Source organism: Triticum urartu, chromosome 6A (genome assembly GCF_056163025.1).
Source record: "Triticum urartu cultivar PI428250 chromosome 6A, HENAU_Tu73, whole genome shotgun sequence".
In the NCBI taxonomy this organism is placed as follows: Eukaryota; Viridiplantae; Streptophyta; class Magnoliopsida; order Poales; family Poaceae; genus Triticum; species Triticum urartu.
In genome coordinates this window covers 39002365-39074051 of record NC_141878.1, presented here as the reverse complement: position 1 = coordinate 39074051, position 71687 = coordinate 39002365, and the positions used below count along the sequence as shown (strand labels likewise).

The 71687-nt window shown below is 47.7% G+C and overlaps 2 protein-coding genes and 1 pseudogene across 4 annotated transcripts; all 3 read left to right on the top strand.

The window, feature by feature from the left end:
- Nucleotides 1–32054: 32054 nt before the first annotated feature.
- LOC125516448 (putative disease resistance protein RGA1) lies at nt 32055–42550 on the top strand (annotated as a pseudogene).
- A 1275-nt stretch (nt 42551–43825) lies between these two features.
- LOC125515769 (2'-deoxymugineic-acid 2'-dioxygenase) lies at nt 43826–45397 on the top strand. Its single transcript, XM_048681268.2, has 4 exons — nt 43826–44092; nt 44252–44493; nt 44563–44884; nt 45001–45397. The coding sequence occupies exons 1-4, from the start codon at nt 43907–43909 to the stop codon at nt 45187–45189; spliced, it is 939 nt and encodes a 312-aa protein (XP_048537225.2). The 5' UTR covers nt 43826–43906; the 3' UTR covers nt 45190–45397.
- A 3092-nt stretch (nt 45398–48489) lies between these two features.
- LOC125515770 (uncharacterized) lies at nt 48490–54148 on the top strand. Of its 3 annotated transcripts, none has more exons than XR_015609357.1 (3): nt 48490–48797; nt 48915–49925; nt 50035–54148. XR_015609357.1 is itself a non-coding variant. In XM_087531116.1 (2 exons), exons 1-2 carry the CDS (start codon nt 48506–48508, stop codon nt 49307–49309), a joined length of 687 nt encoding a protein of 228 aa, XP_087387242.1. In that variant the 5' UTR covers nt 48490–48505; the 3' UTR covers nt 49310–54148. The 3 variants fall into 3 exon arrangements, 1 of the variants encoding a protein (XP_087387242.1); XR_015609356.1 differs by having other exon boundaries at nt 50018–54148; XM_087531116.1 differs by having other exon boundaries at nt 48915–54148.
- Nucleotides 54149–71687: the final 17539 nt, after the last annotated feature.

The following is a 71687-nucleotide window of genomic DNA, read 5'->3' as shown; positions in this document are numbered from 1 at the left end:
TTGGAGACATCTTCTATTGGGAAGAAAAATGGACATTTTCACTGATCACAAGAGTCTCAAGTACATCTTCACTCAGCCTAATCTCAACCTCAGGCAAACTCGATGGGTCGAAATGATTCAAGAGTATAATCCGAGTATTGAGTATACTCCAGGCAAGGCCAATGTGATTGCTGACGCATTGAGCAGAAAGGCTTATTGCAACAGTCTTATTCTCAAGTCTTATCAACCCGAGCTTTGTGAAGCTTTCCGCAAACTTAATCTGCAAGTTGTTCCTCAAGGTTTCCTTGCCAACCTTCAAGTCTCTCCTACCTTGGAAGACCAGATTCGCCAAGCCCAGCTTCTTGATGCTATGGTGAAAAAGGTGAAGATTGGGATTGCCAAGAGTCAGTCCAAGTACAAGTGCTACGGCCTTGATGACAAGGACACTCTCTTCTTCGAGGATCGTATTGTTGTACCCAAAGGTGACCTTCGTAAAGTGATCTTGAACGAGGCTCACAATTCTCTCCTCTCCATCCACCCTAGGAGCACGAAGATGTATCAGGACCCCAAGCAAGCTTATTGGTGGACTCGAATGAAGCGCGAGATCGCTCAATTCGTGAATGAATGTGATGTCTGCAGAAGAGTGAAGGCAGAACACCAAAGGCCAGCAGGTCTCCTCCAACCTCTTTCCATTCCAGAATGGAAGTTTGACCACATTGAAATGGACTTCGTGACTGGGTTTCCAAAGTCCAAGCGTGGCAATGATGCTATATTCGTTGTCATCGACAAACTCACCAAAGTGGCTCACTTTTTGCCTATCAAAGAGTCGATCACTGCAGCTCAATTGGCGGAACTCTATACCTCTCATATTGTCTCTCTGCACGGTATTCCTCAAGTGATCTCTTCAGACCGTGGCAACATCTTTACCTCGAAGTTTTGGGATTCTTTCCAGAAGGCCATGGGCACCAACATCCGCTTCAGCACAGCTTTCCATCCTCAAACAAGCGGTCAAGTAGAGCGTGTCAACCAGATTCTTGAAGATATGCTCAGGGCTTGTGTGATCTCCTTCGGCATGAAGTGGGAGGATTGTCTTTCTTATGCTGAATTCTCCTAGAACAACAGTTTTCAAGCAAGTTCGGGCAAGGCCCCTTTTGAAATTCTGTATGGCAGGAAGTGCCGTACCCCTCTCAACTGGTCTGAAACCGGTGAACGTCAGCTTTTGGGTAATTACTTTTAATCACAGAAGCAGAAGAAATGTGCAAAGTCATTCATGATAACCTCAAAGCAGCCCAATCCCGCCAGAAGAGCTACTATGATAGTAAGCACCGCGATTTGGCTTTCAAGATCGGAGATCATGTTTACCTTCGTGTCTCCCCTATGAAAGGTACTCGTCGCTTCGGTATCAAAGGGAAGCTTGCCCCTAGATACGTGGGACCTTTCAAGATTGTCAGCAAGAGAGGCGACCTCGCCTATCAACTCGAGCTTCCTTCAAACTTTGCAAATGTTCATGACGTGTTCCATGTACCTCAGCTTCAAAAGTGCTTCAAGACTCCTGACCACACCGTCAACTTCGAGGACATTGAGCTCCAAGAAGATCTCTCTTATCGTGAGCACCCAGTTGCTATTCTTGAAGAGACTGAACGCAAGACTCGCAACAAGTCAATCAAATTTCTCAAAGTCAAGTGGTCACACCATTCCGACCGTGAAGCTACCTGGGAACGCGAGGATCACCTCCGTTCTGAGTACCCGGCGTTCTTTCAGTCCTAGATCTCGGGACGAGATCCTTTTGTAGTGGTGGAGTGTTGTAACACCCCGGATGTAACTTTCCCTATTTGTACTCCAACTCTTGCCGTTTCCGGCGTTAAGTTATATTTATTTCCTCGGGTTCGGGTCTTTGTCTCCGTGTGTTGTTGTCGTTGTCATGCATCTCATATCATGTAATCATGTGCATTGCATTTGCATACGTGCTCGTCTCAGGCATTCGAACATTTTTCCCGTCGTCCGTTTTGCATTCCGGCGCTTCGTTCTCCTCCGGTGGTCATTTCTAGCTTTCTTTCGTGTGTGGGGATTAAACATTTCTGGATTGGACCGAGACTTGCCAAGCGGCCTTGGTTTACTACCGGTAGACCGCCTGTCAAGTTTCGTACCATTTGGACTTCGTTTGATACTGCAACGGTTAACCGAGGGACCGAAAAGGCCTCATGTGTGTTGCAGCCCAACACCCCTCCAATTTGGCAAAAAACCCACCTAACTCTTCTCCATCATCTAGAGCGTTCGATCATGATCGCGTGGCCGAAAATCACACCTCATTTGGACTCTCCTAGCTCCCTCTATGCCTATTTAAAGGCCCCCCGATTTTCGGATCTTCTCCTACCTCCGAAACCCTAAAAATCCCCTCGCGCGCACCGGACATGTCCGTTCCGGCCGGACGCCCCGCCGCCGCCGCCCCGGACCAATAGGCAAGCGCCACGTGGCCTCCCGCCGCCGTCCACCGCGCCGGCCCGCCCAGGCCCATCGCGGGCCCTCTCCGCCGCCACCCGGGCCGCGCGCCCCGCGCCTCTCCCTCCGCCGCCGCCCGCGCCAAGCCGCCGCCTCCGGCGCCGCGCCGCCGCGGTCCGCCCTGCCGCAGCCATCGCCACCTCGTCGCCCGGGCCGCCGCAGCCGCCGCCGGCCCCGGCTGCCGCGCGCCGCCTCGCCCCGCGGGCCGCTCGCCGTCCCGGCCGCCGCCTCCGGCCTCGCCCCTCGCCTCGGCCTCTCCCTCAGGCGCCGGTGAGCAGGAGCTCCGGCGAGAGCTCCGGTGGACCTCGATCCGCGTGCCGCGCCCAGATCTGATCCGGATGAACAGTAAAACCTAGAGGTTGTTTTTTTTGTCAAAGTCCCGAAATTGCAGATCCAAGTGCTCATGTTCGCGGCTCCGTAACTTTGCATCCGTACCTCCGATTCATGCATATAGCATATCAAAATGTTCATCTCATAGAGTACATCATTTCATTCCATTGCATAATTTTCATTTGAGCTCATCTTGATGCCCGAAATGCTGTTAGAAGAGGGCTACTTGAGTTAATTGTCAGATCTGCTACTCCGTTTAGCACTTTTGTCATTTTTGCCATGATTAATGTGTGCATGCTATGCCCGTGAGTTCTACATGTGTTTTGTTAAGGGTTTTGTCATCTCTCCATAGGTGCAACCCATGTATTTTTAGAATGTGTGTGGTGACTAGTGCAAGCTTGCAAAGAGGTGCACTTGCTAATTCTGTTTCCAGGGACTTAGTAATTTCACTAAGTCCTGCAGCTGTTTATCTTATGATGCCATATGTTCATGTTGTTTCCTAGTGATCCGTGCCTCTTTTGAGGATGATCAGTAAGGATATTTTGTTAATCTTGTAGTGCTCTATCCATCCATGTCTTTGTTTACAATTATGGAACACCCTAGCTTGAGTCAATCGAGCTCTATTTTTTACTTTGTGAATCTGGGCAGATTGTCAACTTGTTTGCAATTTTGCCGGTGATGTTGTAGTTGATCCATGCATGCTATGCTATTGTTATTGCCATGTCTAGCTTGCATTTTGTGCCTTCTTGATGGAGGTATGCTTGTCTTGCCATGACTTGCACCGTACTGAGTGCATCGAGCTCGTAAACATGCCTACTTGAGTTATATTTCAGCATGTGCCAGTTTTCACTAAGTCTGAAAACTGATTATGTTTTTGCTATGTTCACGTGCTTGCAATTGTATTTTCTGATCCCTTTTGGCTCAAGGTCACTAAGGGAATTTTGTTAAGATCTTTGAGTAGCTCCATTCCATGCTTTACTTTGCCTTGTTCAGATCCTGTACCATGTAGTTTTGTTGCTCCGAAGAGGGCTACCTGATCTGAAATTCCAGACAAGTGTTAATTTCACTAAGTCTGAGATCTGTTTGTCATTTGCATTTTTGCCATGCTTGTTTGAACCTGTTAATGGATGATTTGGCCGTAGCTCAGTGCTAGACTTTTGTTAAGCATCTTGTGTGCATCCCTGCCATGTATTTTGTTGTCATATTTGGTGGCTGTATTATGTTCATTTAGTTGCATTTAGATGCATACTTGCTGTAAATCGCAGACCGGTGTCATTCTTGAATCGCTTGCCATTTCCAAACCGTAACTCCGATTCCGGCGTTCTTTATATCGTTTTCAAGCGATTTCATCTCATCTTTACAGTGGCACACTTGGATTTCCATGTTGAGGCCAGGTTCATGCATTTCCTGTCATATCTTGGATTTTGTATCCCGCATCGCATCCCGCATAGCATATCATCTTTGCATTGTGTTGTTTGAGTTTGCACGTGGTTGATTGTATCCTTTTTGCTTGTTTGTCTTGTTTGGGTAGAGCCGGGAGACGAGTTCGCTAACGAGGAGCCCGTTGAGTTTGCTTTCGAGGATCCAATCAACTCTAAGAACTGTGCAGGCAAGATGATCATACCCTCGAAATCACTACTATCTTTGCTATGCTAGTTTGCTCGCTTTTTTGCTATGCCATTGCTACGATGCCTACCACTTGCTTTCAAGCCTCCCAAAATGCCATGTCAAACCTCTAACCCACCATTGTCCTAGCAAACCGTTGATTGGCTATGTTACCGCTTTGCTCAGCCCCTCTTATAGCGTTGCTAGTTGCAGGTGAAGATCGGAGGCCGTTCCTTGTTGGAACATCTTTTATATAATTGTTGGGATATCATTATATTGCTATGTTATCTTAATACATTTATATACTTGGTAAAGGGTGGAAGGCTCGGCCTCTCGCCTAGTGTTTTGTTCCACTCTTGCCGCCCTAGTTTCTGTCATATCGGTGTTATGTTCCCGGATTTTGCGTTCCCTACGCGGTTGGGTTATAATGGGAGCCCCTTGATAGTTCGCCTTGATTAAAACTTTTCCAGCAATGCCCAACCTTGGTTTTACCATTCGCCACCTAGCCTCTTTTTCCCTTGGGTTACCGGAGCCCAAAGGTCATCTTATTTTAAACCCCCCCCGGGCCAGTGCTCCCTCTGAGTGTTGGTCTGAACTGAGCTGCCTGCGGGGCCACCTCAGGGAAACTTGAGGGCTGGTTTTACTCGTAGCTAGTCTCATCTGAGTGTGCCCTGAGAACGAGATATGTGCAGCTCCTATCGGGATTTGTCGGCACATTCGGACGGTGTTGCTGGTCTTGTTTTAACCTATCGAAGTGTGTTGAGTTGCCGAGATACCGAGTCTGATCGGAACGTCTTGGGAGGAGGTCTATTCTTTCGTTGACCGTGAGAGCTTGTCATGGGCTAAGTTGGGACTCCCCTGCAGGGATGGAACTTTCGAAAGCCGTTCCCGCGGTTATGGGCAGATGGGAATTTGTTAATGTCCGGTTGTAGATAACTTGAACCTTAATTAAATTAAAATGAATCAACCGAGTGTGTTACCGTGATGGCCTCTTCTCGGCGGAGTCCGGGAAGTGGACACGGTGTTGGAGTAATGTTTGCGCAGGTTGCTCTCTCGTTTCTCGCTCGTGCTTTGCCTCCTCTTCTCGCTCTCTTTTGCGAATAAGTTAGCCACCATACTTGCTAGTCGCTTGCTGCAGCTCCATATAATTACCTTGCCATACCTATAAGCTTAAATAGTCTTGATCGCGAGGGTGCGGGATTGCTGAGTCCCTGTGGCTCACAGATTACTATTACACCAGATGCAGGGCCTGATGATTCCGCTCCAGGAGACGCGTATGAGCTCAAGTGGGAGTTCGACGAAGACTCTCAACGTTACTATGTTTCCTTTCCCGATGATCAGTAGTGGTGCCCAGTTGGGGGTGAACGGGACCGTTGTCGCATGTTGGGTTCTCTTTTATTTTGGCGCCGTAGTCGGGCCATGAGTGTTTGGATGATGTAATGTTATTTATGCACTTGATTGACGTGGCGAGTATAAGCCAACTATGTTATCTCCCTTTTTATTATCATATTACATGGGATGTTGTGAAGATTGCCTAACTTGCGACATATGCCTTCAATGCGATTATGTCTCTAAGTCGTGCCTCGACACGTGAGAGCTATAGTCGCATCGAGGGTGTTACACCTGCCTTGCAGAAACTTTTGCTAAGGCAATGCAAATTGAGGCATCTTCCTCCTGGCCTTGCCTCCCAGGCAAGGGCTTTGAATAAATTGTCCATACAATCTGTCCAGGGTGTCGTCTCTCTAGAGAACTTTCCATCTTTGGTCGAGCTGTTCCTGGATGAAAACCTTGATCTGGAGAGGATCACTAATCTTCCCAGACTAGAAGCTTACCATCCAAGACTGCCCAAAGCTGAAGGTGTTGGAGGGTGTTTCTGCACTTCATAGGCTAGTACTCAGTGATGTAAACATGGTGACACTCCCAGAATACATGGGAGGTATAAACCCAAATCATTTGGAGCTATACTGTAGCTTAGCGCTGCTCTCTTCCATAGTAGCGGGTCAATCTAGTCCCGAGTGGAACAAGTTCGGCCATGTTGAGCATATCAAGGTTTATGCACGTGAAGGAGATAATGCAAGGAAATGGTACGTCTTGTACACAGCTAACCCCTACAAGCTGGAGACAAATGTCAGCCACTATTTCATGTCGAGAGGTAATTTAGCATTGGTTGTTCATCTTAATTTGTATATTCATTCAGGTTATTTGAACTATTCTCTTTGTTTTTTTTTACATTCCATCAGTATGTTGGGAGTTCGAATATATTCCCTACATTATGATTCTTTTTGAACACCCTTCTAGATTAGGACAACAAAAGCATGGTTGTAAGGTCAACATAGTATCATTTATGTTGTTCTCACTTGTTCGAGCAGCTGCATCAGGCTCATCGGAGGAAAACAAGAAACAAGAAGAGCAGACAAGAACAGCAGATGAAGGGATCATCTGTTGCCCCATCGGACTTCGTGCTTTTTCTTTGGGCCTTGTACTTGTGACTGCATGGACTTGGTTGGTGCTTTATTTATATAGCAGGACGAAAGCCTATTCTGAGAGATGAAGAGATCATTATTAAGTAAAAAGGACTTCTTTCTGCCGCATCTTCCAGTTTCATTCTAGGTACTACTGCACACTGTGCTTCAAGCCTTGTTCTCTTTCTTGGTTTGTTCTTTTGGTATGGCACTAATTCAGTGAGAACCTTTAACTGTATAACTCAGAAAGAAAGGAACTAATACAACACATTACCTGCTAGCTGAGATTCTTATGTTTTTCCCTCTCTGTGTTGGCAAATACTTTAATTAATGGTTCATTCGTTCAGTAGCATGCGTGATTTGGACATTAAAGTTAGCAGTTAAACTCTGCATTGAACGATTTGGACATTAAAGTTAGCAGCTAAACTCTGCATTGAACGAAATTCTTGATATGTTAAACCCTAGCATGTGTTTGTTTATTGATAGAACTAAAGCTTTGCTTTGATCAGGTAGAAGGGAAGCTCTTCATCCTGCAGGCAGCTGAAGGCTTTTAAATGAATGGATTCAGAGCAGCCGTGGCAATGGAGCTTTATATTGATGCTGCGACATGAATTCAAGTTCAACATTTTCTTAAGTTTGGTCGTCTATGTATTGGATAAAGTCAAGTACCTATTATGTAGTCCATACTTTATTTATGAGCAATAAATATGCTTTTAGGCGTCAGAAAAACAACAACAATGTAGCGCAGATTCATCCATGCGGACTATCAGCTGGTGTAGAGTGCAAACTGAAGAATGTCAGAGTACATAATGTAATTTACAGCCCAACCTAAACCTTTGATAGGGTTGGCACATCACGTCCTTCAGAGCGATGATTTATAATGCGACTTCAGCTAACTTGGAATTTCATCACCATATTATGTCGTCAATGAACAGATTCTGCACACCGAGTTCATTTGGTCAGTCCTCTTTAGACTGAAAGTACTACTATATACTCCCTCTGTAAAGAAATATAAGAGCATTTAGATCACTTTACGCTCTTATATTTCTTTACAGAGGGAGTACTGGACATCCATCAGACAAGAATTATTCTTTGCTAAAAACATACAAGAATTCTTCTAATTAGGCCACGTACTGGAAGAATGTCATACAACCGAACACTATGTAGCCTTGATTGTATAGTATGGTTTGTTTCTATTCCCACCAAAAGAAACTGTTTGCTTCACATTTTCATCGTGTGAAACCATTTGAACGGACACTCATTTCGGTATCGGGACGTGAATAATTTTAGTTAGAGTTTGATGTCACCTAGTTAGAAGCACCTGGAATTTAGCTCGCTCTCGAATGATCATTTTTTCGTCGATATTGAGTGTTTCAACACCATGTCAGGTGAAGCTTGGGAACGAGGGCCTTAATCTTGAAGACGAGAGTGATATCTCAGATGGAAACAATCACCAACTTGTTAAATTTTCCATGTCAGAAAGAGATATGTCAAACACCAACTCCTGTTTCAAAAATAACATATTTATTTCTGTGTATACTCCTCCGTTCCAAAATTCTTGTCTTAGATTTGTCTAAATACGGATGTATCAAGTCACGTTTTAGTATTAGATACATCCGTATCTAGACAAATGTAAGACAAGAACTTTGAGACGGAGGGAGTACATGTCAAACCATACATGCATACATGGTAAGTTCTTATTTTTTAAGACTTTTCTTTTCTTTTATTACTTTTCGTGCAATGTTCCTTTTCTGTGTATTTTCCTCTTTCCCAAAATATATCCCCGCTATATTAAAGATGCTAAGTGATACAAAGGACCCCAGCAGTAGCTAGTTCAGAACGGCGCAATCGAATCAGATTGTTTCCAATCTGAAGTTTTTCTCCACCCCGAAGACGACCTCCACATAGATTGTCCGAGGGGATGCACCTGCCACCTGGTACGAAACCGTGGAAGACGGTCGGCGAGGGGTGTAGACGAGACAAGAAGATCCCCATCTTGTCCAGAGTGTCGGGGAAGTTGATGTTTACGCCGCTACCGTCGTCCATCAGGACTGCCGGGAAGGCGGAAGCCCTCGACGATCAGATCTACCACCAGGGAGTATTTCCCCGGATGGTCGGTGCGGTGGAAGACAATCATAGAGTCTGACCACTCCAGTAACTCCACGGGGGTTGGTGCAATCATGTAGACCGCGCACCGAGTGAGCTTCTAAGACATACGTGTATCGGCGGCATGGAAGACCATGTTGAAGCTTTGGTATCGAGCGGGCTGGTGGGTTGGTGAAGGCCCAACCACTCTGCGGTTGGCTGTGACCGGTGTTGCCCCTATGCTAAGGGTGATGGAGGAGTGCGGAGGCACATAGTGTCACCGTGTCAGTCGAAGTCGAACTCGAGGCTTCCAAAGTGTATGATGTTGATGGAGGGCGGTGTGACGTTGTAGGGGAACCCACGGTTGTCGACAACGAGTAGGAAGGAGCCAAAGGTGAAGGTTTGACCCGATGTGTAGTCGCCTGGATTGAAGAAAGATCCAATCTAGGTTTGTTTTCCTACCAGCGCAGTCCCTGCCAAACGAGACGTAAAACCGTCAGTACCCTCAGTAGGGTGGTGAATGCGGACCGAAGTACCATAAAGAGTTCGCATAAGGGGGTTACCGGGGTTCGGGCCTTCGCTGTGAGGTAATACCTTACATTATACTTCTGATTTGTATTCATGGTGGAGCACCTCACGCGAGGTCGTTACAATGGAGATGAATTATAAAGCTACCAGAAGTATAGTCTACGAGAGTAGATGTGCAAAACTACCGCTAGCCCCACCCTATGTATATGGTGAGGGATAGGGTTTACTAGGGATCTATCTGATCTCATGCCGCCGCCATCTTGGCCTGCACGCCAAGATGGTCTCTCAAGCCTTATCCGAGCTCCTAGGCCGGCCGCTGAGGCTGGTTCTTTGCTAGGACTCTTGGGCTCTGAGGTAGGCCTGCCGCCAGGTTTCCCACCGAAAGGCCACCCCACGGTGTATTGCACCATCAATCTTCACCCTTATCCTCCATGGTCATGTTGTGCATGATCACATAACATATCATCACTTCCTACAAACAAGTCGATGAGCTCCTCACCAGAGTCCACATCAGCGAAATGGGGAAAGAGCCCCGGAAACAAAACCCTCAATCTAGGCGCCACCACTGCGCCGACAACCAGATCCTTGTAGCCAAGCCAATCCCCTCTAGCAGAGAAGCAGTCAACACCCCATCCGCCGAGATCAAAGGACGATAAAGGAGAGCCGCCCATCAGAAGGGACCTGGCGGAAGACAAATTTGGCACAGCTGCCGCATATAGCACAACAACAACTAAACGTTGGCTGGATACAAATTCTCATAGCTAATCAAAGAGAAGAGCAAACCTCCACCATTGTAGAGGCGATCGAACACATTTTTGCGCATCCGGAAGCGAGCGGAAGTTGTCCGTGAATAGGGTGGAGGCAAAGTAGTCGTCCATCAATGTCAAATGCTCCTGTGCCCTGGTCCGGTTCAGCACTCGATGACCCTTGATCGATGCCTTGAAGTTGAGAAAATGCTCTTTTGAACACTCTGCATCGGCAAGGACCGCCTACATCATCATCGTTCCATCTGCATAATCCTCCTTGTCGGACGAGTCGAAACAGGACTCAATGTATTGTTTATAGATGTACTCCATGTCTGAATCCATTGCTTCGAAGAAGGAAGGAAAATTGCCAAAATTTTAGCACAAGCATTTCACCGAACACTTGCCAGTGTGGTCACCTCCATGGACGGCATTCGCGGAGGCGGATGGTACCTGCCGGTGGATGGTCGAGAAGTGTGGAACGATAGCGTAGGCAAAGCGCGTGGCGTCCAGTTGGAATGGCGGAGGCCCGACAAAGGCTTGGCGGTCGGCCGGGTGGTACAGCGATGGCGTCGATGATGGAGGAAGCTGACACAGAGCAAGGGGAAAGGGATGGTGATGCTGGGTCCGAGTGTGGTTTTGGTTGGGACGAGGGTGTCGAAATACTACGTGGTGAAGGTGTCGAAATACTACGATTTGAGGGTTCGCTTTGGAGATGCTCTAATTCAATCCGGTCTACAGTTTATAAGGACAAAAAATGGAAGTTGAGGCACGAAATAGAAATATGTACTCACTCCGTCTTAAAATAAATGTCGCTGATTTAGTACAATTTAGTATAAAGTTGTATAGAATCAACGCACACTTATTTTTGGATGAAGATAGTATGTCCTTTTTCTCATATTAGTTGTCGTTAGACCGATATATCTATATAACACTAAAAAGTGTTAGGTACATCCACTTCAATACAATTAATATGGGAAGGAGGGAGTACTATTTATCAACTTTGTTTTTATCTTTTTTCTTTTTGGCTGGGGAAACCTTCTTCCCTTTTCGTCACCGCACCCCATCTGCTGTGACGTCGCCGGCGCGCTGCTCTCCGATGGCTTCTACCCGCCGACCACTGATACGTCTCCAACGTATCTATAATTTTTTGATTGCTCCATGCTATATTATCTACTGTTTTAGGCAATATTGGGTTTTATTATCCACTTTTATATTACTTTTGGGACTAACCTATTAACCGGAGGCCCAGCCCAGATTTGCTGTTTTATGCATATTTCAGTGTTTTGAGGAAAAGGAATATCAAACGGAGTAGAAACGGAACGAAATCAACTGGAGAAGTTATTTTTGGAACGAAACCTATCGGATAGACTTGGACCCTACGTCAGAAGATGAAGGAGGTGCTCACGAGGGTAGGGGGCGCGCCCCCCTGCCTCGTGGCCCCCCTTCGGTCAACCGACGTACTCCTTTCACCCATATATACCCATGTATCCTAAAACTTCCAGAACGGAGATTAGATCGGGAGTTCCGCCGCCGTAAGCCTCTGTAGCCACCAAAAACCAATCGAGACCCTGTTCCGGCACCCTGCCAGAGGGGGGAACCCTCACCGGTGACCATCTTCATTATCCCGGTGCTCTCCATGACGAGGAGGGAGTAGTTCACCCTTGGGGTTGATGGTATGTACCAGTAGCCATGTGTTTGATCTCTCTCTCTCTCTCTCTCTCTCGTGTTCTTGATTTGGCATGATCTTGATGTATCTCGAGCTTTGCTATTATAGTTGGATCTTATCGGATTGAGTCTTTATAGATTTGAGAACACTTGATGTATGTCTTGCCGTGCGTATCTGTGGTGACAATGGGATATCACGTGATTCACTTGATGTATGTTTTGGTGATCAACTTGCGGGTTCCGCCCATGAACCTATGCATAGGGGTTGGCACACGTTTTCGTCATGATTCTCCGATAGAAACTTTGGGGCACTCTTTGAGGTTCTATGTGTTGGTTTGAGTAGATGAATTGAGATTGTGTGATGCATATCGTATAATCATACCCACGGATATTTGAGGTGACATTGGAGTATCTAGGTGACATTAGGGTTTTGGCTGATTTGTGTCTTAAGGTGTTATTCTAGTACGAACTCTAGGGCTGTTTGTGACACTTATAGGAATAGCCCAACGGATTGATTGGAAAGAATAACTTTGAGGTGGTTTCGTACCCTACCATAATCTCTTCGTTTGTTCTCCTCTATTAGTAACTTTGGAGTGACTCTTTGTTGTATGTTGAGGGATAGTTATATGATCCAATTATGTTATTATTGTTGAGAGAACTTGCACTAGTGAAAGTATGAACCCTAGGCCTCGTTTCCTACCATTGCAATACCGTTTACGCTCACTTTTACCGCTTGCTACCTTGCTATTTTTATATTTTCAGTTTACAAAAACCTATATCTACCATCCATATTGCACTTGTATCACCATCTCTTCGCCGAACTAGTGCACCTATACAATTTACCATTGTATTGGGTGTGTTGGGGACACAAGAGACTCTTTGTTATTTGGTTGCAGGGTTGCTTGAGAGAGACCATCTTCATCCTATGCCTCCCATGGATTGATAAACCTTAGGTCATCCACTTGAGGGAAATTTGCTACTGTCCTACAAACCTCTGCACTTGGAGGCCCAACAACGTCTACAAGAAGAAGGTTGTGTAGTAGAAATCAACCACCTCCTCTCCAGCTCCCTTTCCGTAACCCCAATTCCTTCCCTCCTTCCGCTCGCCCCTTCCTCCTCTTCCATCGCCTCCTCCGGACGGTCGACCGGTCCCTGGGGGCGGATCTCACGCGCAGCACAAGGAGGATGCAGCCGCCGCCGGGAGAAGCAACGGGCTGCCTGACGGCGGCAAGGTGAGCTGGTGAGCACTGACCCGCATTTTCCGCTCCGTCGTTGTTTTTTATTTATTTATTTATTATTGGATCACATCGACCGATAGCTCAGACGTGTGTGAAATCGATTCTAATAAGTCCCCTACCTACTCCATTAATCTTGCATTGCACGCATGGGCCGAGCAAGGATTCCGGGTTGCTGCAGGCGTGGATCTAGATGATCTACTTTAAAATTCATTAGCAAAAAGAAGAACCACCACATGCACAAAGTCTAAAGTTAATCAACTATCAAAGAATGTTAAATATCAAATTATGACCTGTTGTTGTCGGCTTTAGCGTGAATCTAGATGATAATTTTTTTAAACGTCACCGGGGGGCAGAGAAAGACTGCCCACCTGAATTTTCCATTTCATCAGTTACCAGCCGGGCTTACATGGGAGAGGGGGACACAGGAGAGAGAGGGAGAGGCCTATACATCCTACCACATAGGCAGAGGGGAGTTTTACAGCAAGGCAGCGAAATGCTGCACCCAGGATTCGAGGATCGTCTTGCAGATGGTGCGGGAGCATCTCCATCTCCAAAGGGAGACATCAGCAGCAATGCAGCGAACAACCTCAAGCGTAGGGAGGTCCTGGCCACGGAAGACCCTGGCTTTCCTGCTCTTCCAGATGTTCCAGAGAATCGCAATACTCACAGTCGCCCTGAGGCGGGGAGGATCCGGCAGGCTCGCCTCCCGAGCTGTGCATAGACTTTCAACGGAAGGAGCAGGTGTGGCACCCGGGGCGATCATGGTCCAGACAGCGCAAGCATGTCTACACCCGAACATCAAATGCACCAGGGTCTCCTCCTGACCGCAAAACGCGCAGGCAGCGCTGTCAATGATATGTCTTCGATGGAGCAGGGCGGCGCACGGGAGGCGCCTACGGTGGCACAACCATAAGAAGAACTTGCACTTCCCAGGGGCAAAGTTGCGCCAGATGGTAGGGGAAAAAGCATCCAGCTCGTGGACCGCCACGGCATCCTGGTACGCCGCCCTTGCCGAGAGAGCCTCCCTAGAGGAGCGCATGCAGCGCGTATCATGCTCACCAGGTCGCAGGACCACTGCACACAGCTCCTATCTAAGATCTGCAAGTTCAGAGCAGGCTACAGCAGAGAGACGAGGTTGGAGGTGGCCTTCCAGCGGGAAGCATGAGCAACGCAGGCATTGGGGCGTTTTGTGTGTGAGAAAAGCGCAGGGAACCGGAGCTCAAGTGTAGAGCTTCCGAGCCACAGATCACGCCAGAATGCAGTGTTTGCTCCATCCGCCACCATACACGTAGTGCGCTCTCTGAAGAGCGGCAAGAGGGCCAGAAGCGATTTCCAAGTGGGGGTATCAAGGCGCCCAGCATCACCAAGGTCGCGCCCCCCCTCCAACCATATTGCGTGGAGAACCACAACTGCCAGGCGGTATCCGGTACGGCGTGGATCCTAGCCAGCAGCTTCATGAGCAGACAAGAGTTTTGCAATCTCATGTCTCGAATCCCCAATCCTCCACGGCTGTGCGGCTTGCAGATGTCAGCCCAGGCAATCTTGCACTGAGCCCCATTGACAGCGGTGGCGTTTGCCCAGAAGAAAGCTCGGCTCTTTTTCTCAAAACTGGCATGAGCGCCCTCGGGAAGCTGGAGGGACCCCATGGCATAGGTCGGCAAGGATGTGAGCACAGCATCAACCAGGATCCACTTCCCGGCAGAGGAGAGCAGCAGCCCGCACCACCCCGCCAGCCACTTGTCAACCTTTGCAATGAGTGGGTAGAAATCAGCGAGCTTGAGTTTATTCGGGGAGAGAGGCAGCCCCAGGTACTGCTGCGGGAAGCATGCAATCGGACACCCGAACACACATGCGAGCTGCTGCGCCGCCCCCGCATCAACATTGATGGGAACAAAGGTGCATTTGTCAAAGTTGAGAGTGAGCCTGGTGTTGGCAGTGAAATCATCCAGCACCCTTTTCAGCTTAGCGATTTGGTCCATTTCCGCTTTGAGCAAGATCAAAGTGTCATCGGCGTATTGGAGGACGGTACATGGAAGCAGCGGATTCAGCGGGTGCTGGAGACCTCCCTCAGCCCCAATCGCCGCCACCAGGCGCTGCAGCGTGTCGGCCACCAGGATGAAGAGATATGGGGACATGGGCTCCCCCTGACGCAGCCCTTTTTTGCATTCAAACCACCTGCCAGGGACCCCGTTGAGCACCACGGCCGAGCGGCTGGAGGTGTTTAGGTCACGCACCCAAGAACGCCATCGTCTAGAGAAACCCTTCGCCTCAAGCACACGGTCCAGGGCAACCCAGGAGACAGAGTCAAAAGCTTTCCTGAAGTCCAGTTTAAGCACCACGACAGGCTGCTTCCTCTTATGGCAGCATTGGACGAGTTCCGCTGCCAGGACGAAGTTTTCAGAGATGCATCTGCCCCGTATGAATCCAGTCTGCTCCGGGTGCACCAAGAAAGAGATCAGGGGCTGGAGGCGAGTCATCATGATTCTTGACAGCATCTTCGGCGGGTAGTTTTGCAGTGAGATCGGCCGAAAATTTGCTGGCGACGTGGGGTCGTCAACTTTAGGAATGAGGGCGATATACGACCTGTTGATGCCAGAGAGCTCTACGTTGTGGTTAAAGAAATCCTTAGCCAGACACTGCAGGTCAGAAGCAAGGAGGGGCCAGGCGTGTTTGAAGAAAGCGGGGCCAAATCCGTCCGAGCTAGGTGCAGTCCCAGCACGCATACCAAAGGTGGCAGATTTTATTTCCTCATCCGAAAACGGCAGGTCCAACATAGCCGATTGGAAAGAATCCAGCCTGGCTCCGTCCATGAGTTGGTGCAGATCGAGGCTGTTCGCCACCGGGGTTTCAGTGCCAAGGAGGTTGTAGTAATCTCGAAGGATCAAAGCTTTGTCATTGTGCGCCCGATGCTCGACACCATCCCGCACCAAGCAAGCGATCTGATTACTGCGGCGTCTCGCGGAGGCACATTGTCGGTGTCAAAACCGGCGGATCTCGGGTAGGGGGTCCCGAACTGTGCATCTAGGCCGGATGGTAACAGGAGGCAGGGAACACGATGTTTTACCCAGGTTCGGGCCCTCTTGATGGAGGTAAAACCCTACGTCCTGCTTGATTAATATTGATGATAAGGGTAGTACAAGAGTAGATCTACCACGAGATCAAGGAGGCTAAACCCTAGAAGCTAGCCTATGGTATGATTGTTGTATATGGAGTTGATTGTCTACGGAATACAACCCTCCGGTTTATATAGACACCGGATAGGGTTAGGGTTACGTAGAGTCGGTTACAATGGTAGGAGATCTTGAATATCCGCATCGCCAAGCTTGCCTTCCACGCCAAGGAAAGTCCCATCCGGACACGGGACGAAGTCTTCAATCTTGTATCTTCATAGTCCAGGAGTCCGGCTGAAGGTATAGTCCGGCTACCCGAACACCCCCTAATCCAGGACTCCCTCAGTAGCCCCTGAACCAGGCTTCAAGGACGACGAGTCCGGCGCGCAAATTGTCTTCGGCATTGCAAGGCGGGTTCCTCCTCCAAGTCCTTCATAGAAGATTGTAAACACCAAGAGTAGTGTCCGGCTCTGCAAAATAAGCCTCCACATATTGCCATAGAGAGAATAATATTAACACAAATCAAATCTGCTGACGTATTCCGCAGTGCGTCAACACACTGCAGCCAAGTCCTTCACTTGAATCGTTTTCACTTTTCCACCTCAGCGTGTTTTGCGAGGCAGTTTCCTTGGCACGTCTTGTCAAAGCAGAGACCGTGTACCCCCCTTTTACGGGATTCTCATCAATACGGACGTGGGTAACCCAACCGCGCCACTTATCACGGCGCTTGGGAGGCAAGCGAGTTTTACTAGGCAGGTGGGGACGCACAACCGCATCCGCCCATATAAGGGGACAAGGATCCACCTTTTTGCCTACGCCTTCTTCCTCCTTTGCCTATCCATCTCCTGCGCACCCGAGCTCCAGCGCCCAAGCCCGCACTTCCCACCTCAACCTTCTCCAGCAATGTCTGGAGCAGGAGGCAAGTGGATGGTCTCCTCCGTCACGGAGGGCAAAATCAAGAAGCTAAGGAAGGCCGGATACCTATCCAAGGAAATCGCGCACCGGCTTCCCGAAGAGGGGAAGCTTCTCCCCACCCCAAGGCCCCATGATAGGGTAGTATTTCTCCCCCACTTCCTCCGCGGACTGGGTACTCCACCCATTTGTCCGGGGGCTCATGTTCTACTACGGCCTGGATTTCCACGATCTGGCTCCGAACTTCATCCTCAACATCTCGGCATTTATCGTCGTGTGCAAGGTTTTTCTCCGCGTCCGCCCCCATTTCGGCCTCTGGCTCAAGACCTTCAACGTCAAGCCCAAGGTGGTGCGCAGCAGCCAGGCGGAGTGCGGAGGCGCCATGGTGGGCAAGATGGCCAACGTCCTATGGTTCGAGGGCTCTTTCGTGGAGACCCTAAAGGGATGGCAATCCGGATGGTTTTATATCACCGAGCCATGCGATCCGGAATGGACCGCAGCCCCCGAGTTCCGATCCGGACCCCCCACGCGGCTTATATCCTGGAAAGAGACGGGCCTGTCGTGGGGTGACGAAAAAGAGGTGACCGGATTGCAAACATGCATCCAGTCCCTGGTGAACAAGCCAGTCCGGCTTGTTAATATAATCCAGGTTATGCTCGTCCGCCGGATCCTCGCGTGCCAACAACGGGATTTTAATCTGTGGGAGTTCGACCCGGCGCAGCATCAAACCCTCAGCAGGCTCTTTGACACGACGTACGAAGACGCCTGGAAGATGCTATTCAAGGGCGCCGAGGCTCCCGCATCTGCTTCCGAGGACCGCGGATACAGCTCGCAGCGTCACGCTAGCGAGGTAAGCCATCTACACCTTTTACAGGATGTTAAGCTTTTTTCATAGTTTGACTCTATGCGGGATCTAAACTCCCTTACCTTTGACAGGCTTGGCGGGCAATATCCGGACCGATTAACTGTCCGGCTCCGCTGCCCGAAGACCCAGCCCCAGCTCTACTAGTGAAGCTGCTAGTTCTGGCGCCTTATGTGGTGCCGGAGAAGAAGGCCAAGAAGAAGAAGACCACGGGGACTCGAAAGAGTGCACGCAACGTGGTGGTGTCGGACTCGTCATCTGACGAGTCCGAGACGCCCTCCTCCCGCGAAAACGAGGAGGAGGAAGAAGAAAACTCTCCCCCCCCAGTGGAGGGAGGAGAGAAGAGGAAGGCCGCCCCAACGGGGGAGGCCGAGGGGTCTAGGAAAAGGAAGACCCCTCCACCGGACTACGCCTCCAACGCCGAAGAGGGCAAAGAGGGGTGGCCAAACAAGGCCAAGCGTCCGGCGAAATCGTAAGTTCGGATATCAGAGTAACTCATGATGTTCCTTTGTTGCATAGTTTTCCCTAATGTCGAATGTAATTATGCAGTCCGCCCCGGGCCAAATTCGACGAATCGTCGGGCGGCTCCCTGGACTCATCGGACGTGAACTTAGTTCCGCCCGCTGTCTCCCCCCGCACTGCAGACGACGCCGAAGTGGCGTCGCGACAAGCTCCAGGGCAGGAGGAGGTGGTCCCGGAGGAGCCGCAAGGCAACCTCCCGGACTCCAGGAGTGAAGGGGATAAGGCTCCCCGGGGCTCTCAGTCCGGCTTTGTGCCGGACACCGCGCCGGAATCTTCCACAGTTCCGGACCGCGGTAGGCGAACTCCTTCCAAGAGGAGCAAGCCTTCTGAGCCGGCGGCCTCCGTCCAACCAGAGGTGCCGGACAATCTGCTGGAGGTGCTTGACGATGCCTCCATCGACGAGGGGCACTGTACTATTATGAGTACGGTGATCCAGAAGGTTCAGTCCGCCAAGAGCGGACTGACTGAAGCTTGCGCTAGCCTTCTAACAGGCTTCGAGGTAAGTAAAAATATGTAAAAATATTACCGCATAGACAGTAGCCCCTGATGCTCTGTTTGGCATTCGGAAAGAAAAGCCGAATAGAGGGTCTATTAAATATCGCAGGAGTCTAACAAAAAAGAGTCAATATGCGTATGCAGGCTTCGCTGCTATCCACCGCCGCACTGACTGCGGAGGTGGGTGTCCTGAAGCAGGACCTCGAGCAGACCAAGCAAGAGCTCGGCCTTGCCAAGTGGCGGCTCGAGGAGGAAGAAGGTAAGAAATACCTTACAGAAAAAGTGCCTATAGAAAGGCTTGATTGCAAAAAGAGTAACAGGATTGTACTGCTTATTGTAGGGGCCACGACTGAGGTGGCGACCCTTAAGTAGGCGCTGTCTGAGGATGAAAAGAAAACGGCCGCGGAGTGCACCGAGCAAGACAGACTTGAGGCTCAGGTCGGCAAGGTGCAGCAAGAGCTTCAGGCTCTCATGAAAAAACATGAGAGTTTGGAGCTGGAGTCGAAGGCGCAAGCATCCGAGCTTGCAACGGCCCTAGAGGCTGCCAAGTCTTCCAAGGCCGAAGCCCAAAAGGCCCTCCGAGAGTTGGAGGAGATGAGGAAGATAGCAGCGGGTAAGGCATTCTTTATGCAAAGCAGAAATATAAAAGTGAACTACCTGTTACTTACCCGAATTCGGAGCTCTCCAGGGGCATTCGCAAATCTTCCCCGCAGCGTATCCGACACCGCCGCATTCTACCGAGCTGAAGAGGGTTGCTCGACAGAGAAGGTGTTCTGGTCTCAGTATTCTGAGGCTGGACACCCTGTGCCCTTGAGCGACCAGCTGAAACAACTGGTCGAGCTCCACAAGGCGGCCGAGCAGGCCATGAAGGGCTTCATAGTTCGGCTGTGGCCCGGAGAGGCCCTGCCTGGGAGCTATTTCGGGCTGGTGCGGCGGCTGGTGGAGGCCTGTCCGAGGCTTGAGGTCATCAAGCGCTCCGTCTGCATCAAAGGTGCCCGTCGGGCCCTTTCCCGTGCAAAGGTGCACTGGGGTAAGCTGGACGGTGAGAAGCTTGTGAAGGACGGTCCGCCGCCGGGGAAGGAGCATCGCAAGCCCGAGAACTACTACAAGGATGTTCTTGCAGGTGCCCGCCTTGTGGCGGATGAATGTACCAAGGATGTGATATTTGAATGAACTCGCTCGTGTTTATCATGTGCGCTGAAAACTTGTTCATATGCGCTAAGCAATGCTTATTGAATTTAAAATATTACTTTCTGTGCGGTCGTTTATCAAAAATTGAGAGATGGCCAATCGTTGGCTTCTGCCCCCGTGCCACTAGTGCTGGGGTGTTCGGGATAAACCTGAGCGCTCTTTTTCCCATAGTTGGGTCCTTCGAGGGAGGCGCTCAGCACAACGAACCAGGCAATCGGACTATAATGCTTGAACACTCTCACTTAGCCATAGAACTCTATAATTTTAAATTTCGGTGAAGCCCCTAGTTCGGAAGACCGAGTTCGGGGCGCTATCCACGCCTTGGCCGGACAAAGCCAGCTCCTCGCTCGAAGCGGCATAAGCCTTTAGGGACCCGAAAAACCTCTCGAATAGCGACCGGTCTCTCGCCACATCATGACAGTCAGTTTTAGCTTTCTCCACTGAGGTGCTTAACCCAGCTGAACCGGGGCACAATCGCAGTGGTTCTCCCAGTGCTACCTTAGCCGATAGAGCGGAACGTAAGGCACCAAAACATAGGAGCCGGGCAAACCCAACTATTGACCCAAATCATGATTCGGAGCCGATGCATATAGTGCTATAAGTTCGGGGTGCCGCACTTGTGAAAGTGTACGGACTTCTCACACCATTATGAGGGGTACTGAAGCCCCTGGCGTGTTTGTCGTACCATGGTGTACGGGTGCAATCATGTCATTTAATAAACATAAATGTGAAAAGAAGATAATGCAAAAAAATAGACAAGAAGCTAAGCATTGTTTATAGAGAGGCTATTTATCAAAGCCGAACAATACAAATAGTGCGGTAAGCAATAGATATTGGACTATTCAGTATGTCCTGACCAGGGGCAGGCCGCTGAATTGTATTTAAAACAGGTATACCGCTTGTAACAGAGACCACCTGGGAGTTCCATAATGCGGCATGGCTTGTCTGCCTCCCTGGATCTTGCATCGTTTGTGCGGCAGTCGAATTGCCGAACAGGTCGTCCGAAGTATGGAGTCCTGAAAGTAAGAAAAAATTAAAAAAGAATCCGGCAGCCCCTAGTACGTTTTAGGCCGTATTTTGGGCGTGCCGTTATTGTGCCCCTTCCCCTGTGCCCATGGTATTTCAAGGGCGTAGTTATGTACGCGAGATACTGGTTTCGCTATGTCGCGAAAGCTGGGGTTGGGGCCGCATTGCTACGCTTGCTCAGAGTGTGCCAGGCGGTTCTGCTATGGGTTACTCCGGGCGCGCTTGGCAGTGTCTGGCTTTTTAATGGCCGGACTGGAGAATTGCCTGAGAAGGCTACTTTGTACCTCCACTGCGAGAGCCGCCGTATGCTCCTCCGTACGGAGGGAGCGTTCGGTGTTTCCGTTGACCGTAATTACTCCTCGAGGGCCTGGCATCTTGAGCTTGAGATATGCGTAGTGCGGCACCGCATTGAACTTTGCGAATGCGGTTCGTCCGAGCAGGGCGTGATAGCCACTGCGAAACGGGACTATATCGAAGATTAACTCTTCGCTTCAGAAATTGTCCGGGGATCCAAAGACCACGTCAAGTGTTACTGAGCCTATACAGTTGGCTTCTACACCTGGTATAACGCCTTTAAAGGTCGTTCTTGTGGGCTTAATCCTTAAGGGATCTATGCCCATTTTCCGCACTGTATCCTGATAAAGCAGGTTCAGGCTACTGCCGCTGTCCATGAGGACTCTTGTGAGATGAAATCCGTCGATGATTGGGTCGAGAACCAGTGCGGCGAAGCCGCCATGAAGGATGCTAGTGGGGTGGTCCCTTCGATCAAAAGTGATCGGGCAGGAGGACCATGGGTTGAACTTTGGGGCAACTGGCTCCATCGCGTATACGTCCCATAGCGCACGCTTCCACTCCCGCTTGGGGATGTGGGTTGCGTATATCATGTTCACCGTCCGCACTTGTGGGGGAAAGCCCTTCTGTCCATTGTTGTTCGGCGGCTTGGGTTCCTCGTCGTCGCTGTGCAGCCCCTTGTCTCTGTTTTCGGCCCTTAACTTGCCTGCCTGCTTGAACACCCAACAATCCCTGTTAGTGTGATTGGCTGGCCTTTCGGGGGTGCCATGTATCTGGCACAAGTGATCGAGTATTCGGTCCAAACTGGACGGGGCCTGAGTATTCTTTTTGAATGGCTTTTTCCGCTGACCGGATTTATAGCCTTTGAATCTGGCATTGACTGCCGTGTCTTCATTGCTGTCGCTGCTAACGCGGCGTTTTTGCTTATTCCGACGTGTCCTGCCACTTTTGTCCTTGGTATCCGAATTACCAGGGTTCTTTGATAAGTTGTTACTGCGAGCTAGCCAGCTGTCTTCTCCCGCGCAAAAGCGGGTCATGAGTGTCGTGAGGGCTTCCTTGGATTTCGGCTTTTCCTGTCCCAGGTGCTGGGCAAGCCACTCGTCGCGGATGTTATGCTTGAAGGCTGCTAGGGCCTCTGCGTCCGGACAGTCGACTATCTGGTTTTTCTTTGTTAGGAACCGTGTCCAGAATTGTCAGGCCGATTCCTCTGGCTGCTGAATTATGTGGCTTAAGTTGTCGGCATCCGGTGGTCGCACGTAAGTGCCCTGGAAGTTGTCGAGGAATGCGGCTTCCAGGTCCTCCCAAGAACCGATTGAGTCTGCTGGCAAGCTGTTAAGCCAATGCCGGGCCAGTCCTTTAAGTTTGAGCGGGAGGTATTTGATGGCGTGTAGGTCATCGCCGCGTGCCATGTGGATGTGAAGGAGGTAATCCTCGATCCATACCGCCGGATCTGTTGTGCCATCGTATGATTCGATGTTTACGGGTTTGAAACCCTCTGGGATTTTATGATCCATTACTTCATTCGTGAAGCATAGCGGGTGTGCGACACCTCTGTACTGGGCTATATCACGACGTAGCTCGGAAGAGCTATGTCTCTTGTGTTCGGCCCGGCCGGATTTGTTGTATCCGGAGTGAAGATCATTGTCACATGCCGTAGGGCGCCTGCGCGATCCGTAGATCAATCTTGTTTGTCTTGCCTTATCCTCCAGTATGTCTCGCAGGTCGGGCGCATTTTCCCGTGCCTTAGTTGAGCGGCGTCGGGGCATGGCTTGGGTGGAGGGCCGAGAGACCTCTCTGTCGCGGCCGCGAGGTGGCCGGTCTGCCATGTCATGCGCTGGTGATGTAGGTGCTTCCTCCTCTGATCGGGGTAGCGGCCTGCGCTTCGGGTAACTCTTGGAGGGGCGTTCGAGTTCATACTCTTCGGCCGCAAGGACTTCAGTCCATCTGTCAGCTAGCAAATCTTGGGCAGCTCTAAGCTGTTGCTGCTTTTTCTTGAGGCTGCTTGCCATGGCTAAAAGCCTGCGTTTAAAACGCTCTTGTTCGGCGGGGTCTGATGGTATGACGAATTCGTCGTCATCGAGCCTTGCCTCGTCTTCGGAGGGAGGCGTACAGTTACCATCCTCGACCTCTCGGTCTGCCGCTCTCTCATGAGGGTTGGCTTCTCCATCTTCCTGTGCCGAATCTTGCTGAGGTGGGTGTTCTTCGGCGCTATCCGGGGTAGTATTATCTCCCGTGCCGGAATCACCGTTTTTGCTTTGGCGGGATTTAGAGCGGCGCCGCTGACGCCGGCGCTTTGGCTGTTTCTTGGGGGCGTCATCCCCCACTGTTCCATCGCCATCTCCATCTTTTGGAGTATCCACCATATATATGTCATATGACGAGGTGGCCTTCCAGCGCCCTACAGGTGCTAGTTCCTGTTTGTCTCCTACATCGTCGTCCATGCCGTCGATGTCTTCGGAGCTGAAGTCAAGCATGTCGGTTAGATCGTCGGCAGTGGCTACAAAGTGGGTGGTGGGTGGGCTTTGAGTTTCCTCATCGTCCGTATCCCACCCACGCTGACCATAGTCCGGCCAGGGCTCTCCTGATAAAGAGAGAGACTTGAGAGAATTCAAGATGTTGCCAAAAGGCGAATGCTGAAAGATGTCTGCGGCGGTGAACTCCATTATCGGCGCCCAATCAGATTCGATTGGCAGGGGCGCGGGGGGTTCAGAGTCCGGGGAGGAGTCCGGATCCTTGGAGTCACGGGTCGTGCAGAGTGCGGGGCTAGCGTTCGGCTCGATCGCTTTCGGGATCGCAGCCCCCGAGGTGACGTCCAACCGCTCATCCTCGATTGGCGCAATAGGCTCCGATTTAGGGGTCGGAACCGATGCGTGTGCGGCCTCCAGGACACTGTCCGGGGGCAGAGCTAGATCATGCCCCTCGAGATAGTGCGGCGCGCTTGGCCGTGGCTTGAGCCCGTCGAAGATCAAGTCTCCGCGGATGTCAGCCGTGTAGTTTAAGCTTCCAAACCTGACTTGATGGCCAGGGGCGTAGCTTTCGATCTGCTCCAGGTGGCCGAGCGAATTGGCCCGCAGAGCGAAGCCGCCGAAAACGAAGATCTGTCCGGGGAGAAAAGTCTCACCCTGGACCGCATCGTTGTTGATGATCAAAGGAGCCATCGGGCCTAAAGGCGACGACACAGAGGAACTCTCAATGAAAGCACCAATGTCGGTGTCAAAACCGGCGGATCTCGGGTAGGGGGTCCCGAACTGTGCGTCTAGGCTGGATGGTAACAGGAAGCAGGGAACACGATGTTTTACCCAGGTTCGGGCCCTCTTGATGGAGATAAAACCCTACGTCCTGCTTGATTAATATTGATGATAAGGGTAGTACAAGAGTAGATCTACCACGAGATCAAGGAGGCTAAACCCTAGAAGCTAGCCTATGGTATGATTGTTGTATATGGAGTTGATTGTCTACGGACTACAACCCTCCGGTTTATATAGACACCGGATAGGTTTAGGGTTACATAGAGTCGGTTACAATGGTAGGAGATCTTGAATATCTGCATCGCCAAGCTTGCCTTCCACGCCAAGGAAAGTCCCATCCGGACACGGGACGAAGTCTTCAATCTTGTATCTTCATAGTCCAGGAGTCCGGCTGAAGGTATAGTCCGGCTATCCGAACACCCCCTAATCCAGGACTCCCTCACACATGCATGGAAAAATTTTGTGTTCTCGTCACCCAGGACATAGAACCAAATTTTTCCTTGGCGCCTCCAGAAGGCAGCGTCCCGCGCTTGGTGGAGAGACAGGGAGCGCTAGACCAACGCGCGTAAGAGAAACTCCGGACCCGAGAGGCTTCTGTTTTCTTCAAGGGTATCCAAGAATAGAATGGCCTCATTGCATCTGTCAACAATCATATCGGGGTGTTTGAGGTTTTTCGCCCATCGCTTGAGTGCCCCACGGATTCTTTTCAAGCATTGAACAAGAAGTTTTGCTGAGGCGTTGCAAGGAGCGGCGCCCGAAGCCGCCGAGGAGAGGGCGACGTCGAAACCGGGGTACCCAATCCAATGATCACTGAACCTGAATATCGAGGCACGAGGGACAGCAGTGGTGGCCAGGAGAACGATCGGCACGTGATCCGAGGTTCGAGAGGCAATAGATGTGACAGCAGAGTCCGGGAAGGCCACGGCCCAATCATTGTTGACGAGGAAACGGTCCAGCTTGACAAGCACGGGAACGCGTTGTCTGTTGCTCCAGGTGAATCTGTGGTCAAGCAAGGGGAGTTCAAGCAGGGCCGCCTCGTCGATGCAGTCATTGAAAATTTCAGCATCCGCCGCGCAAAAATTTCCATTGGATTTCTCCTGCGGTAGACGGACGAAATTGAAATCACCCATGATGGACCAAGGAACATTCATCCCAGCAGCCGTGGCAGCAATGTCAGACAGAAAGATCCCCCGGTCCGGGCCAACACACGGGCCATAGGCGTTGGTAACCGCAAACTGCAGCCCGGAGGCCCGGCATTTCAGATATGTCGTCAGCAGGCCAGGCAGCTGGGAAGAGGAGACTAGCTCCAGGGCACGGTCGTCCCACGCAGTGACGAGACCACCAGACGCCCCCAAACTAGGTTGTATCATGATAGAGCTTGCAACATAAGCAGGGAGGAAAGCACAGGCTTTGAACACAGGAACAGACATCAGTTTTGATTCCTGAATACAGACTACAGAGATCGCAGCAGCAGACAGAACAGACTTAACAGCTATACACTTGTCGTCATCTCCGAGACCACGAACGTTCCAGGAGACAAAAGTAAAACGCTTAGTAGAGCGGTTATCCATCGACAACCAGGGAGACACCGCGGATGGCTAGAGCCAAAAGACAGCAGAAGGGAGGGACTCCAGGAAGGACACGAGCAGCCTTCCCATCAAAAGCACCCCTAGCAGGCAACATGTTGGAGGGTCAGATCACCTGCTCGCCCTCGCGGCGAGCATCTTCCGATTGCGCGGAATCCAATCGCGCCAGATCTTCCTCCGGGACGCCACAGGCACGTCCCATGTCCACCAGCAGAGGGACGGCAGTAGGCGGCGACAGAGGAGGTGACCGTGCTGGAGACAGAGCACTCCCCACACCTAGCTTCCTTTTCTTGATTGCCATCGCGCGGTCAGCCATGGGGATGTATTGAGCTGGTTCAGTCAGGGCCAAACGACCGCTGCGACGGCAACTAGGCGCCAGTGGTAGAGGAACGGCCCGCAGCGCAGTCTCCCACGGATCAGGGAACTCCAGGGCGGGGATAGCGCGGTCCGCCTCCTGAGCCAGGACATGATCAAACACAACAGCATAAGGCGGTGCACGCACATACGAACCGGCAGCGGCCACATCTTCTGTCAAGAGGCGAGAGAGCAAACATGTCAAGAGTTTCTCTCGCCGATTCCTCCATCTGGCCCCCCCTCTCTAACGCGGCCAGCGGCACGACGACCAGAGCCATCGTCGCATTATCCACATCCACGGGGACGGCAGCCGCCGGAGCCGGGGCGGGCACCATCGTAAGCTCCAGCCAGCCAGGGTTCGCATGCGCCGCGGTAGGAGATGTCGCAGGCAGTAGAAAGGTAGCCAAACCTTCTCCAGCCGGAGGGAGCGGGGGCTTGATGTGTGAGGAGCGCGACATGGCAGCCTGGGAGTTCAACGCAGCCTGTACCCCCGCCAAGGTGGAGGCGAAGGGAATGGATGGCTGCGGTTTTGCGCCCATGGCCACCACAACCTCCCACTCAAGCTCCGGAAGGGAGAGGTCGCACCACGAGTCGTCAGAGGCAGGCGCACGGACGATGATGTCGGCTGATAGAGTGGCGCGCACCCCCTCATGCTTGGGGATGATGCAGTCGATGACGCCCACAGAGTAGAGCAGAGGTTGACGACGATCATGCCCTCCGACCCCCCGAGGCGCAGGGGTTGCATGGGGATTTTGTAGAAAGCACGTTCCCCCTCTCGGCCCACCGCCTGGATTTCGAAGAAACCCTCGGATACGCCGACGTCGACAGAGACAGGCTTGGAGCGGATGCGCTGCCCTTGGACGTCCGGCAGGACGGTCTTGCCTTCCATGGGGCCGCAGGGCACCGGCAGCAGGCCCAGGACGGTGTTGCCGCGCGAAGATGTGGGCACGGATCGCGCCCCCTGCCACGAGGGACCAGCGCCACCCCCGGCATGGTCGCGCCTGAGCAGCACGGGGATGTGGCGGTCCTCGTCTGCGTCTTCAGTGCGAGGGGAGTGCGGTGGGGGTGGGGGGAGGAATCCCCCCAGCACCATCGCCCCCGTCCCCGTCAGAGTCAGAGCCGAGCAGCGGAGTGACACGCCAGATCAAAACGGGAGCCAGGGCGCTGATAGTGTTGTGGTTCATGACGTGGACGCAGGAAGGGACGTGCTCCACGCGCTGCACGAGAACCTCAATGAGCACCGCCGACAAATCGTTGCCGGTGATGCAGAGGGGGAGGCGCGACCGAGCCCATGATGCGGTCGCGATCCCAGTGCTCAAGGGGAAACTTGGTGATGGAGAGGGCAACCGCTGCTTCATGGTCGAAATCGAAGCGATTCTCCGAGTGCTCTTGGGGGTCGATGAAGACTGTGTGCTCCCGCCCAACGAACGGCGCTACATCCAGGGCACGGGAGCGCTCGACGGCGTTGTGGAACACCATGAGCTGGGAGCCGACAGAGGAGGCGCACCAGGAAAACCTAAGGTGGTTTTCTTCCACCTCGTCGGCCGCGACGCGAATGGCGATGGCAGGGTTTACAGCCACCGGCTCCAAAGCAGCAAAGGCGAGGTGCCTGAACCGCGCCATCTGCACGGGGGGCATGTAGGCACAGATGTGGTCGGGGCGGCGCTCCTCCGAGCTGCTTGAGTGCTCGGACTCATCCGAAGACTGCGCCTCGTCGCCGCTGCTAACGATGACGGGCGGCGCAGCTGGGGGCGGCGCATCGGCACCTACGACCACCGCGGCATCCACGGCGACCGCAACCGGTGGCAGAGCAGCAGGGGCCACCACGGGTGCAACCAGTGGCAGAGCAGCAGGGGCTGCATCAACCATTGGGACGTCGGGGGATGCAGCAGGCGCCGGAGGGGGAGAAGGCGGCGCACGCACAGTGGACGGGGGCGGCAGGGGGCCGGGGAAGGGGAAACTCGGCATGCTAGGGAAGAACTCGAACGCGCAGCACGCCGCGCGTTTGTGGCTGGAGCGGCGGCACCGGAGACAGCGGATAGGATCACGGCAATCTCTCCCCCGGTGGCGGCTGGCAAGACAGCGAGCACATAGCTTGGCAAGAGCAGAGGCGGAGAGGGCTTTTGGGAGGAGAGCGAGGCGTCGCGGTTTAGGCGGGCGAGGCGGCGAAGAGGCGACCTGCGCGTAGGTACGTGGCGGGAGAGGAGTGATGGGGGTGGAGGTAGATAGCGCTGTAGTCGAGGATGGACCCGGTGCAGGTGGGCGATGGGGGGATACAGACGGCCTATGTGAGTCCAGCGCCCCTGGACCAGGAGCAGCGAGAAGGGGGGGTGGGTGGGCGGTGCAGAGGCAGTAAATGGGACGGGACGGGGTGAAGAGACGCCCCTATCCCGTTCGGTCGAGTGAGCAACCGAGTGCTTTGGGGCCCCAGCTGGCAGCGTCAGGGGGGAAGGTGGACCAGTCAGCGGCGAGGCAGAAGGAGGAAACGGGCCAGTTTGAACCGCTCGGCGGGCAACGGCTAGGCAGCCATGGAACCGAAACAGGGTGCGGCCATGGCGTAGGTTGCCGAGGGAGAGGATGAACGCGACAACAGCGGGCGAGGCCACAGCGAACTGGAAGACAGAGTCCCCGCAGTTCGCGACTCGCAGGTTGCGAGGGAGAGCCCCAAGCCAAAACGAGAGCGCACCAGCCACCAGCTGCATGTTGCAGCGAGCAGAACACCGGGAAGGGGAGAGCCAGAGGGCAGCCGGCACATCGAAGCCCACCGGAGCCACAAGGGAGGAAAGGTGGGCAGCGACAAAAGCTTGGAAGGCCACCCCCGGACGAGCCGAGGAACGAACGTTTCCGGCCAGGCGGCCGGAGTCAGAGCACCAAGGGGGCCGAGAGGCGGAGCGGAAGCCAGCGCGCACAGCCTGCGGAAGGACGCGGTGAGGGGCACGACGAGGAGAGGCGCGAAGAGGTGGTGGAGACGGTTGGTGTGGAGGAGGAGAAGGTAGAGGAGGGCAGGGAGGCGCCGGCAGCGGTGGGGGCGACGTGAGGTCGCTGCCCGAGTCGCAAGAACTACCTACCATCTCCCCCCCCCCCCGTAGGGAGTGTTTCGATACCGAAAAATCTCTAGATGATAATGCACCCAACTGAAATTAAACAAAGGTAAAGTTGTAAAGCCATCTTATTCCTCTCAATGAACTCTGCATACTACCCACCCCCTCCTAATACTAATACAGCTCCATCTCTTCTTTTGAAGGGAATACATGCCCATCTCTACTAACAGAGTATTTAACCAAAAACTACCACATTTCATGGAGACGTGCCCAGAAACTACCACTTTACGAATTTGTGTCGAAAACTACCACTTTTTTGCTAATCTGTGACTAAAAACCTACCATGTCGGAAAAGTGCCCGATTCGCCTCTTCTAAACGCCTTTCTGACAGGATGGGCCCACAAGTCGGGTTGACCGTTAACTTTGACCGTTATTACAAATGGTCCCACATGTTAACCCTCTTCTTCCTCCTCTCTCCCTCTCTTTGGCATTTCTACAAACACCTTGTGTGCACCTGCAGTTCGCCCGAGATCCTGACCGACGCGCCCTTCTCGAGCGAGCTGAGCGCGTGGCTCTGGATGCTGTTGTCGTCCCCGGCCTACTCCTCGAGCAGGTCTCCGACCAGGGCGCTGGCGGGGGAGGGCCAAGGTCGTCCTCGGCGTCGGCCCAGACGACATCGTCGTCTCGGTCGAAGCCAGCGTGCGCCATGGAGTTGCCGCTGAAACCCGTCTAGTTCTGCCCGCCCTCTAGCATCACATCCACCTCTGGCACCGAGTACCCCGTCTGCGACGATAGCAACTTCGTGGAGTCGTAGCAGAGCTCGAACGGCGCCACCGCCGGCCTGACCCTCCTCGCGCTCCTGCCCATGGAGCGGTCGAAGGCCGCGATCAAGGGGCGGTACCCATCGTGGCGAAGCTCCGTGTAGCGGACTGTGGTGGAGAAGCCGACGATGAGCGCACCGGTGCTCGCGAATGCCACACGCGCTCCGTCCATGGCGATGCCATTGCTGGCCGAGACGTAGTAGCCGGGGTCTCCGGCGAACGGGCGGCGCAGCGGGACCCCCTCGGACAGGAGCGTTGTGACTGCCGGCCGGTCAGCCCGGCGAGCGAGGAAGAAAGGGCCGCCGCTGAAGATTGCCGCGCCCGCGCGGTCGCCATCACCTGGGAGGCACAACATGAACGAGCTAGCGACCCTCTGCGTGCTCGCGACCTGCGCCGAGAACGAGCGGGTGGAGCGTGCGAGCCCCGCGACACCGACGGCACCGCAGGAGGCGGCGACAGAGAAGGCGACCGGGAACAGCGGGCAGACAGCGTCACGTGCGTGGTCTGGCCGTGGTTGGCACTGCACGGCGACGTGACGACCGGGGCCGAGAGCTCGAGGACGACCGGGCGGCCGGCGTTGAGGGCCGCCACACACACGGGGTGTTTGTGGAAATGCCAAAGAGAAGGAGAGAGGAGGATAACAGTCAAAATTAACGGTCAACCCGACTTGTGGGCCCATCCTGTCAGAAAGTCGTTTAGAAGAAGCGAATCGGGCACTTTCCCGACATGGTAGTTTTTAGTCACAGATTAGCAAAAAAATGGTAGTTTTCGGCACAAATTCGTAAAGTGGTAGTTTCTGGACACGTTTCCATAAAATGTGGTAGTTTTTGGTTAAATACTCCTACTAACAAGCCATTCTGCAACTGTAGGGAAATCATCCATAAATATTTCTCTGCCCATCGTTCAGGTCTAGGGTGCGAGAGGGACGCGTTTGCTCAAGCGGACTATCACGAGGAGCAGACATCGCGCCATGGTCACATGCTGCGTGCGGTGAGTGGTGCGCTTTTGTTTAGAGCAATCACCGCAAGCAAGGGCTTCTCGATCTACTCTCAGCTCATGCTCCCAGATCCATGTAAATGTCCTACCAGGCTCTGGATTATCTGCCTACATTTTTGCCTTTGGAGAGCTCACTTACCTTTGGCTTATATACACAGTGCTCTGTGCGTTTTAGACCTTTACCTGTACTGGTACGAGCAGCAGGGACCCAACATCCATCCATCCTAAAGGTAATATTGGATCTCCTCTTTTCAGTTGGCTTTGCTTGCATCTATCGATCTAGGTGCCTTAAGTTTGCTTATTTCTATTGTTTCTCATGCTTAGGAATCGTTCATCATGTACTCATGTTAGCATTCTAGTCCCTTCCCTCCTTTTTTACTAGTAATCTTAATTAGCTACAACGAGTGCTGGAGATGATGTGTTGGTTCATCTTTGTTACAGCAAAAAGTAGCAAACATGGCGATGGTCCTGGATGCTTTTGCATCCTACATGCAAAACATGCTCACGGAGATGGTCAAGGAAGAGGTGTACATGCTGCTTGGAGTTGGAGACGAGATCGAGAAGATGGATGTCAAGCTTGGGGATCTTAAGAACTTCCTTGCCGACGCTGACAGGAGAAACATCACCGACAAGAGTGTGCAACAGTGGGTGGTCCAGATCAAGCGTCCCATGTACGAAGCTGCCGACATCCTCGACCTCTGCCAGCTCAAGGCCATGGAGCGCAGTCCATCCACTAAAAATGTGGGGTGCTTCAACCCCTTGCTATTCTGCATGCGGAATCTCTCCCATGCCCATGACATCGGCACCCGCATCAAGGCGCTCAACAAGAGGCTCGACACCATCAAGGAGCGAAGCGCTTCTTTCAGCTTCATCAATCTTGGTTCCTATGAGGATCGTAGCTGGAAGGTCCATGGCTCTCATTCTGGTGATACCAGACGTGAGACGTCAGGGGAGTTTGATCGGTCAGGTGTAGTCGGAGAGAAGATCGAACAAGATACAAAAAAGCTGGTTGAGATCATGCTAAGTGAAAAGGAGGGCAACACCAACATCATGGCGGTCGCCATTGTTGGTGTAGGTGGAATCGGCAAGACCACTCTTGCCCAGAAGGTCTTTAACAATGAAGCCTTGAATGCTGAGTTTGAGAAGATGATATGGTTGAGCATCAATAAGGACTTTGACAAGGTTGAGTTGCTCAGGACAATCATCACTCAAGCCGGGGGAGTACATGGTGGTGAAAAGGCGCTGGCTGTGCTTCAGCCAATCCTTGCCGCTACCTTGAAAGGGAAGAAGCTATTCCTGGTGCTAGATGATGTGTGGAACCATGGAGCATGGGATAATGTGCTTAAAACACCCTTGGCTAACATCGTGGCTCAAGGTAGCCGAGTACTCATCACTACTAGAGATGAAAGAGTGGCTAGAGGGATGAAAGCTGTGCATCCCAACCACCATGTTGACAAATTGGAGGAGAAGGATGGCTGGTCATTACTCAAGAATCAGGTGTCTAACTAAACTCTATGCATCTTACTAGTTCCATTCTTAATTTTGGGTAGAGATATAATAATTGGGCACTCTTTTATGTATTATTCTTTGAGATTATAACATGGACTCATACAACATGAACACTACATATACTTATGCCAAGGCACATGAACCGGCCGCAAGTGTACTGTGAGGTGGGGTGGTGCGATGGTGGTGAAACTTCCTGCTTGGGCTATTGGCTTTCCCATGGCCATTTTGGGTTGGATGGGTCTTGTGGTAGGTTAGACCCAAATATGGATCTTTGGTAGCAAAATATGGGTGCCTACCCATATTTTTTTGGTGTATGCTGTTGGAGCTTTGGGCCAAAATTTCAGTTTTCGGGTCTTGGGTTAAACATTGGAGATGCTCTTACATACCAACACTGTTAGAAACCTCTCTGTGTGCAGCGCACCAATGATTATTTGTGTTGGCTGCTTGCATATAGCGTTAGTCCATCTCATGACTTTTGTTGCTTTCTTAGGCAGGTTTCATCCTGTAAGCAGCCATCTTAAAAAAAGCAATTTTTTTAAAGAAAGGTACAATGTCATTGGGCATTGTTTCTCTCCCTCTTTGTCGAGTGATTCTTAATTGTGGTCGTTTCACCATCTCCATCTCGCACATGCACCTTTCCTCTGTGTTTTGTGATTGTCTGCTAGTTGTTGTTCTTCTCTGCTCCTAGTTGCCATTTCCTTTAGACGCGATGACTCATGCTTCACTGTCTTGTGTGTTCCTCCTAAATTTTAGTTTTTAATTTTCCACCACGTCCACCAAATTCTTTGCTCATTCGTGTTTACCATACCATGTGAGTTCACCTAACATTTATTTGCCCGTCATCTCTTCTTGCTTGGTCCTTTTGTGTACAATTTTTTGTGGCCTTTCTGCTCCTAGTTGTTTTCTATATGAGTTTTTGTGGCCTCCCTTCGCGTTGTTGTTGATCTACGCCCATTCTCTTATCGTCAAGCTTATTTTGCCGCCGGTTTCTTGTGCTGTCATCCTTGTTAAGAAGTACTAGTATTGGTTTAGGTTTCCATATTACTCTAGATTTCCTTCCAGGTATTTCAAGTCTATTGTACTATATATTTGCCCCATGGGCTATGCAATACAATCTATAGCCAACACGTCCCATGATCCACCGACATGCTAACACTTCGTATTCTTCGACTTACTATATTTGGATGTGCAGATTATAAAATTGCATACGTAGGATTATAGATAATTTAAACATGTATAAGAAGCCTCCTTCCTTGTGTAGTTGTAGATCAAATATGTATGTATGTATGTATGTATGTATGTATGTATGTATGATATGTATGTACGTACATACGTACATATGTATGTATGTATGTCTTCTTGCATAATTAAGCGCGTAATTTATTTAGTTTCTAAGATGATAGATTAAACTATGCATCTTGTGGTTAAAGGAGTAAGAAACTTAACGTCTTGTCTGGATGAGACTGTTATGATTATAGTTTCTCACTTGCAAGGCATCCCACTTGACAACATCCCCACTTGCCAGTTCATTCACTTGATATTTGAATTTAGATAGTACATTAGCCGATTTTTCGTGGCTCTTTTTTCAGTCTATTATTGACTAGTATTGAGTTGACACTAGCAATTAAGAAATGGCTATTTTCTCTCTCAAGGAAAACAACTCCTTACTGACTCTTAATTGGTTGCAGATAATCTCAAGTGAGAAAGATGAACGTGAAATTGATATGCTCAAGGACATTGGTTTGCAGATTGTAGCCAAATGTGATGGTTTGCCTCTTGCAGTCAAAGTAATGGGAGGTCTACTGTGTCAGAAGGACAAAAAACACCGTGAGTAAGGAGCTGATACTAAGGAATCTTATAGAGCCAAATACAAAGTATATTGATCAAGATGTTTGCAACATGCATGATGTTGTACGATCATTTGCTCAATTTCTGGCTAGAGATGAGGCACTGGCAGCTCACAATGGAGAAACTAATATTGTTAGTAAACTTAGTGCACATGAGTTTCTTCGGTTATCTCTAGAAAGCAAAGCATCAGAATCAGATGGGTTAGACTGGAGTTCTTTGCAAGCACAAAAGACACTAAGGGCGCTAATATTAGTTGGCTATATAAATATCAAGCCTGGTGATTCGTTGGTTCATTTTCAATGTCTACGAATTTTACATATAGACTCTGCACATGTTGTGGCATTGCTTGAATATTTACAGAAACTCAAGCACCTGAGGTATTTGTCATTGGAAAACACTGATATATCTAGTCTGCCGGATAGCATTGAAAAGATAAAATTCTTGCAGTACATTAGCCTTCTAGAATGCCAACAATTTGTGGAACTTCCACATAGCATTATAAAGTTAGGGCAACTAAGGTACCTTAACTTAATTGGAACAAGTATAAAAGGCATACCTAGGGGGTTTTGTGCTCTAACAAACTTGAGGAGATTATATGGATTTCCAGCTCGGGTGGATTTCATGGCTCAAGAATCTTAGACTGGACAGAATGGAGAATGTAATTGCTCCGTCATCCGCAGCAAAGGCAAAGCTTAGTGAGAAGGCACATCTTACGGACCTATCCTTATATTGTGGTAGTAGATTGGGAGATGATGGGCTAATTGAAGAGGAAGATATCATCTCTGAGGAAGAGCAACAACGAATAGAGAAGGTATTTGATGAGCTCTGCCTTCCGCCCAGGTTAGAATATCTTTGCATCAATGGATATTTTGGCCGACGGCTCCCAAAGTGGATGATGTCATCATCAGTTGTGCCCCTCGAGAGCTTGAGGATTCTGTTCATTACAGACCTGGCTTGCTGCACTCATCTTCATGATGGCCTGTGTCAGCTCCCTTATTTGGAGTTCATTCAGATCGATCGTGCTCCAGCCATCAAACGTGTTGGACGTGAATTCATGTTGCCCTACCATCACCACAGTCCTAGTCCTTCCCAGATGGTGGCTGCATTTCCAAAATTGCAAACGATGAATTTATTAGGAATGGTGGAATGGGAGGAGTGGGAGTGGGAGGAGCAAGTGCAAGCCTTTCCTGTCTTGCAGCGTCTTATGCTAAATCAGTGCAAATTGAAGTGTCTTCCTCCTGGTCTTGCCTCTCAGGCAGGGGCTTTGAATAAATTAATCATATACAATGTCCAGGGTCTCATCTCTGTAGAGAACTTTCCATCTCTGGTTTAGCTGAATCTGGATGAAAACCTTGACCTAGAGAGGATCACTAATCTTCCCAGACTGCAGAAGCTTACCATCAAAAACTGCCCAAAGCTGAAGGTGTTGGAGGGTCTTGTTGCACTCCAGAGGCTCGCTCTCTCGTATAATGACATGGAAAAAATCCCAGAATACATGGGAGGTATAAACCCAAGGCATTTGGAGCTGTACTGCAGCCTAGCACTGCTCGCTTCAATGGCCGCGCGACAATCTGGCCCTGAGTGGGACAAGTTCAGCCATGTTGAGCATGTCAAGGCATATGCACGCGAAGGAGGTAATTCAAGGAAATGGTATGTCTTCTACACAGCTAAACCATACAGCTTGGAGACAAATAACAGCCACTCTTTCATGTCCAGAGGTAATTTAGCATCACTCTTTCATCTTAATTTCTCTGTTTGCTCTATTTATTTAGTTTGTTCTCTTATGCTTGTTTCTTCCTTTCATCCGTAAGTTAGATTTTTTAATATATTTGCTACATTCGCATTCCCTTTAAATACGCCCTTCGAGAGTAGTACCTTCTCTAAAGAAAATATTTGAATGGCTTTTTATTGCTTTGTGATGGCTATATGTTTACCAATACTTCTTTCTGATTTGACCGCACTCCCTCATGCCCTAAATCCCTCATCACCTAAATATCTTTTATACTCAGTTTTCCCCCTAGGTTACGTCCAAATTTTAAATGAAGAGCATTATCTTTAAAAATTATTAAAGCTCATGTATGATTTCTGGATCTCACTGTTTTAACACGGTCACATTTGGGCTCTTGCCTTGTAAATCATGGATTTGTAACCACTTTTATTCTTTCTTCTCATGCAGGAACCTTGACTTCTTTCGATGACGCACAAGGATTTGAGTCTCCCTTCAAAATGACGAGAAAAACCTTTAGGTACATCTGCAGCTTGGTGATGAGTCCATCAATGGAAGATATGAACAGCTACACCTTTGTTGACGGGAGGGTGCTGTCTTTAGAAGATCGGGTAGCCGTTGCTCTTAGAAGCTTGCAGTCCAGTGAGCCAACAGAGAGCATAGCATCCTCTGTTGGTGTGAACGAGTCAATAATCTTGTTGGTAACTGAGATGTTCGTTGAAGCTATGTGGGAGCAGGCGCGGCACCACACGAGCTGGCCAGACTCTAGTGAAAAGGATCAAATCAAATCCAAGTTTGACAAGATCCACAATATGCATAACTGTTGCGGTGTTATATGTACAACTCACATCCCATTTGGACCAAACTGGGACCATGAGAAGAATGTTGGCACACTGATGCAAGTTGACGTTGATCTAGAGATGAGGTTTAGAAGCATTTGTCTCGGATCAGTAGGTAGCATGGGCCAGTCAAGCCTTTTGCAGGACTCTCAAATCTTCAAGGAGTGTGAGAAGGGCGGTTGTCTGAATGGCAGCAAGCTGAAGGTGGCATTAGATGGATCAGAAGTCGGGGAATACATAATTGGTGATGCAGGATATCCTCTTCTCCCGTGGCTACTCACACCATATGAGGACGAAGACCTCTCAGATTCCAAGGCAGAGCTCAATAGGAGACACTCCGCAGCCACAACATGTGCTCTGAAGGCGCTGGCAAGGCTCAAAGACAAATGGAAGTGCCTGCAGGGAGAGACGTGGTGGCCAGCCAATCTGGAAACTCGAAGTAAAATAGTATATGCCTGCTGCAAGTTGCATAACATAGTCATAGAAATGGAGGATGATGCAACCATGCTGAGCACCAAGCGGAGGAATTACTCCAAGGAAGTGCGCCAGATAGCAAAGGAGGACGCTGTCAGGGCGAGGGATATGCTATCACAATACTTCTTGGCTAGCAGGTCATCTGAATCTGGAGGTGAATTACCATAACTTCTCCTACATCTTAATTTGGTCTTTTGGTTGCTCTCTTCACTAATTTTTCATATTTATTTCCTCCCGGTGGATGCAGAGCAGGATGATGAAGCAGCTTCATCAGGCTCAGGGGGTGAAACCAAGAGACAAGAAGCGCATACAAGAACAGAAGATGAAGAGATCATTAACTAGGTACTACTGCTAGCCCACTGTGCTTCTGAGTCCTGTTATTGAAACTGCTAGTGAGAATCTTTAGCTGATTAACTCCCTTGGTTGCTAGTAGTAATTACATAACTCAGAGATAATGGTAATTGATACAACTTTAGCAATGTGTTAGCTGAGACTCTGTATTGGTAATTTGTTTAACTGATGGTTCATGTAATAGCATATGTGATCCTGTTAATAAAGTTAGCATCCTGCAATGCATGGAAATGAAAATTCTTGATATGTTAAACCCTGGTGCGTGGTCGTATATATCTGATAGTATATTTTAGGGACATTTCAGGGTACTTGACTGATACTGTTAAAAAAAGTCAACTGATGTGACTGGTACTCCTATTTTAAGTCAATTATTATTCCAGACATCGTCCATGAAACTCCAGTAATAGTCTTGAAACAGAGTTTCACATGCTTTCCGCTTTTGTAGTATTTCCAATGGTAAGACGTTGTATCCTCAAATACGGGCACACAGAAAATGCTTGCTTCCTCTCTGTTTCGCTCTTCCTCAACTAACAAGCGACAACAACTCTGGAACATTTTTTTTATCGACCCTTTGTAAAATATAGCAAGGGTGATTGACGTTCCATTTTGTTTCATCAATTTCACAATTCGCTTCTTCTCAGCTCAATGTATCAAGGAACCTTTAACTGGTTTAGCAGTGTGCCAAGCAAAACATTAGTATCTACTCCCTCCGTTCTTAAATATTTGTCTTTCTACATATTTCAACAAATGACAACATACGGAGCAAAATGAGTGAATCTACACTCTAAAATATGTCTATATACATCCGTACGTGGTAGTCCATTTGAAATCTCTAAAAAGACAAATATTTAGGAATGGAGGGAGTATTAGCTGAGACGATTGTGTATTTCCCTCTGTATTGCATCTGCATGCATCAAGTAGTTGCAGGCTTACTACAGAATCAATTTGGTACGAAAAATGGTAAAGAAATTTGGTACGAAAAATGGTAAAGAAATTACCATGATCTTACCAGCACTAATACTGGCATCTTAAGTTAACACAGAGTCATCTATCTTTGTTTCTTCAGTATCCATGAAACTAAGGCTGGCTTGTCGGTTTGTTCTGACTTGAGAAATCAAATTCTAGGAGGAAATCGAGAGTTTTAAGACTTTTACTTTTCTGAGTTTACATCTAAGCACGTTTATGAATTCTGATGCAAACCTGTTGCGTTGAAAGAAGATGACAGGACAGTGCCATCACATTTATCTTTCACTAGTGACAAATTCTTGTTCTCGAGAGATCCTGGTATCATCCATGATTGACAAAATTGGCAGTCACATTTTCCAAGTACAACAGGCAGAATCTATGCATACGTTAATCAAACTGTGTCGAGTGCAGCTCGTTTAGAGCTCTACTCCTTTTTCTGTAAAGTTTGACTTTAATATCCCAGCCACTTGAATCAAAGGGCTTTGAAATGTACTGTCAGTCAGCCTAAGTACATGGTTGTTGAGCAAGTAACCGAACCGGTGCATGATTCAGAAGTCGTTAGGGTACTTTGTCAGGCTTAAACCCCAGAGAAATCAATTCCTTTCTTCTTAAGATCTTCAGTAGCGGGTCAGATCCGATCCAAGAGCTGCAATTAAGAGAATTCATCAATAACCTCCGTATAATCTCTCCGAGAAACATTAATCCATACAAAACAACACACACACACAGACACCGTAAGAATGGAGATCCCCTAATAGGATGAATCATTTAATGTGGAATCTTAAGTTCGTGTGATTGGCCCGTTGGGGATATGACTGTCAATGCTTTGTAATACCATTAGTGGGGGTGATTTTAGCAAATGTTGAAAGCCTACCTGTTCGCGATCACCATTGGAAACAACAACGGAACGATCAGAGACTGTAAACTCTCAGCCATCCATGCGTGACACAACCCCACCAGCTTCTTCAGCTATCTGTTGAAAAATAAAACCAAATTCATCAAGTAGTTATGCTAACAAACTCCACACATACCAGGAGCAGGAGAAAAGAAGCCATCCGACTCAGGATCAATGAGCAGAAATTTATCAAACTGAAATTAAGATTATGCAAGTTCTGCATTCGTGATACAGCCTCGCCAGCTTCTTCAGCCATCTCTTGAAAAAATAACCAAAGTCATCAAGTAGTTACACTAACAAACTCCACACAGTAAGCTTAGAGCAGGAGAAAAGAACCATTCTACTCAGGATCAATGAGCAGAAATTTATCAAACTCAAACTAAGACTGTGCTACATAAATACGTTTCAGAATATATGCATCACTTTGATGCCTGTTAATACGCAAATTCTACATTTAACTGTAGAAAATTAAATCGAGAAATTAGTTCACAATGGCTCAATGATACACTTACCTCTATACAAAAATTAATCCAAATTTTAATAATCCAGAAATATAAGAACTGATTCTCAAAAGAAAAATGTCAGACTAAAAATGCAACAAGGTTTGAAAATATGCAAGTAAGCCAGTTCCACTTTCTACCAAACTGACAATTATTTAAAAATAATAATTCCATAAGGTAAAAAGGATTACCAGAACGCCAGCACCCATGTCTCATAGCTTAAGCCAATATTCCCAATAGGTTATTTTTTATTTTATTTTTGGGTTGTTTTTCAGTTTTCGTACATAGTCTCAGCAAATATTACTTCTGGTCAGAATACGCAGCATTCCTTTTTGTAAATCCGGATCACCCAAGCGCTATATATGTTCAGGGGTATTTGGCCCGCTCACAAATTTTTCACAAATGTGCAACTTGAGTTTCCTTTTTTAAAATATTACAACCAACGGGAAATCCTATTTCTCACCCATTTTCTGTACAAAATGTGCACCCCTGTCAGTAATAGGCTGGCGCATGCACGGGATATGTTTTCCCGCTTCAAGAAGATTCGGCCCTATTTTTCTTATGTCCTTTTTGCTGTGTTTTCTTTGTTGGTTTTAACCACTTTCTTCTATTTTGTTTTTCTTCTTTTCCGGCCTTTTTAGTTTTTCATTTTTCTTCTCCTTTTTATTTTTTTACTTTTCCCGTTTTAATTGTCGAACAATACTGAAAATTCATTAACTTTTCGAATTCATGAACATTTTTTTGTGTTTGTGAAAAAGTCAATCAAATTTGCACGTATTTTTTAAATTCGTGAAAACTTTTTCATATTTTTGTACAATTTTGAAATTCAGATTATTTTCAAATTCTGTAAGAAATTTCTAAAAATCACTAAGTATTTTTTCATATTGGTGAAACTCTAAAAAATCTGGAACAATTTATTAAATTCGTGGAATTTTTCTTTTACAATCAGTTTTTGAAATCTATCAAAAAACGGAGTTTAGCTCATGCAAGGAGCTACCATTTTTCTAATCATTCTGAGTGAAAATCAGTTGACGGTTTCTTGGAGCGAAGGACTGCACTGTTGTATTGGGTATACAGTTTTTTGCTTTTTGTGTGGTAACCATTTTTTTAATTTTCGTTTTATTTTATTATTTTCTGTTGTATTTTGTATTTTCTTTTTTGAAATTTCCCATTTCAATTGATGAATGTTTTTGAAAAGTCATGAATACTTTTTAAAAATTGTGAACTTTTAAAATCAGAGAACATTTTTTCATGCTTGTGAGATAAATCATAAAAAATCTTCAACTTTTTCATATTAAAAAATGATTTTTTTTCCTGAAGCTAAAAGCAAGGAGCAAGCCTTTTTTAATCATGTTGAGCGAACATCAGTTGAAGTTTTCCTGGAGCGAGGGGTTGCGCCGAATTTTTTGGAACTATAGGATGACGCTTCAGGTGTTTTGCATGCTATTGTTATGTGTGGATGTGTCTACTATTTGCGTAGTATGTGCTTATGTGATCGAATATTAGTATATGTTCAGTACTATCAATGCCCTGCTCGTGATTATTTTCTAGATTAAATTAATCGGAGAATTGCTAACATACTCAACAGCGACCACCCCAGGACCTCAAAACCATGTAAGGAAAAAACACACATGGCTACACATTCAGAAAGTTTTTTTTTCTTCAGAGGTGCACATTCAGAAATTAAAAATACAAAAGAGAAACACATCACTCATGTGATTTAAAATCAATGAGTGCACGGTATGTGAGCCACTAGGAGATCAGCTACTTTCGAATGCATTTGCTAAGTTTGCACCACCCTAACCCAATCTAGCGGGCTGTCGGGCTATCTGGCTAGTTTATTTAATTAAAAAATATTGTGGCCTACATCCATCGATCGATGTCTAAGGCTTACAGTGGTGTAATATATTCTTCGGTTTTTCTCAATCTGAGAGAGACCGATGTTAATGGAGACGAAGAAAATGGTAATGATGGGCCGGGATTTGGCTCGCCGGATCAACTCGCCATGCCGGTAGACCAGCAAAGCCGGCGCGTGGAGGTCGGAGAGACGAGATGCACCGCACACCTATGGTCGCGTGGGGGACGCGTTGACTCCATCGGTCTCTCCATTCTTTCCAATGTAAACGACATTCGTAAATTACCTCAATAAAAGATGGCTAATATAAACTCTATTACCATTTGATAGTTATTTATCTAAGCCCGACATGCTGAAAGTTACATTTCTAAATATTATATTATTTACGCTTGGTTTAGTTCTTACGGAGGAGAAATGGTTAATAAAAAAATTGGGACCTTCGTGTAACATAGGTAGTATATGTAGAGAACGGACGTTTGACTCTTGGCCTTCATGGAGGCCTTTTTTTTGAAAATTTCAAAATTCAAACTTTTTGGTTTTAAAAAAATCTGAAAAAATTTGTGCATGTAAATAAGGGTGTTATGTGTATGTGTGTAACATTTTAGGATGGAATACGTTGAAATGCGGCCTATACAAAAAAGACAAATTCATGGTTTGGGAGGATGAATTAATAGTATCATGTGTTAAAAGGTCCCAAATTTGTCCTTTTTGCACAGCCCCATTTCAACGTATTTTGCCCTGAAAATTTACACATATATGTGTTATGCCTCCATGTATATCTTTATTTTTCTGAATTTTTTGAAACATAGAAAAGATGAAATTTGATGAATTTTGAACTTTCCAAAACCGAGCTCCATGGAGCTCGGCCTCCAAAGGCAATATTCGGTATATGTACTTATAAGAATTTTGAAAATAAAATAGTATTAGGACATTAGGATGGTTCCGGCACATGTGTGTGGGCCACTACCCAAGGCTTACAGCAGTGTTGTGATATATTCTCCGTTTTTTCTCAATCTGAGAGAGACCGATGTCAATGGAGACGAAGAAAATGGTAATGATGGGCACGTGAAGACTCGGAAAGGATAAGGACGATGGGAGAGAAACTTGGGTCGGCTGAATTACAATCATTTTCCTTGATATATTGTGGTTGCTGAATAAGCTAATATTTGCACCCAAGTACGACTTTCATACGACCTAACGTAGCATTGTCCGGCGCGGAGGAGAGAGAAATATGGGATCATGTGTAAGATAATACTATAAATAGCAGGTTCCCTGCACTCAAGAATGTACAATAAGTGGGATCGAGTCTCCTTTCTTGCCTCGTGCGCTCTCGCTTCCAGTGATCCTTCCAATGGAGAATATGCTCTCCTCAGCCCCGCTGCCATCGTCCCTCCCGGACCGCTTCATCTTGCTGCCTGACCAGCGCCCACCGGCATCATCCGTTGCCGTATCGCTGCCCGTTATCGACCTCAGCCGCGGCCGCGACGAGGTTCGCCGCGCCGTCCTGGACGCCGGCAGGGAGCTCGGCTTCTTCCAGGCAAGTCGAAACAAACCAAGCAGCAATCAATCCCCTCGTTTAATTCCACTTGACCCTCCACACACGGAGACACCAACATTGTCATAGTAGACAGACACATCACTCCTGCATCACGAGAATGGAGGCACCAATAATGCGTGGTAATTCAAATGAATGCAGGTGATCAACCACGGCGTCTCCGAGCAGACGATGCGGGAGATGGAGGAAGTGTGCGAGGAGTTCTTCCGGCTGCCGGCGGCGGACAAAACGGCCTTGTACTCCGAGGACAGGTTCAAGCGCAACCGGCTCTTCTCCGGTACCATCTACGGCGATCGTTACTGGCGGGACTGCCTCCGCCTTGCCTGTGCCTTTCCCGTCGGCGACACAAAGAACGACTGGCCCGACAAGCCCCAGAGTCTCCGGTAAAGATCGCCGTGTGCCTCTCCGATCCGATCAATTTGGCTTTGACTCTTTCGTCTCGTGCACTCCAGGGAGGTTATCGAGAAGTTCATCATGCCGACGAGAGGCGTCGCTATGGAGCTGCTGCGGCTGCTAAGCGAGGGCATGGGGCTCCGGCCTGACTACTTCGAAGGGGACCTCAGCGGAGGCGATGTGGTCATCCACGTCAACCACTATCCGCCATGCCCGGACCCGAGCCTGACGCTCGGCCTGCCGCCGCACTGCGATCGGAACCTCATCACCCTCCTGCTACCGGGCACAGTCAACGGCCTACAGGTGGTCTACAAGGGCGAATGGATCAACGTAGACCCCGTACCCAACTCCTTCATTGTCAACTTCGGCCGCCAACTGGAGGTAGCTAGCTAGCCCTAAAATTGATAATCAGTTATCGGCTTAATTACTGCTCCCTAAGTTCGGGCCGGCTGGTTGTAATCAACGGGTTCATTGATGTTTTAATTGTTTGGACGCAGATCATCACCAACGGCATGTTGAAGAGCATCGAGCACCGGGCGGTGGCCAACTCAGCGCTGGCGCGGACGTCGGTGGCGGCGTTCATCATGCCGGCCGCGGACAGCCTCATCGGCCCCGCTGAGGAGTTTGTTAGCAAGGACAACCCGCCGCGCTACCGCCCGGCCATTTTTGGCGAGTTCATACGCTGATGCGCATGTAAAGTTTTCCCAATAAACGCGCTCTCTCGTGCGCGTAACAAGAAACCACCAGTGATGTGTGTCGATCGTTGGGTAAAAATATCTCATGCTAGTATATACTCATAAAATAAATCAACGCCCACTTACAGGGGCTGGATATTTTGTTAAACACATAATACTATACTAGAAGAATAATGATATTTCAAAGTCATCTCTTTTACTTTGAGCCTAGCCCTAACTAAAAGCATTCGAAGGCTCGGAGAATTCTCGTCCGGATATAAACCTATCTATCGATTACTACGCAGTGTGTAACTTTTTCACTTTCATTTTCCCATATTACCGAGCGCGGACTACCAGATTTTTTTTTGCGACGGTAAAAGGAGTGTATTTCTCAAGAGCAGCGAAGTTCATCTCTACACAAACTAGGAATGTTAACAGGACCAAAATGGATCCAAACCACAGTACGGTCCTACGTCCTCTCAAAGTTTGCGAAAACATGACTAACATTCTTCTACTCTCTCTAAAAATATGAGCAATTCTACACTCCTGCTCGCCCATAAGCCAATCTTCACCTCCCAAAGAACCATGGCATATTGGGACCGATCATGTCCCTTAATTAGCATTGGTCACTTGGACAGCTTGCAAACTATCACACTCCAAGATGATTGGTAGTTATGTCCAATGGTGCGCGAGAGCCAAACCCTCCATGCACCCGACAAGCTACACATCCAAGACGTCCAGGCATGACCATGGGGACCTGCACGTAGAGAAAATGATGGAGCCATGCATCATGGCCACATAACACCATCCCCGCGCATGCACTCCCATCCTCTTGAGGATAAGAATTTCATAGAAATTCTAGAGGATAGAATTCTTATAGGATTTTTTTCTTTAGAGCCCTTTGATTCATAGGAATGAATTTCTATTCCTACATAGGATTGGTTCCTATCCTCCACATTTCATAGGAAAATAAAAAAGATCCTAGACTCAATGGAAAAATTCCTTTGGTGTCAACCAAATGACATCTTGTTTCCTATTCCTACTCATAGGATTTGAGATACATGTCATCTCATTTCCTACAAAATTCATATTCCTATGATAATCCTATCCTATGAACCAAAAGAGGCCTTAAAGTCCAAACCGTGCAGAGGGATCTCGATCTATGCACCGGCTATTTAGCTACAAGATGCAGAGGGTATCTGGGTTTAATAGTATTTTGGACGTATTGTCTATGTAAGATCAACACTTATATGTTTGACATGAACATGAAATACATTTTTTCACGTGATTATGTTAGTTACCGCACTTTTATGTATTGGATAGATGTACTTGGTGAACCTATGAACCATGGTCTACTTACCACACTTTTATAAACTCTTTTATTTTCAGTTTTGATTTATTCAAAAATACAAAATTAGTATTTACTACTTTATCCTTTAATCGTCTTGTGCAACTAGCAAGATTAGCACCCTTGCTAGCACAGTTAGGGACACAAGTGTATTTTATTTGTGTTGTAGAATATTAAACTATCGCAGAATACCGGTACCTCCATAGATTGATACATCGGTTTCTCACTGAGGGAAAACTTGTTGTGTACTGCAAACACCTATGCTAGGGAGTCCAGCCAGACTATTTTCCGTTAGCAAGGCTTAGGTTTTTTTAGCTGAGTCATCCGTGCGTCGGTTACTTAAGGAAAATAAAGGGATATGGCTTTGGTGGCATCTTTGTATTGCGTGTACTCGGCAAAGGGGTGACTCCTGGCCTTCCTTATTTGGAAAAAAGAAAAATATAAATGTTTACTGAGTTCCCATTAGTGGAAACTCGAGAGAAGTCGCAACGATTGCATGTTGCCGTCAGCAGGGTTGTGTCGGGCCCATTGCTCATGTCTTTGCTAACTTCGTGTGGAAGGAAACACGGGAAATGGGGGCGAGTTTCGTTTGATTGCCGAGTTGCTTTTCCTCTATTGGGCAGACTTCTCTATTTTGCAGAGTTTCATGTGATTTATGAGTTCGTTTATATCCATTCTCAATAAGAGCAATTTTAACGTGTCACCTCTTACCTCCACTTTCCACATGGGAGGTAAAAAGGTAAGAGTTACTAGGATCCACTACTTATTAAATCAATCGCTCAGATCTATTATCTACTCTTACCTTTCATGTCAAAAGAAAAGATACGAGGGAGCATGTTAAAATTTGCCTCTGGCAAAATGTAGCATTGCCGAGCTGCCAATAGAAAGCACTCGGCAAACTCTCCGAACTAGGCATCTTTGCCGATTCATGTAGTGCTAGGACAAAAAAGTGCTAGAATATAGGATGTGTTTGGTAATCCGCATCAACCCCAATCAGACCGGGAGGAAAATAGCCTGTTTAGTTGACCGGCCTGCATCAGATACTCGGCCCGCATAAAACTTAAAGCATCTCTAGTCCTACATGCATGGGAACAGGCTGAATCGGCCGTTTCCTGTGAGCCAGGCTCAAGTAAGGATGGCAATGGGTAGGGTATGGGGCGGCTAGAGAAATATCATACCCATATCCCTGTAGTCAATGGGTACAAAATTCTACACATACCCGTACCCATAGCCGACGGGTACCTATACCCATTGGGTACCCAGCGGGTAGATCAAACAATACACAAGTTATTGATAATTTTACATTCATTTATAGCACATTTGATACGAAAAACATTTAGCTCAACTCAAGAACAAATATATGCGTACAAGATAATCATTATACATATACTAGATCTGACCAGGTTTCTTTTACCCTGTTTTTTTGACTTTTTTCAATCAGTGAAAAACCAACCAATAGGGATGCGACACGTTATTTACTGGGGGTTCTGATGAGGTACACATTATGATGCACCTAGAGATTTTCTTCAGGATTTTGTGCCAAGTCAACCGGGGCGGTGGAGGTGGGCCTGCATGGCGGGGGGCATAGATGCGTGACGTGATTGATCTTTGCTGCTTTGTTTGCAGATGCATGCATGCAGCGGTGGATAGGCGGTGGATTTTTTTTTTGCAGTTGCATGCATGCAGCGGTGGGTAGGCGGTGGTTTTTTTTTTGCAGTTGCATGCATGCAGCGGCGAGTTTTTCACGCCACGTGCATGTATCGATCGTTTCCAGGCTTCTCTCGATGGCCGGCCGTTCAACGTAGGCATTTGTGTTCCTTTCTTCTTCTTCTTTTGTGTCGATTGATGGATGTAGGCGATAGTAGATATCTCTAGATTGTCCAGTTAGAAACGTGCACGACTCAATCACCTTCGTTGTATGTCCCTATAAAAGGAGGTGTTTTTCTTTTTGGTTGCACATCTCCCAAATCCCACCAATAGATGCCTGCAGTCGTCCCCTTCATGACTTCGCTGTTGGCCCGTCCCTCTACGAGCCTCGACCGTCGGGCCCCCGTTTTCCCTCCCGGCGCTGGCCACTCCATCGCCCTTCCGACAGAGGCACCTCCTCCGCCTCTGCTTTGCGTATGTGGGATCACACAACCACTGATCATATGGCCGGTTCCTCAGGTCGGGCACCAGATGCTCCGAACCTGCCATATCATGCTCGGCTATGGCGGGAACGATACGATCGCCTGGGCCACCTCCCATGGTCCTCGGCAGCTCCAGATAAGAGGTGAGAAATCACGCGCACCTGCATGTGTTCGATATTGTGTGCAATGATCATAGTGGATTCGGCATGGAGGGCGGTGGAGCTTCTGGGTCTCGATCATCACAGACATGAACATAACAGGCAGGACAGACGGCGTAGGAAAAGCGCGCGATCGAGAGACGGCCGCCTTTGGCATCACAAGACCTCGATGTCGTCATGGCAGTCAGACGCGTGATGCGTCCGGCAACGCGTCCTCACTCCCAGACAACTCGCAGTCGTTCCCCGACGACGACGCTTGCGGCTTGCCCCGCCGCCCTATGCAGCCCTCCCGCCGTCAGCGTGTGAGGTCGCTACGGCCCGGCTACCTTGCGCCCTCTCACGTCTCTCTGGCCGCAGCCCGGCGCCGCCTTCCAGCGCAGATGGCAGGCCGCCGCCTTGAGCTCGCGCCAGCCCAGCTGCAAGTCAGCCGTGGACGAGGTCGACTTGCATACACGGGAGATGGCGCAGAGTGCTGGCCGCGATCGCCGCGGCGGTGATGGGCATGGCCCGGTCAATACGGTGATGGACGAGATGGTCTACAGCATGAACAACAAGAAAGCGCACTACGGCACTCTCGCGGCCTCGCCAAAACCCCTGTGCCCCAGGCCGTATCTCTGGCTACTCCTCCAGCGGCTCCGCCGTCGCCGTCGCCCGAAGCCTTGCTGACTTCGCCCTGGCCACAGAAAGCGGCGGCAGTGTTAGGGTGTCCGCTGCCTATTGCGGCAACTGCAGGCTCCGGCCTTCCCATGGACTGGTGCGCACTGAATATGTCGTCCTGATGGCACATATGTTCGACACTGTCGGTTTCAGTTATGCTTCTGCGATATTTGCCCCGCGATGGAGCCAGTCGAACATATGTTGCTTTCACTGCAGGGCCGGGTCGAGCTGTGGAATGCCCTGGGGCTACTCACTGAAGCACTATACTCCTCCTACTCATTGTCTTTGTTTCCATTGAGGTTTAGGACAGTTCGTAATATGCGTCTTCGATAGTATGCACATCTCCAAAACGGTATCCTGCATGAGCATTGCAGAGGTGTGGACCAAAGACGCTGTCATGAAGGGGTATTTTCTCTTTCATCGGTAACTTCCACTTGAATCTGTTCCCAATGGAAGGTGTGTGATATATACAACATCCCTTTTTGCATAACCTATTTTTGAAAATATGCGTCACTTATCTACCATTGATGACTCTAACTTCATATCAGCTGGTTGACTTCCTCAGAACAGTGCACTATATCACAAAGGAATGCCTTATCTACCATTGTTGCTCTTCTTATTCATCTACAATGAGATGCTCTTCATGGAAGACATAGCGCGGGCTGCAACCTTTCCAGTTTCTTCCGGTTATGCACTACTTACAAGATTAGTGGTTTCTTCTTATTTTGTCTTACATGAATGAAATGATCATTCTCTATGGTGAATATGATCATTGTATTTTTTTTTGTTATTCATGCTGGGCTAAGGGGGAAAATGTCATTTTTTTGTTATTCATGCTGGGCTAAGGGGGGAAATGTCTAATTTTATAGCATTGATCAGGTTTTCCCTTCGCAATACTATACTAAAATATAAATCAATGGTGAATGCATATCCCCATATTGCTTTAAAATACAGAGACCCATGTCATAATCAACGAAACAAAAAGCGCGCTATTTCACCGTTATAGTGTCGCTATAGCGTATTTGGAAGGGGCACACTATATTTAGCAAATTTGCTCGATATGGCGCTAATCGTGCTAAACATAATTACATTATGTTGTAGCACTGTAGTGTGCACAGTGCACCCAACAACATTACACTGCAGACTGTAGCGCATCAGACCACCCAGGAGTGGCGGCGTCTCTGGACCAGCAGGGGCTGTGGCTTCTTCATCAAGCATTCAATGTTGCAAAAAGAAACTTATTTAGTGTTCAAGATTTTGCATGAACCTTACAATGGCAACTCAACATGGCCTGTCAACATGCAACTTTTCAGCAAAATGAATTCACAAGACAAATCAAAACTCGAACAATAATCTATGACAATTTTTCAGATACCATACCATTACCCATGTATCCACAGCAACCACACACCATTGACTCGATAGTGACATACCCTGGTGTCAAAGTGCACAGAATCGCATCCAAGAATTTGCATAGGCGCTCTACCATTTCATCATCGACACCAATCTAGCATGTGGTCGTAGAACGATGAAATGATTTACCATAACGACACAAATTTAGCATGCAAGCTCTAATTGTATTCCCCCTTGTATGAAATGTAGCAACTGTTTTATTCAATAAACTTTTCCAGTGTCCACATATAACAACTTAATGTTCATGCATACGTTATAATGTAGAAAACAAGCAACAACTAAGCCATTAGTTGTACAATTAACAAATAAACTTGTCCAGCATCCATATATAAGAACTTAATGTTCATACAGGAGTACATCATAGTGTAAAAAACAAGCAACAACTGAGCCATTAGATGGAAAATTAACACATAAACTTTTCCATCACCACATAAAGACCTTTCATATTATGTTTCAACAGGCGCGGCGTGCCGCCGCGCGGGCATGCTAGTCTCAACTAAAACTGACAAATAACTTTAACACGGGCTCACAAGCTGAAAGGATCGATATGGTTGACTAGAGGGGGGGGGGGTGAATAGGCAACTGCCAATTTTTAGCTTTTCTTTACCAAATTAAACTTTGCATCAAAGTAGGTTGTCTAGATGTGCAACTAGGTGAGCAACCTATATGATGCAATAACAACAAGCATACAAGCAAGCAAGGGTAGAAACACTAAAGAGCTTGCACAAGTAAAGGTAAGAGATAACCAAGAGTGGATCCGGTGAAGATGAGGATGTGTTACCGAAGTTCCTTCCTTTTGAGGGGAAGTACGTCTCCGTTGGAGCGGTGTGGAGGCACAATGCTCCCCAAGAAGCCACTAGGGCCGCCGTATTCTCCTCATGCCCTCACACAATGCGAGATGCCGTGATTCCACTATTGGTGCCCTTGAAGGCGGCGACCGAACCTTTGCAAACAAGGTTGGGGCAATCTCCACAACTTAATCGGAGGCTCCCAACAAGACCACGAAGCTTCACCACAATGGAATATGGCTCCGAGGTGACCTCAACCGTCTAGGGTGCTCAAACACCCAAGAGTAACAAGATCCGCTAGGGATGAGTGGGGGAATCAAAAATCCCTTGGTGGAAGTGTAGATCGGAGCCTTCTCAACCACTCCCGAGCAAATCAACAAGTTTGATTGGCTAGGGAGATAAATCGGGAAAAATGAATCTTGGAGTATTTAATGGAGCTTGAGCAATAAATGGAGCTTGGGGGAGGAAGAGGTAGGTGAGAAGGAAGAAGGGGACTCCCTTTTATAGTGGGGGCAACAATCCCGTTGCCCCCCACCAACCAGCCCCGCACAGGGCGGTACTACCGCTGAGAAGGGGCTGTACTACCGCCAAGCGACGGTACTGCCGCGCCAGCCAGCGGTACTGCCGCGCTGAGGAGACTTAGTAGGGAACGGACCCAAATGCGGTACTACCGCGGTGGTAGGGCGGTACTACCACTCCTAGAACGGTACTACCGCCACTACAACCGTGACTAGTGCGGCAAAACCCGACACGAGAAAAAGACCTCTTGAATCGAGGCGGTAGGAGCTAGACTACCCAGCAGTACTACGGCAGTGGGGTCAAGGGCGGTAGTACCGCTGTGGAGCGGTACTGCCGCTTGTGACCCTTCGACCGTAGTACCACAGGCAGTGCGGTACTACCGCTGGGGCGAGAGAGAGAGAAGGGATCTCTCAAATATGCTGAGGACAAGGCGGAGGTGCCAGGCCCCCAGCGGTACTACTGCTGTGGAGCCAAGGGCGGTACTACCGCTGCGGAGCGGTACTGCCGCTTGGCTCCTCAGCGGTACTACCGCTGGGTGCGCGGTACTACCGCTTAGACCCAGACAGGACAAGGAAGAGAGGAGAGATCTCTTCAATGGAAAGGAAATGCTCGGAGGGTGAGGAAGCTGATGTGTACGTGCTGATTCTACCCATGCAAAACCCCAGCGGACCCCCTCTTGATAGTACGGTGCCCTCTACGCAACTAGTCCACCGAGAAAGAAACGAAAGAGCTACACCGTCTTGAAATACACTCCGAGGGGAAGAAGGCGTCTCGTGCTAGGGGAGAATCTGTGAATTATTTAAAGCACAAGATTAGTCCGCAAACATGTTGTCATCAATCACCAAAACTACCTTGAGAGAGATATGTCGTAACAATCTCCCCCTTTTTGGTGGATTGATGACAACTAGGGATTTGCGCAAGGAAAATAAATAAAACGAAGAAAGCTAAGAACTACAAAATATAGACGGGCTCCCCCAGAATGTGTGCACCAAGAGATGGCACGACCCACACATTCGGATCAACACTCCCCCTATATTTTATAGTCCAACAATACTAAGCACAAGATATATGAGAGAATTGAATAAACAAGACAAGCATGCATCTCACAATAAACTACAGTACTCAGACAACACATAAGTAATAAGGTAGCGATAGGGAGCATATGTCTCACACCATATGTCTAGAGCTTAGGTCTCACACCAAACCAAACCAAAGAAGGACACCAAGAGAACACACAAGAAACCACAAGACGACTCAAACCACGACACAAGAAGCAAATTGATACGTCTCCAACATATCTATAATTTTTGATTGCTCCATGCTACTTTATCTACTGTTTTGGACTATATTGGGCTTTATTTTCCACTTTTATATTATTTTTGGGACTAACCTATTAACCGGAGGCCCAGCCCAGAATTGCTGTTTTTTTGCCTATTTCAGTATTTCGAGGAAACAGAATATCAAACGGAGTCCAAACGGAATGAAACCTTCGGGAACGTGATCTTCTCACCGAACGTGATCCAGGAGACTTGGACCCTACTCCAAGAAGTTTCCGGGGAGGTCACGAGGGTGGAGGGCGCCCCCCTGGGCACGCCCCCCTGCCTCGTGGGCCCCTCGGAGCTCCACCGACGTGCTCCTTCCTCCTATATATACCTACGTACCCCCATTAGACCAGGAGAGCCAAAAAACCTAATTCCACCGCCGCAACTTCCTCTATCCACGAGATCCCATCTTGGGGCCTGTTCCGGAGCTCCGTCGGAGAGGGCATCCATCACGGAGGGCTTCTACATCAACACCATAGCCCTTCCGATGAAGTGTGAGTAGTTTACTTCAGTCCTTCGGGTCCATAGCTAGTAGCTAGATGGCTTCTTCTCTCTTTTTGGATCTCAATACAATGTTCTCCCCCTCTCTCGTGGAGATCTATTCGATGTAATCTTCTTTTTGCGGTGTGTTTGTTGAGACCGATGAATTGTGGGTTTATGATCCAACTTATCTATGAATAATATTTGAATCTTCTCTGAATTCTTTTATGTATGATTGAGTTATCTTTGCAAGTCTCTTCGAATTATCCGTTTGGTTTGGCCAACTAGATTGGTAGTTCTTGCAATGGGAGAAGTGCTTAGCTTTGGGTTCAATCTTGCGGTGTCCTTACTCAGTGACAGAAAGAGTTGCAAGGCACGTATTGTATTGTTGCCATCGAGGATAACAAGATGGGGTATTTATCATATTGCATGAATTTATTCCTCTACATCATGTCATCTTGCTTAAGGCGTTACTCTGTTTTTAACTTAATACTCTAGATGCATGCTGGATAGCAATCGATGAGTGGAGTATTAGTAGTAGATGCAGGCAGGAGTCGGTCTACTTGTCACGGACGTGATGCCTATATACATGATCATACCTAGATAACCTCATAACTATGCCCAATTCTATTAATTGCTCAACAGTAATTTGTTCACCCACCGTAGAATATCTATGCTCTCGAGAGAAGCCACTAGTGAAACCTATGGCCCCCGGGTCTATTCTCATCATATCAATCTCCATTACTTTATTTTACTTGTTTTGCTTTTACCTTTCACTTTGCATCTTTATACCAAAAATACCAAAAATATTATCTCTATCAGATCTCACTCTCGTAAGTGACCGTGAAGGGATTGACAACCCCTAAGCGTTGGTTGCGAGTTGCTACCGTTTTGTGCAGGTACGAGGGACTTGCGCGTGACCTCCTACTGGATTGATACCTTGGTTCTCAAAAACTGAGGGAAATACTTACGCTACTGTGCTGCATCACCCCCTCCTCTTCGGGGAAAACCAACGCTAGCTCGAGACGTAGCAAGAAGGATTTTTGGCGCCGTTGCCGGGGAGGCCTACGCCAAGTCAAGTCAAGATTTACTCTCCCATCAACGAGCCATTTCTGGCGCCGTTGCCGGAGAGTCTACGCAAAAATCAACATACCAAGTACCCATCACAATCTCTATCTGTCGCATTACATTATTTGCCATTTGCCTCTCGTTTTCCTCTCCCCCACTTCACCCTTGCCGTTTTATTCGCCCTCTCTTTCCCAATCTCCTCCTCTTTTTCCCTTTGCCTTTTGTTTGCTCGTGTGTTAGTTTGCTTGCTTGTTCGTCACGATGGCCTGACCTAATTTTGGTGATCTTCACCTTAAAAGGCTAGAAGATATCGAAAACAATGTCAGGAAGTTTATGGTCTTGCAATTCGAGCATAATAATTTCTTTAGAAACGAGCTTAAGGAACAAAAGAGTTTTATGAGTTATATGAATAAAGAGCTCGATGATATGTCCAAAGAATTTGATGGTGTAAGAGCCCAAATTGCTCATCTTGAAAAAATGACCGCTGAAATTTCGGATATGCAAGCCACCTTAGTCAATAAGATGGCCGCTAAACCGAATAACTATGAAAATCAAGATGAAGATCTGAAAGTTATTGATGTGTCCCCTATTAAACCTTTGTTTTGCAATATGAATCTTGATGAATCTGATTATGATCTTCCCTTACCTAGAAGGCGTTCTAAGAATTCTGAGTTTTTAGATCCTGATGATGAAATTGATAAAAAAGGGATTGAAAGAAATAAAAATCTAGATATTGCTAAACCCACTATTTTGGATCTCAAGGAATTTAACTATGAAAATTGCTCTTTAATTGATTGTATTTCCTTGTTGCAATCCGTGTTAAATTCTCCTCATCCTTTGAGTCGAAATAAGGTCTTTACCGAACACATTGTTGACGCCTTAATGCAATCTTATGAAGAAAAGCTTGAGTTGAAAGTTTCTATCCCTAGAAAACTCCATGATGAGTGGGAACCTACAATTAAGATTAAAATTAAAAATTATGAGTTTCATGCTTTGTGTGATTTGGGTGCTAGTGTCTCTACTATCCCCAAAGCTTTGTGTGATTTGTTAGATTTCTGTGACTTTGATGATTGCTCTCTAAACTTGCATCTTGCGGATTCCACTATTAAAAAACCTATGGGAAGAATTAATGATGTTCTTATTGTTGCAAATAGGAATTATGTGCCCGTAGATTTTATCGTTCTTGATATAGATTGCAATCCATGTCCTATTATTCTTGGTAGACCTTTCCTTAGAACGATTGGTGCAATTATTGATATGAAGGAAGGGAATATTAAATTCCAATTTCCCTTAAAGAAGGGCATGGAACACTTTCCTAGAAATAAAATAAAATTACCATACGAATCTATCATGAGAGCCACTTATGGATTGCCTATTAAAGATGGCAATACCTAGATCTATCCTTGCTTTTATGCCTAGCTAGGGGCGTTAAACGATAGCGCTTGTTGGGAGGCAACCCAATTTTATTTTGTGTTTTTTGTTTTTGGTTTTGTTTAGGAATAAATAATCCATCTAGATTCTGTTTAGATGTGGTTTTATCTTTTAATTAGTGTTTGTGCCAAGTTAAACCTATTAGATCTTCTTGGAAGATAGTTATTTGATCTTGCTGTAATTTCCAGAATCTTTGCGCTCAGTGCCCGAATTGTCAAAAATCACCAGAACGTGATAAAATAGTGATTCCAATTGCTACTGATCAATAAACAAATTGCCCAGGTCGTCTAATTTTGGTAGAATTGTTTGGGTTCCAGAAGTTTGCGTTAGTAACAGATTACTACAGAATGTTCTGTTTTTGACAGATTCTGTTTTGCGTGTGTTGTTTGCTTATTTTGATGAATCTATGGCTAGTAAAATAATTTATAAACCATAGAGAAGTTGGAATACAGTAGGTTTAACACAAATACAAATAAAGAACAAGTTCACTACAGTACCTTAAAGTAGTCTTTTGTTTTCTTTCTCTAACGGAGCTCACGAGATTTCTATTGAGTTTTGTGTTGTGAAGTTTTCAAGTTTTGGGTGAATTCTTTTGATGGATTATGGAACAAGGAGTGGCAAGAGCCTAAGCTTGGGGATGCCCATGGCACCCCCAAGATAATCCAAGGACACCAAAAAGTCAAAGCTTGGGGATGCCCCGGAAGGCATCCCCTCTTTCGTCCACTTCCATCGGTAATTTACTTGGAGCTATATTTTTATTCACCACATGATATGTGTTTTTCTTGGAGCGTCTTGTATTATTTGCGTCTTTGCTTGTTAGTCTACCACAATCATCCTTGCTGTACACACCTTTTGAGAGAGCCATGTATGAATTGAAATTTGTTAGAATACTCTATGTGCTTCACTTATATCTTTTGAGCTTGATAGTTTACTCTATGTGCTTCACTTATATCCTTTTGAGCATGAAATTTTTTGCTCTAGTGCTTCACTTAGATCTTTTAGAGCACGGTGGTGGTTTGTTTTAAAGAAACTTGATCTCTCATGCTTCACTTAGATTATTTTGAGAGTCGTTAATAGCATGGTAATTTGCTTAATGTTAATATACTTGGTATTCAAGATATGTGAAACTTTCTTTTTAGTGGGTTGAATACTAAGATAAGTTTGATGCTTGATAATTGTTTTGAGATATGGAGGTGATAATATCATAGTCATGCTAGTTGAGTAGTTGTGAATTTGAGAAATACTTGTGTTGAAGTTAGCAAGTCCCGTAGCATGCACGTATGGTTAAAGTTGTGTAACAAATTTGAAGCATGAAGTGTACCTGGCCTGTGCATCCTTATGAGTGGCAGTCGGGGACGAGCGATGGTCTTTTCCTACCAATCTATCACCCTAGGAGCATGCGCATAGTACTTGATTTTTGATGACTTCTAAATTTTTGCAATAAGTATATGAGTTCTTTTGACTAATGTTGAGTCCATGGATTATACGCACTTTTACCTTTCCGCCATTTGCTAGCCTCTTCGGTACCGTGCATTGCCCTTTCTCACATTGAGAGTTGGTGCAAACTTCGCCGGTGCATCCAAACCCCGTGATATGATACACTCTTTCACACATAAACCTCCCTATATCTTCCTCAAAACAGCCACCATACCTACCTATCATGGCATTTCCATAGCCATTCCGAGATATATTGCCATGCAACTTCCATCATCATCATCATCATCATGACATGCTTTACTTTTGTCATATTGCCATTGCATGATCTTGTAGTTGACATCGTATTTGTGGCAAAGCCACCATGCATTATTTTCATACATGTCACTCTTGATTCATTGCACCATCCCGGTACACCGCCGGAGGCATTCATATAGAGTCATATCTTGTTCTAGTATCGAGTTGTAATCATTATGTTGTAATCAATAGAAGTGTGATGATCATCATTATTAGAGCATTTCCCAATCAAAAAAAGAGAGAGAAAGGCCAAAAAGAAAAAAGAAAGGCCCAAAAAAAGAGAAAATAAAAAGGGCAATGCTACTATCTCTTTTTCCACACTTGTGCTTCAAAGTAGCACCTTGTTCTTCATGTAGTGAGTCTCATATATTGTGCTTCAAAGTAGCACCATGATTTTCATATAGTGAGTCTCATAAGTTGTCTTGTTCATACTAGTGGGAATTTTTCATTATAGAACTTGGCTTGCATATTCCAACGATGGGCTTCCTCAAAATGCCCTAGGTCTTCATGAGCAAGCAAGTTGGATGCACACCCAATAGTTTTGTTTTGTTGAGCATTCTTAGCTCTAGTGCATCCGTTGCATGGCAATCCCTACTCCTTGCATTAACATCAATTGATGGGCATCTCCATAGCTCATTGATTAGCCTCGTTGATGTGAGACTTTCTCCTTTTTTTTGTCTTCTCCACACAATCCCCATCATCATATTCTATACCACCCATAGTGCTATGTCCATGGCTCGCGCTCATGTATTGCGTGAAGGTTGAAAAAGTTTGAGATTATTTGAGTATGAAACAATTGCTTGGCTTGTCATCGGGGGTATAGAAGTTGGGAACATCTTTGTGTGACGAAAATGAAGCATAGCCTAACTATATGATTTTGTAGGGATGAACTTCCTTTGGCCATGTTATTTTGAGATGACATAATTGTTTGATTAGTATGCTTGAAGTATTATCATTTTTATGTCAATATGAACTTTTGTCTTGAACCTTTCGGATCTGAATATTCATACCATGATTAAGAAGATTTACATTGAAATTATGCCAAAGTATCACCCCGCATCAAAAATTCTCTTTTTATCATTTACCTACTCGAGGACGAGCAGGAATTAAGCCTGGGGAAGCCTGATACGTCTCCAACGTATCTATAATTTTTGATTGCTCCATGCTACTTTCTCTACTGTCTTGGACTATATTGGGCTTTATTTTCCACTTTTATATTATTTTTGGGACTAACCTATTAACCGGAGGCCCAGCCCAGAATTGCTGTTTTTTGCCTATTTCAGTATTTCGAGGAAACAGAATATCAAACGGAGTCCAAACGGAATGAAACCTTCGGGAACGTGATCTTCTCACCGAACGTGATCCAGGAGACTTGGACCCTACTCCAAGAAGTTTCCGGGGAGGTCACGAGGGTGGAGGGCGCCCCCCCTGGGCGCGCCCCCTGCCTTGTGGGCCCCTCGGAGCTCCACCGACATGCTCCTTCCTCCTATATATACCTACGTACCCCCATTAGACCAGGAGAGCCAAAAAACCTAATTCCACCGCCGCAACTTCCTGTATCCACGAGATCCCATCTTGGGGCCTGTTCCGGAGCTCCGTCGGAGAGGGCATCCATCACGGAGGGCTTCTACATCAACACCATAGCCCTTCCGATGAAGTGTGAGTAGTTTACTTCAGTCCTTCGGGTCCATAGCTAGTAGCTAGATGGCTTCTTCTCTCTTTTTGGATCTCAATACAATGTTCTCCCCCTCTCTCGTGGAGATCTATTCGATGTAATCTTCTTTTTGCGGTGTGTTTGTTGAGACCGATGAATTGTGGGTTTATGATCCAACTTATCTATGAATAATATTTGAATCTTCTCTGAATTCTTTTATGTATGATTGAGTTATCTTTGCAAGTCTCTTCGAATTATCCGTTTGGTTTGGCCAACTAGATTGGTAGTTCTTGCAATGGGAGAAGTGCTTAGCTTTGGGTTCAATCTTGCGGTGTCCTTACTCAGTGACAGAAAGAGTTGCAAGGCACGTATTGTATTGTTGCCATCGAGGATAACAAGATGGGGTATTTATCATATTGCATGAATTTATTCCTCTACATCATGTCATCTTGCTTAAGGCGTTACTCTGTTTTTAACTTAATACTCTAGATGCATGCTGGATAGCAATCGATGAGTGGAGTATTAGTAGTAGATGCAGGCAGGAGTCGGTCTACTTGTCACGGACGTGATGCCTATATACATGATCATACCTAGATAACCTCATAACTATGCCCAATTCTATTAATTGCTCAACAGTAATTTGTTCACCCACCGTAGAATATCTATGCTCTCGAGAGAAGCCACTAGTGAAACCTATGGCCCCCGGGTCTATTCTCATCATATCAATCTCCATTACTTTATTTTACTTGTTTTGCTTTTACCTTTCACTTTGCATCTTTATACCAAAAATACCAAAAATATTATCTCTATCAGATCTCACTCTCGTAAGTGACCGTGAAGGGATTGACAACCCCTAAGCGTTGGTTGCGAGTTGCTACCGTTTTGTGCAGGTACGAGGGACTTGCGCGTGACCTCCTACTGGATTGATACCTTGGTTCTCAAAAACTGAGGGAAATACTTACGCTACTATGCTGCATCACCCCCTCCTCTTCGGGGAAAACCAACGCTAGCTCGAGACGTAGCAAAAATCCCTACACTCTCTCCCCCTTTGGCAGCGAGACACCAAAAAGGGCATAGAGTGACACTACGACTCCAGGTGATGGGAGGCGGAAGAGCTCGACCATCACATCTCTGCATCTGACGCATGAGCTCCTTGTGGGCCCGCTGGTGTTGCCTTGTCATTGCTTGCATGTCATGCATTGCATATCATGTCATCATGTGCCTTTCATTTGCATACGTGTTCGTCTCATGCATCCGAGCATTTTCCCCGTTGTCCGTTTTGCATTCCGGCGCTTCATTCTCCCCCGGTGGTCATTTCTACCTTTCTTTCATGTGTGGGGATTAAACATTTCCGGATTGGACCGAGACTTGTCATGCGGCCTTGGTTTACTACCGGTAGACCGCCTGTCAAGTTTCGTACCATTTGGACTTCGTTTGATACTCCAATGGTTAACCGAGGAACCGAAAAGGCCTCGTGTGTGTTGCAGCCCAACACCCCTTCAATTTGGCCCAAAACCCACCAAACTCTGCTCCATCATCTAGAGCGTTCGATCACGATCGCGTGGCCGAAAACCGCACCTCATTTGGACTCACCTAGCTCTCTCTACCTATAAATATGTGATCCCCTCCGAAATTCGCGGTGCAAACCCTAGATCCCTCCCGCTCCTCACGCGCCGGACAAAGACTCCACCGATGGACATGTCCGCCTCCAACCCCCTCGTCCAATCGGATCACGACACCTGCCCACCGCCGCGGTCCCCGCACCGCCGGGCCCGCGGAGCCCATCTCCGGCCCGCCCCGGGCCGCGCCGGGCCCGCGGGAGACCCTGCGCGCGCCGCCCGCCGTCTTCGCTGCTCCTGGCCGCTGGAGCTGCGCCGGCCACCGCCGCAACCATCGGAAGATGCCTGCGCCGCCTCCGAACCTCCCCGCTGGCCGCCGCCCTTCGCCGGAGCTCGCCGGCGCTGCTCTTCGCCGCCGCCTCGGGCGCCTGCTCCTCCACGCGCCGCCCCACTCCTTCGCCGGAGCTCGCCGGCCGCCGCCTCCACCGCGTAGCCCCTCCGCCCTGCTCCGCCGCAGCAGAGCGCCCCGCCGCCTCGAGCTCGCCTCACCGCCCTCCGTCCGGTCGCCGTCTTTCGCCGGCTGCCGCCATGCCACGCTCGCCGGAGCCCGAGCCACCCCGCTGGAGTTCTTCCTCGAGCTCGCCGGAGCTACTCCGGCTGGATCCGGAGAAAGCGGGATCAGATCCACCACTTCCCCGATCCAAACATCCTTGCCCAGATCCGGATCCCTCCGTCCCGTACCACTTCGTCCCGGTTTGAATTTTCCGGAGGTATAATTTTCTCCAAGTCCCCGAAATTCACAGATCCATGTGCCTCTGTTCGTCGCATCGTAACTCCTCATCCGCAGCTCCGTTTTGGGCATATAACATATCAAAATGTTCGTCTCAGAGAGTGCATCATTTCATTCCATTGCATCATTTTCATTTGAGGTCATCTTGGTGCCCGAAATGCTGTTAGAAGAGGGCTACTTGAGTTAATTGTCAGATCTGTTACTCCATCTTAGACATTTGTCATTTTTTCCATGATTATTGTGTGCATGATATGTTCGTGTTGTTTCCTAGTGATCCGTGCCTCTTTTGAGGATGGTCAGTAAGGATGTTTTGTTAACCTTGTGGTGCTCTATCCATCCATGCCTTTGTTTGCAATTATGGAGCAACCTAGCTTGAGTCAATCGAGCTCTACTTTTGCTACTTTGTGAATCTAGGCAGATCGTCTACTTGTTTGCGATTTTGCCGATGTTGTTGTAGTTGATCTGTGCATGCTATGCCATTGTTATTGCCATGTATAGCTTGTATTTTGTGCCTTCTTGATGGATGTATGCTTGCCTTGGCATGACTTGCACCGTAGTGAGAGCATTGAGCTCGTAAACATGCCTACGTGAGTTATGTTTCAGCATGTGTCAGTTTTCACTAAGTCTGAAAACTGATTATGTTTTTGCTATGTTCGTGTGCTTGTTAGTATATTTTCCGATCCCTTTTGGCTCAAGGTCACTAAGGGACTTTTGTTAAGCTATTTGAGTAGCTCCATGCCATGTCTTACTTTGTCATGTTCAGGTCCTGTAGCATATAGTTTTGTTGCTCCGAGGAGTGCTATCTGATCTGAGATTCCAGACAAGTGTTAATTTCACTAAGTCTGAGATCTGTTTACCGTTTGCACTTTTGCCATGCTTGTTTGAACCTGTTAATGGATGAATTGGCCGTAGCTCAGTGCTAGACTTTTGTTAAGCATCATGAATGCATCCCTGCCATGTATTTTTATGCCATGTTTGTGTGCTGTAGCATGTTCATCTCATTGCATTTAGATGGCTACTTGCTGTAAATCGCAGACCGGTGTCATATTTGAATCGCTTGCCATTTCCAAACCGTAACTCCGATTCCGGCGTTCTTTATATCGTTTTCAAGCGATTTCATCTCATCTTTCCAGTGGCACACTTGGATTTCCAAGTTGAGGCCAGGCTCATGCATTCCTTGTCATATCATGCATATGCATCGCATACCGCATCCCGCATATCATACCATGTTCATGCATGGGTTGTTTACTATGTTGTGTGCTTCTTTCCGGTGTTTGCTTCTTCGGGTTGGTTCCGGTAACGTCGCGTTGTGAGGACCCGTTCGTCTACGTCCGTTTATCTTCTTCATGGACTCGTTCTTCTTCCTTGCGGGATTTCAGGCAAGATGATCATACCCTCGAAATCACTACTATCTTTGCTTTGCTAGTTGCTCGCTCTTTTGCTATGCCTATGCTGCGATACCTACCACTTGCTTATCATGCCTCCCATATTGTTGAACCAAGCCTCTAACCCACCTTGTCCTAGCAAACCGTTGTTTGGCTTTGTTACCGCTTTGCTCAGCCCCTCTTATAGCGTTGTTAGTTGCAGGTGAAGATTGAAGTTTTGTTCCTTGTTGGAACATGGAGATGTTGTTCCTTGTTGGAACATGTTTACTTGTTGGGATATCACAATATATCTTATTTAATTAATGCATCTATATACTTGGTAAAGGGTGGAAGGCTCGGCCTTATGCCTGGTGTTTTGTTCCACTCTTTCCGCCCTAGTTTCCGTCATATCGGTGTTATGTTCCCGGATTTTGCGTCCCTTACGCGGTTGGGTTGTAATGGGAACCCCTTGGCAGTTCGCTTTGAATAAAACTCCTCCAGCAAGGCCCAACCTTGGTTTTGCCATTCGCCACCTAGCCTTTTTCCCTTGGGAGTCGCGCATCCCGAGGGTCATCTTATTTTAACCCCCCCGGGCCAGTGCTTGTCTAAGTGTTGGTCCAACCCAGAGCACCGTGCGGGGCCGTCCCTTGGCAACTTGGGTTACGTTGGCTCCCGTACGCTTAGCTTATCTGGTGTGCCCTGAGAACGAGATATGTGCAGCTCCTATCGGGATGTCGGCGCATCGGGTGGTCTTGCTGGACTTGTTTTACCATTGTCGAGGATGTCTTGGAGTACCGGGATACCGAGTCTGATCGGAATGTCTCGGGAGGAGGTCTATTCCTTCGTTGACCGTGAGAGCTTGTGATGGGCTAAGTTGGGACACCCCTGCAGGGATTTGAACTTTCGAAAGCCGTGCCCGCGGTTATGGGCAGATGGGAATTTGTTAATGTCCGGTTGTAGAAAACCTGAACTTGACCTTAATTAAAATGCATCAACCGCGTGTGTAACCGTGATGGTCTCTTTCCGGCGGAGTCCGGGAAGTGAACACGGTTGTTGGAGTTATGCTTGACGTAGGTTGCTATAGGATCACTTCTTGATCATAGTTTCTTGACCGCGCTTTGCCTTCTCTTCTCGCTCTCTTTTGTGAATATGTTAGCCACCATATATGCTAGTCGCTTGCTGCAGATCCACCTCATACTCTTACCTTACCCATAAGCTTAAATAGTCTTGATCGCGAGGGTGCGAGATTGCTGAGTCCCTGTGGCTCACAGATACTTCCAAAACCAGCTTGCAGGTGCCGATGAGTCCGTGCAGATGACGCAACCCAGCTTAGGAGGAGCTCGTTGAAGATCTTGTCCCTTTGTGTTGTTTCGTTCTAGTTGATCAGTAGTGGAGCCCAGTTGGGGTCGATCGGGGACCGTGTCGCATTTGGGGTTCTTCTTTTATTTTGGTTCCGTAGTCGGACCTTGATTGTATTTGGATGTTGTAATGCTTTATTCATGTAATTGTGTGAAGTGGCGTTTGTAAGCCAACTATGTATCTCTTTCCCTTATGTATTACATGGGTTGTGCGAAGATTACCTCACTTGCGACATTGCTTTCAATGCGGTTATTCCTCTAAGTCGTGCTTCGACACGTGGGAGATATAGCCGTATCGAGGGCGTTACAAGTTGGTATCAGAGCCTTCCCCGACCTTAGGAGCCCCCGCTGATTGATCGTTTTTTAGCGGCCGAGTTGTGTCTAGAAAAATGTTTTGAGTCTTCTAGGAATTATATATCGGAGAGCTTAGGAATTCTTTTTACTTCCCAGTCTCCTCATCGCTCTGGTAAGGCATCCTGACGTAGAGTTTTGACTCTTCTCTTATCAAATTTCACTAAATTTTTTTTAGGATCACGCGGGTATCTTGGAATCGTTCCGATGGTTTTATGATGAGAACATTGTCTTGGTGCCTCCTGTCAGGGGTTTTGTGGAAGTGTCCCCGGGAGTTGAGCTCTGAGGTGTTGTCGTCATAATTTTATCGTTGCAGTTCTAGAATACCTGAGTTTAGTACGCCGACATCGAAAATCTCTTTTATGCAGTTCGTTGGTGAGATAACCTCGACGCCACCCAGTACTGGGGCGGGAGTTCGGGAGTATCGCCATAACTTGTATAACGGATGCTTTTCGAAGGTTGAGGTAGATGATTTCCGAAGGTTTCTTGGTTATGTGTTGAAGGATGGATACAGCTGGATGTAGGATTTGCTAGTTTGGGTGAGATATTATGCTTCCCCTGTATCCCCAACACCTGATTGCATAACCGGAAAATTTCGGGAGTTTCATAAGTGGGAATTCAAGTAGCTCTTAGGATATCTTTCCGACAGATGTATGATATGAAATTGGGGTTCGACGTCTAGTGGTCCGCCTGTTCACGGTCGGTTTTACAGTGGTCTCGTTGTGTCTTAAAGAGTCCTTGGCTATGCCGACTCGGGGACGCTTCGTATGTCATGTGCACTGCCTTCTACATGATGGTGCTGTACGATCGAGCCCGTGTAGGCCCCACCATGAAAACTTCGGACGAAATCTCGATCATATGTTTGCTCCGGCTTATTCTGCAAGCCAACCCTTTGTTGTTGTTTTTGAGTTGTGGTATTCGAGTTGCTTCAATGTCAAGTGTTGATTCCATACCTTTCCTAAATGGTGTTCTCATACTCCGATGTGAATACCAATCCTTCATGATCATCGATATTGTCATGTTAATCCTTTTCCACTGGCGTGTTTCTCTTCAAGTGGATCCGATCATTTCTACATCCGCAATATCAACTCAAGTCTTCTCAACGGTGTTGTTTCATCCATCCCAAGTTGTCTTTGTTGTCCCTCCCTCCCACCCTTGTTTTTTTTAAGGACTCAGATTCCTTAATCAAGTATCCATGTTATCGATGGAAGTCTCTCTATTCTTTTCTTTCAATGTTTGTATCCGGTGATTCTCATGAAGTTTCTAACGGAGCTTCAAGTTCGTCACTCTTCACTCATTTTTCTTCTTCGGTGGTTTAAATTCAAGCGTTATTGATCATATCTTTTTCCTCGTTTCAAATACCTTCTCATGCCGGTGCACCTCATAATCATCCACTCTTCGCTATTCATTTATTCCGGAGTGCTGAAGATATCTCGAGGATTCGTGTTTCCACTCTACATTCGTTCAAGCTCTTTCGAGGATGTTCCCTCATTCAAGCCATTTAATTCAACCGGTGTTTTCCCTCTTGTAAATCGTTCAACGGTGTTTTCTTTTGAGTGGGCCCTAAACCACAGGTCTTTTTGTTGGAAATATGCCCTAGAGGCAATAATAAATTGATTATTATTATATTTCCTTGTTCATGATAATCGTTTATTATCCATGCTAGAATTGTATTGATAGGAAACTCAGATACATGTGTGGATACATAGACAACACCATGTCCCTAGTAAGCCTCTAGTTGACTAGCTCGTTGATCAATAGACGGTTACGGTTTCCTGACCATGGGCATTGGATGTCGTTGATAACGGGATCACATCATTGGGAGAATGATGTGATGGACAAGACCCAATCCTAAGCCTAGCACAAAGATCGCGTAGTTCGTATGGTAAAGCTTTTCTAATGTCAAGTATCATTTCCTTAGACCATGAGATTGTGCAACTCCCGGATACCGTAGGAATACTTTGGGTGTGCCAAACTTCACAACGTAACTGGGTGGCTATAAAGGTGCACTACGGGTATCTCCGAAAGTGTCTGTTGGGTTGGCACGAATCAAGACTGGGATTTGTCACTCCTTGTGATGGAGACGTATCTCTGGGCCCACTCAGTAGGACATCATCATAATGTGCACAATGTGATCAAGGAGTTGATCACGGGATGATGTGTTACGGAATGAGTAAAGAGACTTGCCGGTAACGAGATTGAACAAGGTATCGGGATACCGACGATCGAATCTCGGGCAAGTATCGTACCGCTAGACAAAGGGAATTGTATACGGGATTGATCGAATCCTCGACATCGTGGTTCATCCGATGAGATCATCGTGGAACATGTGAGAACCAAAATGGGTATCCTGATCCCGCTGTTGGTTATTGACCGGAGAGCGATCTCGGTCATGTCTACATGTCTCCCGAACCCGTAGGGTCTACACACTTAAGGTTCGGTGACGCTAGGGTTGTAGGGATATGTATATGCAGTAACCCGAATGTTGTTCGGAGTCCCAGATGAGATCCCGGACGTCACGAGGAGTCCCGGAATGGTCCGGAGGTAAACAATTATATATAGGAAGTGCTATTTCGGCCGTCAGGACAAGTTTCGGGGTCACCGGTATTGTACCGGGACCACCGGAAGGGTCCCGGGGGTCCACCGGGTGGGGCCACCTGCCCCGCGGGGCCACATGGGCTGTAGGGGTGTGCGCCTTGGCCTACATGGGCCAAGGGCACCAGCCCCAAGAGGCCCATGCGCCACGAGAGCAAGAAAGGAAGAGTCCTAAAGGGGGAAGGCACCTCCTAGGTGCCTTGGGGAGGAGGGATTCCTCCCTTGGCCGCCGCCCCCCTAGGAGATTGCATCTCCTAGGGCCGGCGCCCCCCCTTAGGCTCCCTATATATAGTGGGGGAAGGAGGGCCTCTCACCCCACGCCTTTGGTGCCTCCCTCTCCCTCTCCAACACATCTTCCTCCTCCATAGTGCTTGGCGAAGCCCTGCCGGAGTACTGCAGCTCCACCACCACCACGCCGTCGTGCTGCTGTTGGAGCCATCTTCCTCAACCTCTCCTTCCCCCTTGCTGGATCAAGAAGAAGGAGACGTTACGCTGACCGTACGTGTGTTGAACGCGGAGGTGCCGTCCGTTCGGCGCTAAGATCATCGGTGATTTGGATCACGACGAGTACGACTCCATCAACCCCGTTCTCTTGAACGCTTCCGCGCGCGATCTACAAGGGTATGTAGATCCACTCCTCCCTCGTTGCTAGACGACTCCATAGATTGATCTTGGTGACACGTAGGAAAATTTTGAATTATGCTACGTCAGTGGCATCATGAGCTAGGTCTATGCGTACTTTCTATGCACGAGTAGAATACAAAGTAGTTGTGGGCGTTGATTTTGTTCAATATGCTTACCGTTACTAGTCCAATCTTGATTCAGTGGCATTGTGGGATGAAGCGACCCGGACCGACCTTACACGTACTCTTACGTGAGACTGGTTCCACTGACTGACATGCACTAGTTGCATAAGGTGGCTAGCGGGTGTCTGTCTCTCCCACTTTAGTCGGATCAGATTCGATGAAAAGGGTCCTTATGAAGGGTAAATAGCAATTGGCATATCACGTTGTGGTTTTTGCGTAGGTAAGAAACGTTCTTGCTAGAAACCCATAGCAGCCACGTAAAACATGCAAACAACAATTAGAGGACGTCTAACTTGTTTTTGCAGGGTATGCTATGTGATGTGATATGGCCAAAAGGATGTGATAAATGATATATGTGATGTATGAGATTGATCATGTTCTTGTAATAGGAATCACGACTTGCATGTCGATGAGTATGACAACCGGCAGGAGCCATAGGAGTTGTCTTAATTTATTTATGACCTGCGTGTCAACATAAACGTCATGTAATTACTTTGCTTGATTGCTAACCGTTAGCTGTAGTAGTAGAAGTAATAGTTGACGAGACAACTTCATGAAGACACGATGATAGAGATCATTATGATGGAGATCATGGTGTCATGCCGGTGACGATGATGATCATGGAGCCCCGAAGATGGAGATCAAGAGGAGCAAAGTGATGATGGCCATATCATGTCACTATTTGATTGCATGTGATGTTTATCATGTTTATGCATCTTATTTGCTTAGAACGACGGTAGTAAATAAGATGATCCCTCATTAAAATTTCAAGAAAGTGTTCCCCCTAACTGTGCACCGTTGCGAAAGTTCGTTGTTTCGAAGCACCACGTGATGATCGGGTGTGATAGATTCTTATGTTCGAATACAACGGGTGTTGACGAGCCTAGCATGTACAGACATGGCCTCGGAACACATGCAAAACACTTAGGTTGACTTGACGAGCCTAGCATGTACAGACATGGCCTCGGAACACAAGAGACCGAAAGGTCGAGCATGAGTCGTATGGTAGATATGATCAACATGAAGATGTTCACCGATGTTGACTAGTCCGTCTCACGTGATGATCGGACACGGCCTAGTTGACTCGGATCATGTAATCACTTAGATGACTAGAGGGATGTCTATCTGAGTGGGAGTTCATAAGATGAACTTAATTATCCTGAACATAGTCAAAAGGTCTTCCCAAATTATCTCGTAGCTCGCGCTTCAGTTCTACTGTTTAGATATGTTCCTAGAGAAAATTTAGTTGAAAGTTGATAGTAGCAATTTTGCGGACTAGGTCCGTAAACTGAGGATTATCCTCATTGCTTCATAGAAGGCTTATGTCCTTAATGCACCGCTCAGTGTGCTAAACCTCGAACGTCGTCTGGAGATGTTGGGAACATCTGACATACAAATTTTGATAACTACGTGATAGTTCAGTTAAACGGCTTAGAGTTGAGGCACCGAAGACATTTTGAAACGTCGCGAAACATATGAGATGTTTTGAGGGCTGAAATTGGGATTTCAGGCTCGTGCCCACGTCAAGAGGTATAAGACCTCCGACGATTTTCTTAGCCTGCAAACTAAGGGAGAAAAGCTCAATTGTTGAACATGTGCTCAGATTGTCTGAGTACAACAATCGCTTGAATCGAGTGGGAGTTGATCTTCCAGATGAAATAGTGATGGTTCTCCGAAGTCATTACCACCAAGCTGCTTGAGCTTCGTGATGAACTATAATATATCAGGGACATATATGATGATCCTTGAGATATTCGCGATGTTTGACACCACAAAAGTAGACATCAAGAAGGAGCATCAATTGTTGATGCTTGGTGAAACCACTAGTTTCAAGAATGTTGGAAATATGCCCTAGAGGCAATAATAAATTGGTTATTATTATATTTCCTTGTTCATGATAATCGTTTATTATCCATGCTAGAATTGTATTGATAGGAAACTCAGATACATGTGTGGATACATAGACAACACCATGTCCCTAGTAAGCCTCTAGTTGACTAGCTCGTTGATCAATAGATGGTTACGGTTTCCTGACCATGGACATTGGATGTCGTTGATAACGGGATCACATCATTAGGAGAATGATGTGATGGACAAGACCCAATCCTAAGCATAGCACTAGATCGTGTAGTTCGTATGCTAAAGCTTTTCTAATGTCAAGTATCATTTCCTTAGACCATGAGATTGTGCAACTCCCGGATACCGTAGGAATGCTTTGGGTGTATCAAACGTCACAATGTAACTGGGTGGCTATAAAGGTGCATTACAGGTATCTCCGAAAGTGTCTGTTGGGTTGGCACGAATCGAGACTGGGATTTGTCACTCCGTGTAAGCGGAGAGGTATCTCTGGAACCACTCGGTAGGACATCATCATATGCGCAATGTGACCAAGGAGTTGATCACGGGATGATGTGTTACGGAACGAGTAAAGAGACTTGCCGGTAACGAGATTGAACTAGGTATTGGATACCGACGATCGAATCTCGGGCAAGTAACATACCGATAGACAAAGGGAATTGTATACGGGATTGATTAAGTCCTTGACATCGTGGTTCATCCGATGAGATCATCGTGGAACATGTGGGAGCCATCATGGGTATCCAGATCCCGCTGTTGGTTATTGACAGGAGAACGTCTCGGTCATGTCTGCATGTCTCCCGAACCCGTAGGGTCTACACACTTAAGGTTCGGTGACGCTAGGGTTATGAAGATATGTGTATGCAGTAACCCGAATATTGTTCGGAGTCCCGGATGAGATCCCGGACGTCACGAGGAGTTCCGGAATGGTCCGGAGGTAAAGAATTATATATAGGAAGTGCTGTTTCGGCCATCGGGACAAGTTTCGGGGTTATCGGTATTGTACCGGGACCACCGGAAGGGTCCCGGGGGCCCACCGGGTGGGGCCACCTGTCCCGGGGGGCCACATGGGCTGTAAGGGGTGCGCCTTGGCCTATATGGGCCAAGGGCACCAGCCCCTATAGGCCCATGC

Bases quoted from the DNA above. Each gene is read 5' to 3' on its own strand.
- LOC125515769 (XM_048681268.2), top strand. From the start codon at position 43,907: ATGGAGAATATGCTCTCCTCAGCCCCGCTGCCATCGTCCCTCCCGGAC. The intron at 44,494-44,562 runs GTAAAGATCGCC...CGTGCACTCCAG, and splicing joins GACAAGCCCCAGAGTCTCCG to GGAGGTTATCGAGAAGTTCA. The intron at 44,885-45,000 runs GTAGCTAGCTAG...GTTTGGACGCAG, and splicing joins ACTTCGGCCGCCAACTGGAG to ATCATCACCAACGGCATGTT.
- LOC125515770 (XM_087531116.1), top strand. From the start codon at position 48,506: ATGCCTGCAGTCGTCCCCTTCATGACTTCGCTGTTGGCCCGTCCCTCT. The intron at 48,798-48,914 runs GTGAGAAATCAC...TGAACATAACAG, and splicing joins TCGGCAGCTCCAGATAAGAG to GCAGGACAGACGGCGTAGGA.